General features: G+C 34.2%; 6 protein-coding genes across 10 annotated transcripts; 3 read left to right on the top strand and 3 right to left on the bottom strand.

The window, feature by feature from the left end:
• Window positions 1-2,173: 2,173 nt before the first annotated feature.
• On the bottom strand, window positions 2,174-4,179 carry LOC133302867 (embryo-specific protein ATS3B-like). The gene is made up of 3 exons (XM_061502683.1): window positions 3,998-4,179; window positions 3,683-3,796; window positions 2,174-2,673 (listed from the first exon to the last, which is right to left on the bottom strand). The coding sequence occupies exons 1-3, from the start codon at window positions 4,121-4,123 to the stop codon at window positions 2,332-2,334; spliced, it is 582 nt and encodes a 193-aa protein (XP_061358667.1). The 5' UTR covers window positions 4,124-4,179; the 3' UTR covers window positions 2,174-2,331.
• Window positions 4,180-16,549: 12,370 nt separating this feature from the next.
• Window positions 16,550-19,028, top strand: LOC133302881 (small ribosomal subunit protein uS11m). Its single transcript, XM_061502700.1, has 2 exons — window positions 16,550-16,778; window positions 18,066-19,028. The coding sequence occupies exons 1-2, from the start codon at window positions 16,652-16,654 to the stop codon at window positions 18,752-18,754; spliced, it is 816 nt and encodes a 271-aa protein (XP_061358684.1). The 5' UTR covers window positions 16,550-16,651; the 3' UTR covers window positions 18,755-19,028.
• A 420-nt stretch (window positions 19,029-19,448) lies between these two features.
• Window positions 19,449-22,151, bottom strand: LOC133302877 (CDGSH iron-sulfur domain-containing protein NEET). Its single transcript, XM_061502693.1, has 2 exons — window positions 21,753-22,151; window positions 19,449-19,795 (listed from the first exon to the last, which is right to left on the bottom strand). The coding sequence occupies exons 1-2, from the start codon at window positions 22,022-22,024 to the stop codon at window positions 19,696-19,698; spliced, it is 372 nt and encodes a 123-aa protein (XP_061358677.1). The 5' UTR covers window positions 22,025-22,151; the 3' UTR covers window positions 19,449-19,695.
• A 3,794-nt stretch (window positions 22,152-25,945) lies between these two features.
• LOC133302866 (K(+) efflux antiporter 5) lies at window positions 25,946-39,150 on the top strand. 2 transcript variants are annotated; one of them, XM_061502682.1, is made up of 20 exons: window positions 25,946-26,352; window positions 27,524-27,567; window positions 28,447-28,514; window positions 28,625-28,709; window positions 28,819-28,880; window positions 29,509-29,584; window positions 29,728-29,802; window positions 30,871-30,942; window positions 31,157-31,240; window positions 31,340-31,408; window positions 31,511-31,588; window positions 31,705-31,793; window positions 32,414-32,510; window positions 32,598-32,651; window positions 32,949-33,044; window positions 33,530-33,718; window positions 33,816-33,893; window positions 37,869-37,913; window positions 37,997-38,092; window positions 38,709-39,150. In XM_061502682.1, the coding sequence occupies exons 1-20, from the start codon at window positions 26,139-26,141 to the stop codon at window positions 38,745-38,747; spliced, it is 1,710 nt and encodes a 569-aa protein (XP_061358666.1). In that variant the 5' UTR covers window positions 25,946-26,138; the 3' UTR covers window positions 38,748-39,150. The 2 variants fall into 2 exon arrangements, with proteins under 2 accessions (XP_061358666.1, XP_061358665.1); XM_061502681.1 differs by having other exon boundaries at window positions 37,997-39,150.
• A 3,083-nt stretch (window positions 39,151-42,233) lies between these two features.
• Window positions 42,234-43,139, top strand: LOC133302869 (uncharacterized). Its single transcript, XM_061502685.1, has one exon. It carries the CDS (start codon window positions 42,234-42,236, stop codon window positions 43,137-43,139), a length of 906 nt encoding a protein of 301 aa, XP_061358669.1.
• A 22,055-nt stretch (window positions 43,140-65,194) lies between these two features.
• On the bottom strand, window positions 65,195-70,372 carry LOC133302880 (uncharacterized). 4 transcript variants are annotated; one of them, XM_061502695.1, is made up of 15 exons: window positions 69,803-70,372; window positions 69,417-69,548; window positions 68,592-68,763; window positions 68,201-68,279; window positions 67,850-67,909; window positions 67,626-67,720; window positions 67,450-67,528; window positions 66,917-66,975; window positions 66,667-66,748; window positions 66,490-66,546; window positions 66,352-66,405; window positions 66,147-66,212; window positions 65,998-66,042; window positions 65,715-65,815; window positions 65,195-65,620 (listed from the first exon to the last, which is right to left on the bottom strand). In XM_061502695.1, the coding sequence occupies exons 1-15, from the start codon at window positions 69,975-69,977 to the stop codon at window positions 65,602-65,604; spliced, it is 1,275 nt and encodes a 424-aa protein (XP_061358679.1). In that variant the 5' UTR covers window positions 69,978-70,372; the 3' UTR covers window positions 65,195-65,601. The 4 variants fall into 4 exon arrangements, with proteins under 4 accessions (XP_061358679.1, XP_061358681.1, XP_061358680.1 ...); XM_061502697.1 differs by having other exon boundaries at window positions 66,502-66,546; XM_061502696.1 differs by having other exon boundaries at window positions 67,859-67,909.
• Window positions 70,373-71,279: the final 907 nt, after the last annotated feature.

Below are 71,279 nucleotides of genomic sequence, written 5' to 3'. Positions count from 1 at the left end.
AGCAAAGGAATTTAGGTACCTAAATTAGGAACCTCTCTCAACCAAACATGGACATCCAATTTCCCCACTTCACATTTGTCTATCAATCTCCTAAAAAACCTCCAACCAAACACACCCTAATAGTGTTTCTTCAGAAACACAATAAGTTGAGCATAAACAAGACGAAACTTTTTATCACTTTTTTTAAAAAAAAATAAAAATATCAGAATGTCACATCAACAAAAAAATTTGTCAAAATGTCACGGCTTCAAGTCCGTTGTCACTGACACCGAGATTGATTTGCCAAATGGGACACTTTTTGAAGTCACCAAACTTGTTGCTTCACAGCGAGTTTAATATTCAAACGAATCTGACTGTTGTCAGGCAATCTGAAACGCGTTGGATGTGGCTATGATTTTAAGGGTCTAGACTACACGGAGTTGACACGTAACACAAAATTTTGAAAATTTTACCATAAAACTTCAGAAGACAATAATTTTTGGCTTGGATGTCTTAATTAGGTAAATTTGTTTATTCCACATAACTTTTCAAGATCTATGCGCCAACAATCCACAAAGGTCAACTTTCTTTAAAAAATATGCTTGCTTGTTCCCCGTTTGGCACATTTTATCTTTGTGAATGATACTACTTATTTCGTATTCTTGTTTTCACTTTCCAACACTAACAAATAATCCTTTGGGAATTTGTTAGCGCAAAGATATCGAAAAGTTATGAGGAATTAAAAAAATCACGTAATTCGAACACTTAAGTCAAAAGTTATAGCCTACTAAAGTTTTACGATAAAACTACTACAATTTTATACCACGTGTCATCACCGTGTGAGTCTAGGAAGTCGTTGCCACTAACAGCAAGTTTCAGACTGGCGGCCATGTGTTTTGGAGAAGCTGAGTGTTCTGACTTATTTGACCATGAAACTCGCTGCCACTAACAGCGAGTTTGGTTGACAATGTATATTGATTATGCATGGATGTCATAGAGTCAATAATGCTAAGCTAAAGATACATAATTTGTAAATCAAGTAAGGATAAGGAAATATCTTGAATTGATGTAAATTGATAGGATGTAAGTGCATCCTAGTTTGTTGGGCTAGTGGTTACCTTTTCATGTCTATTAGGTACCCAAGAGGTGTAAAGAATGAACCATGAAACAAAGAGCATATGTCAAAATTCTGGCTCTGCTCGCTGGCGAGCTTGCTCTAGCGAGGAGTCTAGCAAGCTGATTGAAATTGAGACAGAAGTGAACTCAAAGCAGGGGAGTTCTTGCTCATGTGCTCGCTTAAACGAGCTAGTTGTTGGCCTCGCTCCAGCAAGAGAGGTTGCGAGGAAACAGAGCACCTGGGCAGTAGCTACTGTCTAGGGATTTAATTGGCTCGCTGTCTTGCTCGTTTGAGCGAGCAGGACACGAGCAATTGCGAATGCTCGCTGGGGAGCTCGCTCAAGCGAGCAACCCAATTTGCTAAAATGAGAATTATGTTAAAGGACTTATATGAACCCCAAGTTGTGTCTAATAGGACTAGTATGATATGAATAAGCTATACATTATAATATCGCAATGTCATGAGGTTACAGTTACAATTTTGGTTTAATTTGAATACAATGATTATTGTAAGTGGAATAAGCAACATTGAAAGAGACAAAATTTAGCCAAATTTTTAAATGAACTTTTATGATTGTAACTACATTTAATATCGTACGTAATGTTAATGAACCGATTGTACAATGAAGCATTACATATTAATCTCGAAATGTGTCGTTTATTGTGCACATTAACACAAATAATATATAAGAATATTAACACAAATTAATTTTATGTTTGTATCAATTTTTGTCAACACAAATATCACAATTTTTTTAAAATAGATTAAATCGAACACAAAATTCTCATGCCATGATCATGTCATGTTAAAAATTGTCATCTTTGATCACCGTTAGTAAAAAATAATTATTTTTATGAAATTAACCTTTTGATTATTTGTTGAATCATACCCGTGTTTATAAAGCCTTCTTAAATTGAAAGGTAGATATTTATAGAGCATCGGATTAAATGTAAATATTCATCTCGTGTCTAGAAGATTTCCCTCAACCTATCTTTGTTTTATAGTCTTCCTTGCTCCAACGCTAAATTGAACATAAACACATTAAAAAAAAAAATTCGAACATAAACAAGACAACGGTTAAGAGGCAAGCAACATTACGTATTAACTGAATTTGTCCTACGATATTACACGTCTCGTATCTCTACTTTAGCATAAAGTACGAATTAAGTTTCATGGGTACATAATAAATGAGACATGGTCTATGTAAGTGCATAACTTAACAGCCAGAGCATAAATTACATCCAAAAACTAAGAACCAAACCTATAACAACACATATAAGCCATTTCTGAGTGGCTAGTTGGTATGAAGAAGATGGAGGAGTGTATGGAGGAGTGTCGCACAAATTATAACCGTACCACGTCTCCTCGGGGATGGAGGTGTTGAAATCAAAAGTAACAGGCTCTGAGTTATAGCCATAGATTTTAACGCTTTCAGGCTTCCAACCATTATATGCACCAGATCTATATAGGTACGCATAACATATAGGAGATGCACATGGACCATCTATCTGAAATGTATCTGAAGAACACTGCTCAAATGTCCTTGAAATTGGATCATCCAGTCTTGGTGCATATACCTGATAAATAATATTGCAAAGCGAAAAATAAAAACTTTCAAATGGTTCAAAATTAAGCTTCCTTAATCAGCTATATAGGAATAATCAACTTAAAATATTCATTATTAATTATTAACTCAGTTACAAATGACTTTAATCTAATCATATAAACTATTTGATATACAAGTGAAATAAACAGCTAATTATAAAGGTAAAACTTGCTAAGTCAATCTTCCACACATACTCGTCCTTTTGAGATTAAAAAATAAAAAAATTATAATAATACATACTAATATAACCTTGCAATAAATTAAAATTACAAAAACACCTTAATTTCATCGCAGATAACTTATCTCATATCTCACCTCTCATATCTCACTCGAGAAATTCTTTACCGATATATATATATTGGGTCCTTTTAATTCAGATTCCACTTTTAGCGTGTTGTTTACATATGCAATTTACAAACATGGATTAAGCTATAGCATAACAAACAAACAAAAGGAAAATTTAGTGTTTTTTTTTTTTTGGTACATTGGCGGGAGGTATCCTTGTTCAACCTTCTCCGAGCACCATGCCCTCGGACGAGACTAATCCCTCAACCGAAGATTTTTTGACTTATCCTCTGGCTCTCAAAGATTTTCCAAAAAACTGCTTGAGGCAGGATTTGATCCCTGCATCAAGCAATCCCTTGGGAGCTCAGCTGCTCAGTTGAGCAGGGTTGGAAAATTTAGTGTTTTAACAAGGGAAATTACGCACTTTTATCATAAGTGAGCAAGGTTCTACTGCTCTATTAGTTAACAGGCTTCCTACCCCCAAATAAGGTAAATTGAGGATGTAAGTAACATAGTGAATTCCAACAAAATATTGAATACCCATGATTCCGGGTTCAATATCAATTATGGGTATGTTTATAATTCCTCTATAAACATTATATTTATGAATATTTGTTCAAAATTCGATCTTGAACCAATCAAACATATTTCACAATAAAGAAATAAATAAACGGAGAAATACAAAGAAGGAAAACCTGGTTGCCATAAACATCCCCAAATACAAGACTGATCTGATCCGTTGTAAACTTGGGAGACGAACAACTTGTAGATATCATCACCAGGTAAGAACAGTTCTCTACTTTCTTCATCTATTAAAGACACCCAACATAAATAAATAAATAAAATAAAGTCTTTGACTTTATATTATGCATAAAAACAGCTCCAAAAATTTTTTTTTTAACAAAAAGAGAGTAAAGTTTCGAACTTTATGTTATGCATAAAAACAGCTCCAAAATATTTTCTTAAAAAAATTAAAAGGAAAAAAAAAAAAACACAAGGGTTAACTTTACCTGGATATAACCAAGAGTGAAGGATTCTGCAGCATGAGGTTGCAAAGAAGCAGATTTGGACTCAGAGACTGAAAGGGTCAGTCCAGAAGCAAAGCAGAAGAACAGAAGAAGGACCTGCTTCATCATCTTTCAGCCAAAAAAATACCAGAGAGTAGAGTATAGAGGGTAGAGTAGGTTCGAAAAATATGGTCCCAAAGTGTGATATTTATTTGCACAACGCCAAGACTGGACGATAGGCACAATCGATGTCCATGTCTTCCCAAGTCACGTGTTAATTTTTTACTGGCTGTACATTCCGTGTGGTGCACGAGTTTGATTAAATAGTTAAAGTATTTATTAAGGTCGCAAAGTGATGAAAATAACATAATATTATAGGACATCCAGTGTTCAGGCAATGGCATCTTCGTAATTATGTTTTTTTTTTTTTATCTTTTGAAAGTGTGCTAGTATCAATTTAGTTTGTCTTATACCTTGTCTTATTATTTATTACAATAATAAAATGAAGGAAAATACTAATATTATATTATATGGGATTAGTATATCATATTTTTTCATCAAAAAGAAAAAAAATTAATATATCATTTCATAAATATAAAATATGTGAGATTTATAAATAAATGGACACCACATACTTTATATTTATGACATAAACTAAAATCAAAACATGCAATATTCTTATATTTTTAGTTCATGGAAAACGTCTTTTTCAACCTAAAACTAAATAAACTGCCAATTCTGGACTCTTTTAAATTAAATTTCTTTTTATAATTTGTGAAAAGGAAGGAAAACAATGGCCTTTTAATGAATTTTTTTACGGGATTAATTCAAAATTTAAATACTTTACCAAAATAATATCGTATGTGGTGTTTATGTTTAAGTCGCGCTCGCATTATGTTTAAGTCGCGCTCGCAAATATAAATGACTTGGGAATTGATGAAGACGCTCCAAATATAGGATAGATGCTGCAATTTGTGCATAAAGAATGTACGTGTTTAAATCGCGTACCTGAATAGTATGCGTTCGTCCATGTCCAAGATACATATCTTATCCATGTGCAATTAAAATACACATATTTCTCATATCCATTCCACCACATTATTTTAGTAAAATACTTGATTTTATAAATATGTTTCATCAAAACCTTGAAGATAAATGTAATGGGATAAAAACATAGCGAAGGAAAAAAGAGAGTACAATATTCATAGTTAATATATAATCTTTTGTTGTTTGCAAACTTAGACTGTCTCGTTAAAAAAATTTCTAAAAAAAATTCAGTGGCATCAAAACTTGATAAATGAAAAAAGAGTGGATGTATAGCTCTCCCTCAATTGAATCATATAGCTCTACTCTCGGAGTTAATGAAGTGGAGCAACGATTATAATTTTTCATGATAATTATATCATGATCTTCTCCCATAGTAAAGTATAGTAATATCCATTGAATTGGATCGATAACATTCATTTATAACACTTCTTATAGGACATCATTGCACTAAGTTCATACTTCGTTAAAAACCTTGCTAGAAAATTCAATAGAAAAAACTAGCAAAGGAAAAAGAGTACATAACATATGTTATCAAAATATCACATAAACTGTCTCATTAAAAACCTTTAACCAAGAAAATCCTTTTGAAAAAAAAACTTAGTAAAGAAAAAAAAAAGTACAGTAATAAACCCTCAAGGCTCCATCCTTCAGGGATAATCATAATTAATTTTCTTCCCTTGATGAAAGTAAACTATTAAGTTTATGCATACCTATTCTATATGCCAATTTCACAATATTGGAAGTACGTGAGGGATTTAGCGAATAAATGTGTAAGATTGTCACTCTTAACATATCCATCATGTTGGGTTTAATATGCTCTTTTCACTTAAGCCCAATAGCTTTAGTGAGAGTGAGCCCAAAAGACTAATTTCAACCCATGAAGCTTAGGATTAGTCTTGGATTGGGCAGAGTATATAAACTCTCTTTTCTCTCTAGTGCCTCCTAGGGTTACAGACATCATAAACACAAAGAGGCAGACGTTCATCATCTGAACGGTTGCCCACACGACTCCCTGATCCCCTTGAGTCATAGCCTAGAAGATCAACCGTAGAGCGGAATTGCGACCGTTCGTGGTGCGTTGCTGCAGATCGTGAGGCTTGAGGAGGAGAACAGAACGTGAGAAACTGTCACGCTCGCTGCTTCATCTCAGGTAATCAAAGCGGTGTTCTTCATTCCTCATCACATCGGTACGATGCGCTTCCGCGTTTCTGATGATATACCTTCAATTGGTATCAGAGCCGGATTGTGACGGGGATTTAGATCAGCTTTGATTTATTGATTTATTTTTGTGATTTTGAAATATGGCACCTTTATTCTGTATCTGTTATTGAAACTCATGTTTTAATTCTTTATAGTTCAGTTTCATAAAAGTTTAAATTTTAATCGGTAAAAATGCTTTAATCCATGGTTAGGGTCTCTCGTGTATTTCTCGATTTGTAACAAGGAGGCTAATCCCATATTATTAGATTTCCTCCTTGATGTTTTTCTTTTTAAATTTCGGAATTTTTGTGTATTTTTCAATATTTTGTAAAAATTCAAGATCGAGAAACCGCGAGGAAGATGCGCAGTCAGCACTGTCGAAGACTTTTCGAGGACTTCCCGATCTCAGAACGGGGCGATCTATATATGGTTGGAAAGAGGACAGAAAGACGAACGCAACGGTGGGCGGATCGCCGCCATCAAAGACTCCACGCTCCTCCACGCGCCTCCACAAGAGGATGAGAGTGGTCGCCACTCTCCGGCAAAGAATGGGAGAGTGAGGGAGCGTCCGGCCACCTTTTTGGGTGGTTCCAACTGCGGTGCACTCGTCTCTATGTGGCAGTCCTTCCCCTGGAGTTTAGGTCTGATTTGACTTCGGGTGACGGCACGGTAGACCTGACGGCTAGGGTTCCTCTTTCGCGTCCCAGGGTTTCTCGCCAAAGGATTGGGTCTTTGGGCCCGTGAAATCCTAAAGGGGCTTGAGACAGATACTATAGGCTAGGCGAAAGTCGAATTCCAAAGTTGTATTATTTTATTTTATTTTATTTTATTTTCTTTTGGGCTTTTGGGCCCATGAAATCCTAAAGGGGCTTGAGACAGATACTATAGGCTAGGCGAAAGTCGAATTCCAAAGTTGTATTATTTTATTTTATTTTCTTTAAAATAGGAAGGCCATGGATTAAAGTAATTAGGATTTATTATTTAATGCTTTTATTGAATGGTATGAATTATATGTGTGATTAACATGATATTTGTGATAACATGTCATATAGGATAGGAAGGTGTCATATTGCTGTATGATCACATGTCATACGTACATATTTACTATTATGTCATTACCGACTAGTATGATAGTATATGCGCGTAGTTTTTGATTTTAAATATTCTGATAAAATAAAATTATGATTATTATGATTTTGGAAACAAAATCTAGATTAATGGTTATATTAATTTCGAAAATTAATTTAATTATTATGATTTTGGTAAAATCTAGAATAATCAAATTGATTATTTTTGGAGTTTAAAATCAAGACAGTTAGTAAGAAAATTTCCTAACAGAATTCTTTTATTTTGCGAGTAATTTGTGGGTCTACTAAAATGGTCATGTGTTAAACACACACTGCATACCACAATCATGTATCATGATTGTGCGAAGCACACGCTGCCTATCATGACCAGATTTTAGGACCTTAATGATTTCAAAATTTAGATAAGTTGAGTGATGCACGTTCATCGGCGCTCTAGCTTACATAGTTTTTGAAATCAAACAAAGGATACTCTCAATTAAATAATTCTTGGAAATTGGAAAATATTGCTTATGTTGAATGGAAGGAGATTTAAATTAAGAAATTAATTTAACCTTCAAGCGCATTATAAGGACCATTAATAAAATAATCATGTGAAGTCTCATCGAATAAGCATGATTGGATTTTATTAGATTGGACCTAAATAATTATGGGAGGAGATTTAAATTAAGAAATTAATTTAACCTCCAGGCGCATTGTGGGCCTATCAATAAAATAATCATGTGAGGCCCCAACGGAATAGCATGATTGGATTTTATTGGGCCTTAATAATTTTAAAATTTTAATAAAGTATTGTACGACCCATCGTCATTAATACTAAGTTATTAAAGATAATTTTGAAATTAAACAATGAATTCGACAAGGCTTATGAAAATTCTCAAACAAAAATGTTGAATGGGTGAAGGTTTTAAAAATTAATTAATTTTAAAACCAGCGGGCTCCATTTGTGGGATTATTAGTGAAATGGTTATCGTAGAAGCCCCATCGAATAAGGATAATCAGATTTCACTAGATTAAATCTTAATAATTTTAAAATTTTAGTAAAGTATTGTACGGTCCATCGTCGGCAATGCTTAGACACTAAGGATAATTTTGAAATTAAACAATGGTTAATTACATTCATCTTTGGTAAAATTGTTAACCTTCCCATCGAGGCTATGGCAATGGCACTGAAGGCCCAAATAACAATTTTGGTTTTTACAAGTGACTTGCCCATCGTAAGCCTTGTAAAGATAAACTAAAGGATTGTTAACAATAAACAAGAGTAGTTATGAGAATCTACTTGCACTTCGTTTGTTTATTGCATTATTTGTTTGTAATTATGTGCTTTATATGTTTTTCAGAAAATATCTTAGAAATGATTTTGAGTCGAAAACCTCTAGATGGTACCAACTATGAATAAGTGAAAAGCAAATCTTTGATATTGTTCTAAAACATGAAAGCTAAAATTTGTCCTAACAATGCGAGGGCCATAGCAACCCGCAGAGGATGCGTCTAAGGAAACTAAGATGCATTTCTCAGATTAGGAAAGGGCAGATATGGTAGTTCACTGCTATATTATTGTCAGTCTTTCCAAATACTTGCAGAAGAAGTGTACATGATTAAGAGTGGAGTAGAAATGCTTCAGACTCTTAATGACATGTTTGCTGCGTCTAGCAGCTCTGCTAGACAGAATGCAGACGGTGCAGGTTTTGCTAAGAGTCTTGTTAAATCCAAAGGGAAACCCAAGGGTGGTAACAAGAACAAAATGATTTGGTTATCAGTTGTCAAACCATTTGCTATGAAGAAGCCGCAAGGCAAGTTCTTCAAGTGCAGAGTGAAGGGATACTGAAAGAAAATTGCCCAGAGGTGATGAAAAGAACCAGACATGGGCATATCAAGGCCTGATCAGTGAATGAATTATTGATTCAGGAATCACTGATTATGTTTGTTACTCTTTGTAGTAGTTCAAACATGGCACACCTGTCAGCAATGGAGATAGATATTTTAAGCTTGAAAATGGGAACTTGTGTCTGCATTTGCAGTAGGACAAGTTATTTATAAGACTATGGTTTTGGGTGACTGTTTATTTGTTCCAGATTTCAAGAGGAATTCAATTTTTGTTAGTTGTTTTGGTTAAAACATGGTTTGACAATGCAATTGATTCCTCAGTTACATTTCGAAGTTCATCTTCGCCTTGTTTGTTCTGGTACATTGTTTAAATAGTCGTTATTACCTTTGTCCTATACCCCCTAAATTTTTGTGTTGAATGGAAAGGATGATGAACAAGGATTTTCACCAAAGAAATAAAAGAGGGAAACATGTTATAGTTAAAAGAGGGACTGAAAGTTCAATAATCTTTTAACTAACAGCTACATATTAGTCCTATTTGGAAGGTAAAGTGGCCAAGCAATCCTACAAGGGCCAAAAAGGGTTGCGCAACTATTCAACTGGAACTGGTATATACTAAAGTATGTGGACCACTTAGCGTTCAGACCAGAAGAAGTGATGAGTACTTCATTATATGAATGTTTACTCTGGATTTGGACAAATAAACCAAGAACAAGTGCGCCATAAGTCTAAAGCTTTTGGAAATTTCAAGAGGTTTAGTCTGAGGCAGAAAAGCATGTAGGTGTTCAAATCAAAAACACTTTGGTCTGACTAAAGTGTTGGCTACCTGTCTGGTAAGTTCAGGTCTTACCTGATTTAAGAGGGGATAGTTTTTGTAACTGTCAACTCTAAGAACGCGTTAGTTGAATGAAGTTGTAGTATGCGAAAATCAAACATTTCTAGACTTGGTAAAGATCATGTTCAGTTATTCATCTTTGTCAATGTTGTTCAAGGGAGATGCCTAAGAGAAGGAAATGTACCTTCTTAACTTGATTTCGTCAAAGTTTGTTGTAAAGACACCTAAAGAATTATGGAAAGGGTGCAAGCCCAGATAAAACCATATTCGGATTTAGGGTGCTACGGCACACGTCTTACAACAGCAGTCAAATGAGATGGAATCTTGTATGGAAGAGTGCATATCTTTTGGCTACCCTAAGAGAACTAGGGATGATTTCTTATTTAGTCTTAAGGACAAGATAATCTAAGTGAGCACTCACATGATTTTCTTAAATGAGGACTAGATAAGAAATTATAAGCTCTTAAGTTAGGTTATTCTTGATGAGATTTATCTCAGATCAAGAATTTTCAGAATCTGTAGAAGCTTCATCCACTGTTCCCTTGATTGTTCAAGAAGGGATAAATACATCTCTAAGTGAACAAACAAGAGAACCATGATTGGAAATTCAACATGATAATATATAAGTGAAACTAGTAGAAATATTAGTATCACATGTAAAGGAACAATATCAAGTATAAGCGGATCTTCAAGAAATTGAAGATCCATCATTTGACCCACTCTTGATTTTACCTATAAATACACAAGATCTAGTGCAGTACATTCGTAGTGGGAGAGAACCTTGTTAACTCTCAAGTTGTCTCTTGTTGAGTGATATTGATCCTACTAGTTACGATAATGCACTAGAAGATGTTGTTGATCAAGTGTTGCTCAAGCTATGAACAATGAGATGAAATACTTGTATTTCAACTCCGTTCGGTCCTAGTAAAGACACCAAGAGGGGTAAAACCCACAAGGTGCATGTGGACATAAAAGGAAAAGAGAGGATGGACAGAAAGGTAAAAACCTTCAAAGCTAGCTTGGAGGCAATTTTTGCCAGACGCCATGCTTGAGTCTATCCAGATTCTCTTAGTTGTTATAAGTCTCAATTGTGAGATTTCATTTTGGAAGTTGGATGTCAGGATATCTACATACAACAACCAAAAGGGTTTATAGCAAATGAGTAGGAACACACGATATGCAAGTTGTGAAAGTCTATTTCATAGACTTAAGCAAGCATCCAGGTCTTGAAACATCAGTTTTGATCAGGTTATATAATTTTGATTTTGAGAGAACCTTGATGAATGATGTGTATTTGTATGTAAAGGATCCAACCAAAGACAATAGTTTTTTCTGGTACTTTATGTAGCTGATATGCTCCTTATTGGAAACAATGTGGAGGTAATATCAAGCATAAAAAGTTGGCTAAGTTAGTGTTTTGGTATGGAAGTACTGGGGAAGCCAATTATATTCTTGGTATAAAACTCTTATGGGGCCGGAAGAATAAGTTGTTGGCATCACCTTAGGCTACTTACATTGACAAAACTCTTGCCAAAATTCAACATGAGAATTCTAAGAGAAGAATTATAATTCTCAGATGTGGAATTCGTCTTCCTAAGGAGTAACCAAAGACTTCTAAGAAGGAAGAATGCATGAGAAAGATATCTTATGCTTTGGCAAAGGTAGACTCATGCATATCATGTTGGGAATTAAACCAGACATCTGTCACGCAGTGGAAATAGTGAGATGGTACCATTCTGGATATAGAGGAACACTAAGATTATTGTTAAGCATGTACTCAAGTATATTTGGAGAACGAGAGATTATATGCTGGTATATTCTAGTGGGAGTCTTGAAAAGCTGAGTTTTCAAAAATTCAGTTATTTCAAGTGGATATGGACTCAAGAAAATCAACCTCGAGCTATGAGTTTTTCACTAAACTCAGATAGCATTAGAGGTGGATCTTGCAGACCCAGTTACTAAGAGTTTGCCTGAACTTGTGTTCGAGAGGCATGTTACTTCTTTGGGTCTTAGGAGGATCCCAGACTTGCATTAAGCAAGTGGAGTTATTGGTTTCATTGTGCTCTTGGAGTAAGATGATGAAACAATAAAATAATTTTCTGAATTTCATAAATAAGGTTTTATTTATTTATTTTGCGCACTATTTACAAACATAAAGGTCCGGATCAAATTGTGGAGTATATGATCATATGGATACGTTCATGGAGGACATGATCATAGGTTCTCACAATTGATGAATGGAGTCACAGCCGTTAAATAAAGTTGGGCACTTTATTCAGGCTGCAATATTTCATGAAATGATTTTGTCCGAATCATTGTAAAATATTGGTGTGAATTAACATTCACATTGAAAGGATCAAGGAGAGATTTGATTAAGGTTGTTTTTCTGTCATAAGGTATCAAATTTTCAGTTAACTATAGTTATGTGATTGCTCTTAATCCTGAGTTTATTATAAATAGTAATCAAATAGTTTTCATTCTTTGATTTACCAACGGGTGAGGTTCGATCTATTGACGGCCAATAACTCAGTATTTTGGGAGTGAGATTATTTGATTATTGGTATTTATGAGATAAACAACATGGAATTTGTAGGATATGTCCCCTTGATATGTTTCGGTACTTGGATATTAAAGACACTGGTCAGTGCATGTAATCCATTAGAGAAACTATCATAGTCAAGGGAATAAATAATTGATTGAGCTATAGAAAACTTGTCAATCAATTATAGACATTCTACAAAGGGGCGATGCATATTCATGTTATAAGTGTTGTTAATCTTGGAGTTCAAGTTCGGGCTTTTAGTGGAGTAGCACCGAATTAGATAATCATTCGTTGATTATCAGGAGCCTTGATTAATAACAGATGGTAGATCCCCAGGCTAGCTTGAGACAAGGGACAGGTTGTATAATCAGATGATGATGGCTTATGGGCTACATAGTCTTGAGTTTATGAACTCAAGTTTGTGTCCAAAAGAGCAAGTGGGAGATTGTTGGGTTTAATATGCTCTTTTCACTTAAGCCCAATAGCTTTAGTGAGAGTGAGCTCAAAAGACTAATTTCAACCCATGAAGCTTAGGATTAGTCTTGGATTGGGCAGAGTATATAAACTATCTTTTCTCTTTAGTGCCTCCTAGGGTTACAGACATCAGAAACACAAAGAGGCAGACGTTCATCATCTGAACGGTTGCCCACACGACTCCCTAATCCCCTTGAGTCATAGCCTGAAAGATCAACCGTAGAGCGGAATTGCGACCGTTCGTGGTGCGTTGCTGCAGATCGTGAGGCTTGAGGAGGAGAACAGAACGTGAGAAACTATCACGCTCGCTACTTCATCTCAGGTAATCAAAGCGGTGTGCTTCATTCCTTATCACATCGGTACGATGCGCTTCCGCGTTTCTGATGATATACCTTCAATTGATCTGTCTAACGGAAAGGAGTTGGTACTCCCACTGCACCCAAAATGAGCTTTTAGTTGCCATACTGCTCAAGTAACGGAACATAATAGAACTATTATGGGAGAATAAACATCATAATTGATGTAGGATCTTTGTGAAAACCCCTGTTCTTCTTTAATTGCCTCATTACATTCATTCTAATCTGAATGCTTCTGCATTCTTGAATGGTTTTGGATTCTATATCTATATTATCTCTTGAGACAACAAGAGCTACTCAAAAGGAAAATGAGTCATTGACGACAGTTATAACTTTATAATATTTTTCTCCCATATTACTATAGTGTATTGCAACTTTTATGTCAACATTAGCCAAATCATCGTTGTTTCCCATGACGTTCATATTGGCTGTTTTGTATTCTCGAGGTTGTTGCAATTAGCAGCTGCATTTGTTTTACCGGTTTTTTTTTATTTGGAATTAATCTATTCAAGAGGCGCGACGAGCAACTAATTTTTATTTTTCGCAGATTTATATCTTTAGTCCCTACAGGTCATTCACGCTTCCGACATTGACTATACTCAAGCATATTTTATCTCATTAAATTCTCTACTACAAGTGGCTCATTCTTTTTAGTCTCTCATTTGTGATCAATAAATATATTTGGCATTTGTTTTACTAAAATTTGCAAGTTAATGATATTTTAAACTTCAAGCTTAGTTATACTTGTACGTGGACCAAAATAATTCATTTATTTTTTCTTTTAAAATAATTTTTCGGGATTCATTGAGCTTCTGTCTTTCTCCCACTAATGCTGGAAAATGTCCCTCATTGAATATTTAATCATTGAATCATGTATTAAACAAGTCGCCCATCATCGGTTCCAAGTACTTGATTCTGTATTGAGTCTCAAAAAACTCACGTAAATATCTAATTTTCAGATGACATAAGGACATATATAATACAACAAAAAACGCGCAAACGAGAAATATCAGGTTCACATCCATGTATAAGTTCAAGAGAGGAATAAGCTTAAAAGCATATGAGCTAGTTAATTATTTCATGGTCATTTTCATCACTTTGATTCTTCATATTCAATAGACATAAAATATAAATAATATTTTCTCTCAATATTTTATTTCAAATTATTCATCAGGTCTGTTAGATCTTTTCAATCATGGTCTAAAGTAATAATTCTTTAGGAACTATACCATTATATTCATAAAAATGATGACCAAGAAAAATCATTCATTTTGTGCGATCCTTTCGAGATGTATATAATGTAGGCGTATTTTCAATGGCATGAGATTCACCGCTAGCTTCTTTCTTTTTCGTGATTTTACCCAAGGTTGGATTTTCAACCTCCCTTCTAAGGGTTATATCATTGGTCGCACTCATAGCTCTCAAATAGTTAGAGGTTTCATAGATTTGGCATTTTCTTCAAGCAATACTTTTGAACCAACATGTCTAAAATTATAATTATTTTCACTTATTTAAGGATGTGAAAATTTGGCTTTTTGGCTTTTTCAACATTTGACATAACACCATACGGAAAAAACCTTAAATTAAAAATAAGGATTGTTGTCGAACTTCATTACTACTTCAGGAACAAAATGATATAATTTCTCAAATATCCAATGAAATTTTTAAAACACCCACTACTATTTAGGATTATGAGACACTTACTGCTACTTCGAGAATAAGAGAATATATATTGTCAAATATCTATTGCTACATCAAGAACATTAAATCAAAAAAGTAAAAATTCACCAAAGTCAAGCTTATTTCACAAAATTAAAAAAGTGGACAATAACTTGAATTACTAAAACCATTTCACGAAGGCTCCTAATTATGAATAAATTAATTAAAAGATTCAAAATTCCGCACCAACTTCTATATGATTCTAAGTATGTATGTTATGTTCATAATATATTTTTCTTTCATAAAGATTTAACCACTCTTTGACTAACTTTTACATTGTGGTCAGGTTGTTTTCATAGTCTATTCTAGAATAATTTTGTGGATAGATTGTCGGTCAATATCTACCTTAGAACAGTAAAGAATGTTCTCATTTTCTTGCAATTGCCGTTTACAAATTGGTCACTTGTAGAGTGGACCAGTTTCTCTTAATAGATTCATTCATCTAAATTGAACAAAGATATCTCCAAATAGGATGGTCTTTTCAATGTTAATATTTTATGTAACTACATATATTTCAAATCTATTTCATATTATTCTATCATCTGCCAAATATATTTGTAAAGGTGTATCTAGGTAATCAATTAGATTTAGACATGTTACAAAAACAAAGCCAAGCAACAATACATATGGAATAATTTAAAACGGTTCTGACGAAAGCAATTCGTGTAATAGGAATAGTAACAAGCCACAAAAGTTTTTTTAAAAAAAAAAAACTTATCTGGAAGTGGGAATTCTTTTTCTATTTTAATCCATATTTTTTCGGATTTGATGTATTATTTTAAAGGGAAAAATGTTTGTCATTTTAAATGACACAAAGTTATGTCATTTTTAATGAAACTATGTCGTTTTGGTATGTTTTAACATTCTCTCTCCTTCATTTTATTTTTATTTCTAATTTTATAAATTAGAAAAATTGACAAAACACACCAAAACGACATTGTTTTATTAAAAATGATACAAAGTTATGTCATTTAAAATTACAAACACTAAACCCTATTTTAAAAGACATAAAATTATATAATTTTAAGTAAAAAAAAACACAAGCAATAAAAATTATGGGGAGAAAGTAGATGATTTTTTTTAATTTAAATTTTAAATAAAAAATATTAATTTGTGTTTTTCTCTCACTTAAAATAATACAATTCTATATTTTATAAAAGGACAAATATTTTTTCTATTTTTTTTTATAATTTTCTTTAAGTCACAATTTTTTTTTCCTCTTTTTAACATGGATGAAGAGTACGATGGTTTTCTTCTGGAAGTGAGAACAGAGGTAGATGGGTTGGTGGAGTTGGAGATCCCGATTGGCAATTCGCTTCCGCAAAGTGGTGATCATTCGGCTATAAGTTATTTATACATTAATTTATCCGTTAGGTGTTGGACCCAAGCCCAACAACATGAACAGCTTAAAAGTTTTTTATGAAACCAAAATAATATCAAACACGAGCCCATACAAGACAAGCATAGTATCATTGAACTGAAAAAAAGAAAGAAAAAAGAACAACGTAAGAAACAAACACATAATCAGAATCTGAGCTCATCAAACTGAAACCCTAGTTTCCAACGACAATGTATCGTTATTTCTCTTCTTTTCGCCATGGCCGTGGATCTTCCCTCATTACTCTTCTCGCACCCAAATCATCACTTCCATCCAATCTACAATCTCACCGCTTCACGTGGTTGCCTCAAAACGACGGTAACATTCGAATCTCTCTGCCTTCGTTTTCGTTACTCTTGAAACGGAAAACGAATCGACCCGTCTATGATTTCTTTGCTCGAAACTGTGGGAAATGAAAACCATAGTGATTGAATTATAAGTTCTTTGATTGCATCCTTTCAATGTGTAGATAGATAGAGACAGTGTTTATTATTTTCAAAACGAAAAGAATAAAATAACAATGAAAAACCTTTTTGTCTGAGGTTGTTGCTGGATCAGTGGCTGCTGAATTAGGTTAAAGAATCTCAAGATATAACGTTTGAGTAAATATGCAATTTAGTCTCTGATTTGTGTTGCTTTAGTCCTCGAAAGTTTCCGTATGTATAAACTGGTTTCTGAAGTTGTTAATTTGTTAACAAGTTTAACTTAACAGAGTTATTAACTTGCTAACAAGTTTATTCTTTTGTGAACCAATTTGTATAGCCCGAAATTTTTTGGGACTAAAGCAACACAATCAACATATTTTCATAGAATATTTAATCGAGGACCTCTTGATGGTAATAGCAATAATAGCTGCAGGGATGGTGACTCCCTTTTTTGAATGGTGTTGAAAGGAGCAAATTTCACTTTCTTCTTTAGAATCATGTAATGGTGTGTGACGTTGAATTCGAGATTGGGTACACCGTGCCTTCATGGTCACTGCTTTCTGTTAAATGCAGGTCATCTCAGTGAACTTGGATTGGATTTTCTTCATGCTTGTCACACACACACACACACACACACACACACAAGGTTGGTGCAATAGTGATTGGACACACACACATATCTGCTTACACACACACACAAGGTTGGTGCAATAGTGATTGGACACACACACATATCTGCTTAGACACACACACATATCTGCTTAAGGTTGGTGCAATAGTGATTGGACACACACACACACATATTTGGTTGCTCTGATTATTTGGGTGTTCCTGAATTATGTGTTTTCAGTTCTAAAGTGGATTGTACACACACACACATATCTGCTTAAGGTTGGTGCAATAGTGATTGGTTGCTCTGTTTATTTGGGTGTTCCTGAATTATGTGTTTTCAGTTCTAAAGTGGATTGTTTGAGATGGATTGATGTAACATTCAGCTCACATATTGTTATCATGGAATTAGAATATGTTGAAATCGGGAAAACAGAAAAGGAGTGGTAGCAGTAGTGATGGATACCTTGAATCACTTTATCATTTAATTTTGCAAGTAAAGGTTTAGTGTTTTTTCCAGGTCGTCTCAATAGTCTTATTAGGGGTCTTATTCAATCTTTTGAAACTGCAGGACATGTTAGACGATTTTCTAGCTCAAATTGGGGTTGGAGTGGGAGGAATCCGAGCCAGAATGTGAATGCAAATGCACGTCCAGATTATATGCGTGATAGAGAGAACATAAACTCCAGAAGCGCTCTGAGCCAGAATGTGAATGCAAATGCGAATGTCCGTCTGGATCAGATGCGGGATGGAGAGAACATAAACTCCAAAAGCGACAATGATGCTGAGACTGGCAAGAATTCTAGGCCTATGGACTTTGTTAGAGGAATTATAGAGGAAGATCGAAAGGATTTTATGGGGGGTTCTCCATATCATTATGAGCAGGATGCGGATTTTGTTCATATAAAGATGTTACGGAACAATACCTTTGTTACTGTAACAGATTCTAAAGGAAATATAAAACTCAGGGGCTCTGCCGGTTCCTCCTTGAAAGACATGAAAGCAGGGCAAAAGCTTTCTAGGTATGCTGCTGAAGCAACTGCAGAAGTTGTTGGACGAAAGGCTAGGGCTTTGGGGTTGAAATCTGTTGTAATGAAAGTGAAAGGATTTACTCATTTTAGGAGAAAAAGGCAAGCCATAATGAGCTGGAGGGAGGGATTTACTGATTCTCGAGGGGATAGAAATCCAATTGTATATATTGAAGACACCACTCGACGTCCTCATAATGGCTGCAGACTCCCAAAGAAACGACGTATTTAGTTGTTTTTATTGGGATTGTTTAAGAAGCTTTATTTGACTTGGATGAAGACATAATTTTAGTGCAGTTTGGGCACATGCTGATATTTTTATCAATCATCTTTCATTATGATGTCTTTTGTTGTTTACATTATGTACAATTACGAAGGTTCAATAACCAGAAATTTCTGTAGCAGCATGTCCTGAAGGGCCATTCTCAATTGAAGGTTGTGTGGGGCTCATGGTAGCTGATCTTGTATTACTACTTTAACCTCTTTTTTTGACGTAAAAAAATGATGAAATGAAAACAGAATTTGTCATTTACATTTTGGCGTTTAACAAATACTTTGGTTTACTTAAGGGATCATCTTCACATAATACCCTAGATCTCAATCAATGCCACTAGAACTGTGGTTATGTAGCATTATTTTAGATTTGTACTTCACAGTTCACACTCTTGATTTGACGGTGAAAAGAGTCTTTAATAAAAATGGGGCTATCATCTTTTAAAGACCAATTGTCACACAAGTCCAGGACAAGGCAAGATTTGCAGAATGACACACAACTGATGCTTAAGCTTTTTAAATCTTATCCGGGGCATGATGGATGAATTGCCTGATTCTAAATGATACAAAACACGAAGACACACTGTCCCTAGATCTCCAGGAGGACCTCTGCAAATTTTGTTAAGATGTCAAGTCTCTTATGCACAAAAGCATGGAAGAAAATATCCAAAGCAAAGCATGTACCTCTCAATCTCAGAAATCACCATACATGGTAGTACATTGCCACTAAGGCAACTCACCTCAATAAAATTAATACACAGATATATAAAACCAACAGAAAAAGGAATCACGGCACAAGCCACGTTTTATTTCTAACATTGAAATGCCAAGTCTGATGCACAGCAAACTTCGTTTGAAAATTTAATTTGACTAATAAAACAAGCCGAGACCATCATAATTTCACTTCTTCAAAAGAAGAGGCCCAACATTATCCCCAGTGGCTTTGTTATGCTTTACATGGCTTCCATCACACAGAGGAAAAGTCCCTGATCTCCAACATCTGCACCCAAGCACCCAGAAAGATTAAGTTTTTTGGAACTTAAACATGATACACGTAACTATCAATGTTCAAACTACATCAAACACAAACAATAAACAGGGAAAATTCAAGACTTTACACTTAACACAAGTTTTTTGCTAATTGAGACTTCAAAGTAGTAATACTATCAAGGCTTTCACATGGAGCTTGTGTCTATACATGTGAGCTTGAATGTAAGTATGTTTTTTTCTTTTAAACATAAGAATGGTCAATAATAGGGCTTCGATATTTAATAAATTTAGATCAAATTTCATACAACAAAAACACAAAACTAAGCAAACCACCCTTTGTTGAGCCACAGTCTCCTATGTAACCCTTTGTATGATATTCTCTTCCAATTAGGTTGACAAGAACAACATATAGAGTAAAGAATGACAGTTATAAAGTTCCTCCCTGAAGAGAGTTCATATTAAATGCAATAGTAGTGAACCTTTGCACATAAAAAACATCACTCCCATTAAACCCCGACTTGCAAGGATAGGGATGAGAAAAATCCTTGTACGTAATATTACCTTTGCATTTTTTCCAAAAAGTGACAATTGTTACCGCTCAAAGCTCATCCATCTTTTAATGACTAGCACAATATTATAGAGATCCAAGGATATAATGGACTGCCATAACTACTTTAGCAGAGTATACCTTTTCTTACCATCCAAAGATAATAAATCCAATTTCTAGAATACAAAAAGATCTATTTAATGACAGATGATGACTTAAATTTAGTATTGGCTGTGTGTAATAAACTCCACTCTGCAGCTAAATGCCAGTTTCCATCTGGTAAACTGCCCAAAGTTCAACAATGGAGCAATATGCTTCTCATAGCTTCCTTATCTAAATGGAAGGTGTGACTTCAGTTGAGCAACTACAATAAATGCTACTTTCTCAAGACACTTCAGTTCGGTATATTCCCAGCTGGGCTAAGCATCTAAAGATCATCTTGCCTACAAAATTTTAGAAGGGTTAGGATTATGGATCATACACAGCAACTTCGTGCCCTCTGGATTTTTTTAAGGCATGGAAAACCTTGGTCACTAATCCAGCATATCGTAACCTAAGCAGTGTTAGCATGTTACTTAAAAATAGATAATGATATAGAGGATCATTTAGGCCTGCATCTCATTGATACTGTGTTAAAGACAAACTACAGAAAGCATGTTCCTTTTCATGACATGTTTTACAGTAGTTTTTTTTCTAGATTTTTCTGCAGAACTCCACCTCTCCAAACATTATTCAACCACCAATCCCTAGGCCATTTGTTTTCTTTGCACCAATGAAAGATGGATATTCAGTTTTTTGACTTAACAATTAGATGAATCTAGCAAATCTAAGAATGCTTCAGCATGCATTATTGCCTAATGTCATATCTTGAAGACTTGAAAAACAAGGTTTCTTGAACAAGTAAAAGGACAATAAAATTTAGAAAGTATCTTAATATCAGAAGTGTAAATTATATGTAAAGAACCAATTCAATCCAAAAGCTTAAGCTGGTGGGTGAAACTATATTAATAATTTTATATATCTCTAACATGTCCTCTCACACAAGAGTTCGTTGGACTTAAAGGGTGGATGATGCAGTCCCACAATCCTACTTGTGCTAAGAAATTCCACAAAGATGAAGTGGGGGACGATGAGGATAGAACAGTAATACCTAAGTTCTGATACTGTGTAAAAAATTAATTTAACCCAAAAGCTTAAACTGATAGACGAGACTACGTTAATAATTTTATATATCTAGATGACAAGGAAATTAGCCCCCGGAATCAAATTCTTTTTCTAATTAGAGGTTTAATAGAGCACAATTTTAAAGCAATACACATGTTAATTTCGCTAGTAACATAACAGAAATTAAGGGGTATTGGAACAGAAGGCATAATGATACAATTAACCACAAAGGGAAGTTTCACAAATTGAGTCTTACCTGCAATAAGCTGTGAGGGGCTTGGAGAGTTCTGTGACCACCACAGAATCCACCACCTTATCTTCACTCTTCCTGATATCTGGGTTTATACTCACAGCTTCTGCTTTCACCAACACCATGCGCTTTGCTCTCTTACCATCAAAGCCACCAACACCAAAGGAACAAGAATTGAATCGGGAACCTAAAACTCCCCTTTTGCTCTCACCTAACCCCTTCAATGGTGTTATGCCATAGCATAAACCTGCACCAACGTGGCTTAGAACAGATTCCATTGAAAAGGGTCTCTCTTTCTCTGTGTCTAGCTTCTCCTTTGCTTCACAGCTACCAAGTGGGTGAGATAATAAAAGAGGATTGACTTGCACGTGTGTTCCTGAACTTGTGGATGGCACGTTCCTGAGTTCTTTTACACACACAACCACTTTGAATGAAGACAATAGACTAATTTATTAAACTTGGATCTTTCACGGGCTCGATCCAGTCGATCGGTACTCGGCTAATGTCAGCTACTTGAACGGGTTAGATTGAGTTTATATAGTATTACATAATAAATACAAAATGACAATTCCAATTGATAATTAACAATACATTACATAAATTTGACAGGAATATGAATATATTTTTCTCAGATAAATTATTTGCATTTACTTTCAAAATGACATCGTTTTGAGATTGAAAAATTTAAAAATTATAATTATAAAGACTATAATAACCCTGAAATAAATTAAAATTACAAAAATATCATGATTTTCGCTCCAAAACAACATCGTATTGGACTTATTGTAGATAACTTATCTGCAGTTAAGTGAACCCATATTTTTTACATAAATACCATACGAATTTAAAAATAGATCAAAACTTTCGACATGAATACGACTCATTTATTTTACCGATGTAAACGATAATAATAAAGTATTAATAATCTGTCAACTTCAAAGTATATAATTTATTATGTTAATCGATATGACATGACATGACACGATATGATATAAATAACATGTATACTAAATGTTGATTTTATTAATATCATGTTGACATGACACAAATAATCTATAACAAGATTAATATTTGTGAATTTTGTATTTGCCGGTTGAAATGTAATATGATATAAAAAATATCATATCAATTTTTTATTCATATCAAGACGACACTAATTTAAAAAGGGATTAATTTAAATTTTTGTGTTGTATTCCTATTAAGAGCCTGTTTGGATCCTCTTATTTTTAAGCTAGAAGCTACTTATAAGCTAAAGCTAAAAAAAAGAGCTTAAAAAAATAAGCTAAAAGCTGTTTGGAAATTACATAAAAGTTTTAGCTTAAAAATTACTTAAAAGCACATATTTCAAGAAAATTATCTTTCTCTCTATCTTTATCACTCTTCATTTAAAAAAAAGCACACAATTCAAGAAAAACAGATAAGAGCTTAAAAAAAAGCTCCTCCTAGGAGCTTTTAATTTTCAGCTTTTTTCTTCATTATAAAAAAAAGAGCTTTTCGTTATAAGAGCTTTTCCTAAAATCTGTTTGGCCTAGCTTATGCTTATAAGTAGCTTCTAGCTTAAAAATAAGAGGATCCAAACAGGCACTAAATAAGTGGATAGTGGTGAAAATGATCATACCTAATTGCAATGCACACGAAGTTACTCTAGCTTTTCTATTACACAATTTATGATGGATTAAGTGACCCGACGACTATCATTTGACATGTGTAACGGGAAAAAAAGTGTAAAAATAAATAATTACTAAACGGTAAAACTTAGAGAAGGACTTTAATTTTGATGGTTAAGTGTGTATCATCAAATCACATCATAGGGGTCATAAAATTTGTATCATGTTTTGTTATACATAAAGTATCACCGTCAAGTATTCAATGCGATGCAATATGTATTTCCCAAAACAATAATACCACAAGGGCTCTTGCACTTTGAAAGTTGAAACTTTCTTGAAATTTAGGTTTCAACGTCTTCCTATGAAAATCATGAGACCTCAAAGAGAAAGATGCCTGTAATAAGTAAAAAAGATTCCGTCTAAAATTTGAATATTATATTTTTATTTACAATATCATAGTTAAGAAAACTAAAAAGTATAGATACACAAATACAGAAACCTCACTAAAAAGAAACTGGTAGTTAAATATTTTTTTGTCGTGCACAAAATAATGATTGCCAAGTTTCTAACTGCTAATTTAAAAGCTCCGGGTGATATATATATGTAAAATTATTTTTGCAGTCACTTTACGTACAATAATGACAGATGTATGGTTATGATTCTTCACACTTAATATTTTCATCCTTTGTATTGTTATGATTTTCTGCATTTAATGCTTTCAAGTATATATATGGCAAGTATTTGATTGCTGCACGCACAACAGCTGAGTTGTAAAAATATAAACCCCATATATATATAAACAAAAAATTTGTATATATAACTTTCATCGGATATGTTATATTTACAAACTCTTACAAATTACACAATATACTTCCGGAAGAATATTCCTAACCGAATGTATTTTCGGAAGTACATAGTATAATTTGTAAGGTTTGTAAATAAAAAGTTTATAAATATAATCCTATCTTGTATAAATTAATAAATATTATGAAATAAATGAATATATATCGTGAAAGAGAAAAATATTTCTCCTGTTAAAAAAGATAAAATTATCTCAAATAACACTAAAATAACGTAGTTTTAGAATTATTGGAGATAACTTTATCTTCATAAACCTATTATAAAATATATATTAATAAGTATTATGAAATATATATTTTGCTGTCACAGACAGAAATGAAAAAAAAACATACACAAAATCCAAACATACTAGTAATTGTATAAATTAATATAAATGAAAAATTAATTATAGTTGATGATATAATAATAATAATTTGTTTTGTTCAACAATACTATTTTGGCGTTTCTTCTAAACCAGAATATTTCAACTTGAACGGCTACGGGGAATTAGGAATCGTATCAAATTCTTGGAATATCCTTACTTTTTGAGTTTAATTTTGGTTCACGTGGAATACAATATAAGAATTCAAAATTTCAAGTTATAATGGTTATAATAATCAAACCACATGTAAGCATAAATACAACTTGACAAAAGCAAAGAGGCATAACCACCAAATAATCAATGCCATAAAAAATGAAAATTGTCCAAAGTGAGAAAGAAATAGACACAACCAACCAACCGCCAACAAAGATTATAAAAACAAAATGCATACTTTTCTTCCTTCTCACTAAACAAGGGAACTTGGAAAAGGAAAAACTACCAAAACAATACATTATTGTAAAAGTAAAACACAAACAATTAATAATCACTAAATTACGAAAAATCACCAATCACATTTATTTTGTTTCAACTTAATCACTAAACCATCAAACATGGATAAACTAATAAGGATTATTCCAGCTTAACCAATGATTTTAAATATATTATTTGAATGAGCTTTTTTCTTAGAGAAGTTCTTTTTTTTTTTAAGAAAAAAAACTCCTTTTAATTTTTTTTTATGTATTTGGATAACAATTTTAGATTTTTTTTTTAAAATTAAAAGTTAAACATTTTTGCAAAATTTCAATTTTACCCCATCCCACTGCAAACACTCCACCTCACAATCACATATCTAGTAATTATATATATAAAAAGTGCTTATTAATTTTTACTTTTTCTTTTTTGAAACTTAAAAGTCAAAATACAAAATAAGAAGAGATATATTATTTTATCTACTTTTTTTTTATCTTTGCCTACCACTCTTCAACAATATTAGATTGGAATCTCAACTATCTTTATCATTTCTCTCTCCTATTTAGATTTTTATCTAATGATGTTGGAGAATGATAGACAAAGATAAGTAAAAAACAAATAGATAGAATAACCTATCACAAATAAAAATAAATCTGTTATCAAAAAAAAAAAAAAAAAACTCAAATATGATATATAAATTTGATTCTAAGAAAAAAAAAAAATAGTTACAATTTTTAATTTGTTTTTACAAAACAAACCTTATCAATTCTCGGAATTAGAAAAACTGTTTTTTGAAATGAGTTCAAGTTTTAAATTTTAATCACATGTAATTAATGAAGAGGTGAAAAATAAATAAAAGCAACTAAATTACATAAACGCCCCTCAACTTTTTCCCCCACCAAAAGACGCAAACACACCTCGCACTATAACACAATGCAATGCAACTAACCTAACCAGAAAGTGCCACCATCAGCATCAGCAACATCTGAAATCACAAGACCGTTTCCATTCCGCATTGGGCTCCATTGCATTCCATCTCCAATTCCGTTCCCGATTACGTTTCCGTCTTCTTCTTCCATGTTTTCCGCGGAATTGAATTCTCCGATCTGAGGGAAACCGAAACTCACTCGCCGTTGCTGCTGCACCACCGCGATGACGATGAAAATGTTTGGGTTCTGGTGCTGCGTTCTCTCGGTCGTGATCTTTGCTAGGGTTTCCGCTCCTGCCAGATCCGACAAGGAAACACGAGAGAGGTTCTACGGGAACATGCTCAACTCTTCTGCCCCCGAATCCAACGATGGCACCTTGGCCAAGATGTTCGATCGCGTTCTCGAGAAGGAATTTTCCGAAAATGACCAACCTGAAGGTTTTTCCATTTTCTACCTTTTTTTTTAATTTAATTTTTTCTATTTTTGCATTGTAGTTTTTAATTTTTATTTTTCTGGTTTGGTTCACGAGATAATAGCCTGATGGTATAGTTAAAGTTTGCGACTTTTTTGCTGTTAGCGAGAAAATAGCATGATGGGTTAGCTGGATAGTTCCGGAGTACTAAACCAATTGTTTTGTTGAATTGAATATGCAATTGAAAATGATGCATTTGAAGTTTGGGTATCTTTTCCTGCCTTATTGGAAGACGGTGTCTGTTTGCATAGAGCAAAATATGGTGCACATGAGAACCTTCTAAGGTGGTTTTATAGTGAGTTGGAAAAAAAATTATGGTTCGAGGAGTTCCAAACTTGTAACATCTACTGGAAGAAGGTGAATGGGCATGTGGGTAAAATTAATCTATCTTCACTGCTCAGTGATAGTGGGGAACTGGGGTGCTAAAATTCTCTTAGTTGTGCATTGATTACTAATAGCATCTAGATCTGCTGGGTCTATGAAGTGATATCATAAGTTATAAATGGCAAGGTTTGAACTTTGAAGCAGAATAGTACTGCTCTAAGTTGTTGAAATTAGCAGAAAGTCATGGTAGGAGAGATGTTCTGTACTTGTTGAGAGACATGTTTGAGATTAAATTCATGTTGAGAGATGCACAAAATTTCGCATTCGCCCCCTCACTGCCTCATATTTAATCACACAGAGCTTATGAAGCAATACTTTTTTCCTTAATAAGGACACTTTTGGTATTTTAAAATGTATTTATCATGGATGTATTAATACTGGTATATGAAGCAATACTTTTTTCCTTGATAAGGACACTTTTGGTATTTTAAAATGTATTTATCATGGATGTATTAATACTGGTATGGCGTGGATATGATCTGTCATTTATCCTAATAATCTTTTCCTTTCTATACTAGTTGCTCTACTGTTTCATTTTAACAGTCTTTTTGTGTTTTGAATATGGGTGTTGTCATGGATGATTTCTGAGTATAATAATCTAGTTGTTACTCTTATTATGTACTTCCAATTGTTGCTTGAGAGATGAAAAATAAGATTCTGTTGTCAATGATCAAAATGTGAAACATGAAGCTCGTTGATTTGTTTTAAGTTGTTTGGATGCTATTCTAATTATTATTTTCTATCTTTTACAGAATCTGATAAAAGCAGCTTCAATAGCAGTGTAGCTGATCAGCAGGTAGCTCTGATAGTCTGGTTTTCAATAGTAATGTTGAAGTAGATTACTTCATCTGAAAACAAGCTGGTGTTTCGTTGTGTATAAAATGATGCCTGGACTCTATAACTGTCAATTTCAATTTCAAATAATACATTCAAAGTGAAATGTGTGTATGTTTGGGAACTGTTTGGTTTTTTCACTCAGATCATAATCTATTAGTTTAAAAGTCTTCATCACTACGACTAAAGAGTGATTACTTATTGCTATTTGCTTTTACTATCTATAGTATTAAAATATGAGCTTTTCATACTATTTTCTCTTCCTCTAGTATATTAGATGTATGCATGGTTCCAATATTGATGTTTGAGCTATTTTTGTCTTGACGCTGCCCTCAGACATTTTCATATTGTGCTAATAACTACTACATCTTGGCTTCTTGCTGTTGAAAATATATTGATTTGGTAGGGAAGGAGGGTATGGTCTATGATGATGTTATACAAAATTCTAACCCGGTAGTCCTATTTATACTAATAATTAGGTCCAGTACAAGTATAGTACTACTAGTATAAGCATTGGTGTTCTAATACAAATTATGCAGTAAGACTACTAACCTTAATTAAATAATGAAAAAAATAAGGAATTATAAATTAAATTAGGAAACAACTCCCAAGATTGCTTCCTCAATTAGATGACTAATTGATTCCCTGCTATATTTTAAATATCTTCGTAGATACTCCAAATATAGGTTAAAATAGTCTAATAAGATATACTGAATATATTATGACATATTCACACTTGCCTTTTTTTCCCTTAGTTGGTTATCTCTGTAAGTAAAGATTATTCAGACTTTCTTTTTTTAAATGTATAGATGAGTGTTAACTATCTGGTCTTCTTTTGCAGGCTGTATTGGAGACTGTAGCTAAAATTACACATGAGAAAACAAAGAGAAATGATACACATGAGGGAAAGTATGGTCATATGTTGCCTGATGTAGTTTCTCGATTGCAACTTACAATGCATAATTGGATGTAACTTATATTCATTGATAACTTTTTTCTTTTTGAATGATTATTTTTAGTGTCACAAGATCATTTCAGTTGCAAGATGTGTTCTCCCTGGAAAATGAAGATTCTGATGATGTGACAACCTTGATTGACAAAAAGGTGTGCTAACAAGTGATGTGAAGCTTCTGGGATTGTTCTTCACTGTGATGTTAACTACTTTTTTTTTCATGTTTCAATCTTCTTACTTGTTTATGTAACTGTATGGCAGGACAATGTCTTTGTGATGTCAAACAAGAAATCCAAATATCCTGTACTCCAAGTGGACTTGAGGTTGATATCTGTTATGACTTTTATCATTGTAATTACTTTTTCAGGGAATTCTCTGTCTGCTTAGTTGACTGATGGAAGGATAATTGATTATTCTAAGAAGTTGCTTTAAACTTGGACAAATTGCAATGTTCCTGGGCTAATTTCTTTTGTCCATGGATCTGTATTGCTGGATTATGGAATGTGTTATTTTAACGCTATGTTGGAAATCATCAAGTAGTTTTAGGAGATATAATTGTGAAAATGACAAACTGATCACCTTTTTCCCTTCTTCTTTGCTTTTTTATTTTTTATTTGGAAAAGTAAATAGGCTTAGATTTTTCTTTATTTGCTCTTGGAGGTTCAACCAATTGCTTTCAAGTTAAACCTTTGTGTGCTTAAAGTAGAGAGGCCTGATATCTCAAGATGATGGGTTTGTTTTGGATTTGAAGGGATAGCTATAGCTGGCTTTCTAGCAAGTATCATTTCCTTTTTTCCAAGATCATAATTTATGATTTTTTTTTTTTAATATTAGATGCTGATGCCTCTGTATGTTGTAGTTCTTGAAATTTGTTTGTATTGCTGCATTTTGTTCAATTTATTTTCTACCATGGTATTTAATCTACAATTTGATAATTGCACATTCATGCAGGCTAATATCAGATTTGGTGGTTGTCATAGTTTCTGCAGCCATTGGTGGAATTGTCTTTTCCTGTCTGGGGCAACCGGTCTGTTAACATTTGATGTTCTTCATGCAATAGTTGATTTTCATTTTAAAATTCTATTTTAGTGATACTAAGTGATTTATTTGAGTGGACTTAAGTAATAATTGATCTGTTGGATTTCATCTACCTTTTTATACATATTGTAGGTTATTGTGGGCTATCTTCTTGCAGGCTCCCTTATTGGACCAGGGGGTTTGAAATTCATCAGTGAAATGGTACAGGTATGTTGTTATGAGCGACTCACTATTATGTTTTGCCGAAGCAAAAGTACCTAATCTAATCCCTCTTCTCCGTTAAAATTTGTTGCCTCCCTTATCTTAAGTGGTTAAAGACCACATTTTTGTGATTTACAATCTTGAGATCTAGATTCCTCCATACGAGTACCTTCTGTAATGATTATGATCATAAGTTTCCACTACCATCAAATGGTTATCCATCCATTATCTCCAAAATCTTATAGAAATTGAGATTTTCTTACTGATTTGCCGCATCGTACGCTTAGGGTACTGATGGTTGTTCAAGCAGGACTAGGGGTGGTAGTGACAAAATTGACATAGGACCCTGAAGGAATTGTTATTGGGTAGGACTTTGACCTCTAAGATGTATCAAGGTTAGGAATTTGGGTATATTTAAGTATTTATAATGGTAAGTTGATCATTAAGGGCTCGATTGATGGCTGTTGGTTACTATGCACAGAACCATTGAAATAGATTTAATGGTTTGATCAATTCTAGGACTGATTTAGGCCCAAACGAAGGTAATGTATTGTCTTAGGCTACATTAAGCAATCTTTGGAAGAAATTAAATTGTATAGTTTAATAATAAAAGATTCATACCTTCTGATTTTTTTAAATAAAAATTGCTATCATATTAAAGAAGCATTACATTAATGTAACTGGAGTTTTTCAAAAAGATTTTGAGAATCTTAATATTAACCATGTATGTATGACCTACACATAGTGTAAATACAGACCTTGATTTGGGACCACAAAAATTAATAAAAGACTCTTTCGAAAACTACTAAGATGCCCTAAACATTGAAGTTAAACTGATCTAACAGCTCTCAGCTGCTAGTAACATATTAATGTGATCTATACATCGGTAGTACAACATATAGAATAATCTTTGATTGTCCATGACTTTCCTGCTCCTTCCATGGAAGAAACATTGAAAGGACAATATCTCCATTGGGTTTTTGAACTGTTAATTTTAATTTAAGCTGTAATTGTTATTTTGTCACCCAATCATTTTGCACTGGATAACCTTTTTTTCTTCTTGCTTTTATACAGGTTGAGACTGTTGCACAATTTGGGGTAGTGTTTCTTCTCTTTGCTTTGGGGCTGGAGTTTTCCTTGGCAAAGGTTTGCCATTCTTGTCTTGCAAAAACTTCTTTCACATATTTTCATGTTATAAGTTTGAATCTAGCTAAATCTCAAACCATATGATTTTAAGATTGAATGGAAATATGTGTTATCCTAGTCTAAGGCTTTGATTAGGGGCTGTAATTTAACAAAACTTTTCTTTCTGTTTTCATTTACTAATGAGAACCTGTTTTGGAATTTTTTATCCATGAAGTTAAAAGCTGTGGGGCCTGTTGCTGTTCTTGGAGGGCTGCTTCAAATTGTAATATTCATGTTCCTGTGTGGCATTCTGTCCATGGTATGGTGCTGACTGTGTCTAGTATGGTCTTCAATTGAATTAAGGAGTTACGATAGTGTTGTGGTGGATACTAAAGATTATTGTCTACTTGATTTGCAGTTATTTGGAGCCAAATTGTCTGAGGGTGTTTTTGTTGGTTCCTTTCTGTCAATGTCATCAACAGCAGTGGCATGTTTTCACACCATATCCCGAACTTACAATATTTATTGTTATTGCCTGTGCTTAATAGATTCCAACCATGATTCATTATTTACTTTCACCTTTTACCAGGTGATAAAGTTTTTGGTGGAGCGGAATAGTAATAATGCTCTTCATGTTCAAGTTACAATCGGAACTCTTATTTTTCAGGTATTTTTCTTGTTGAGTTTTAAATGTGAAACTTAATAGCTTTTCATAAAGTAATTTGCTCTAAAGTTTGACTTAACTTTGGGTATCATTCTTTTCTCTACCACTTCTTATATCAGGATTGTGCAGTAGGTTTACTATTTGCTTTACTCCCAGTTTTGGGTGGTAACAGTGGTCTTTTACAAGGAATAATTTCAATGGGAAAACTGTAAGTCTGTATATATGCACTTTCTTTCTCTGAATTTGCTGTATCATTTCATAGAATCCCTTTTTCTTAATGATCAATAACAACTTGTTCTGTTAATGCAAGCCAATTGAATCTCATAACGTTGCTACATGCTCGAACAACTTTTTGCTTGCCAAACCTAAATTTATGGGTACACTTTACCTACCTGAAGTTTTCATCCAAATTAACTTCAGTATACGAACTTTAAGATGTTACCATTTAGAAACACTGCACGTAATGATTTTTCTGCTTAAAGTACATGAATCTTGGCAAGATATATTGAGATTTGTCCTCTAAGCTGGATAAAACATAAAACATAACAGAAGGAGAGACTGTAACTTTTGGGTAAGATGTGACACTTTTCTGTGGGTAAACATGAGAAACATAGAACTGGTAGTTAAATGTGGTGTATCATGTTACTGGATTTTGGTGAAGAGAATGATCACAAGTATGCATATGACCTCTACATCATCAGTTTTTAATCAAATTTATAGAGTTTAGAGATTTTTACTTTTTTTTTGGGGGGTGTGGGGTTTAAATTATAATTTGTCCTAAATTCAAATTATTGTCATTTGGTATGATCTAATTGTTTTCAACTTTAGGTTGCTAGTGTTGTCCTTGTATCTCACTGCTACATCTATATTGTCTTGGTCGTTTGTTCCTCGCTTTCTTAAACTGATGATGCGGCTCTCATCTCAGGTTAGGCTAAAATATATTTGTTTCACTACCATTTTCTACCACTATTAGCAGTTCATTAGTTAATTTTTCTTCCTTTCTGCTCTCCAGACAAATGAACTTTATCAGCTAGCTGCTGTTGCTTTCTGCTTGTTATCTGCATGGGTAAGTAAAATATATGCTGATTGATTGCTGTTAAAGTCGTGCATTCTTGTTAATGACATTTGTCTGCAATTCCATATTGCACATTATATTGTTGGGTACTTTTATTATTTTTCTACGGTGTAGTTTTCTTTTTTTTTTTGGGGGGTGGTGGTGGTGGTGGTTTTCATCCTACCGTTTTAGAAAAAAGATTTGGAACCCAACGGTCTTGTATAACATCAGTCTTATAGGCAGTTTATTGGAGTTCACAATTAGTAGTGATGCTGTGCATTTTATTGACTTCTGTAAATCTCTTTCCAGTGCAGTGATAAGCTTGGCCTTAGTCTTGAGCTAGGTTCATTTATGGCTGGTGTTATGGTTTCTACAACAGACTTTGCTCAACATACTTTAGACCAGGTATCATTAATGATTGATGACTTTCTATTTATGCATTCTTTATTTTCATTTTCCCCCCTTTGTATAGACTTTCTTGTTTTGAAGGATTCCATATCATCCTTCTACTTGTACTTCCTCCCTTTTCTCTATTAATTTTTTTTTTCCCTATAAAAATGTATGGTTATGTCTTTAGGATGATTTGCTGCTTCTGAATTGTGAACTACAGGAATAAATCCTCTCATGTGTTATTTAACATGACCATGTCATATGGGAGGATTATAACCATTCGTGGACAAATTAACGATGATGGGAGATGAAAGAGAAAAAATGTTGGGATAGGAAATGAAAAAATCATCTCCATTGATCTGACCATGAATGGTTATGATCCTCTCACATGATATGGTGATGTTAAATAGTACATAAGAGGATCCATCCCCTATTTAGGTAGTCAAATCATAATATTAAATGAAGAGTTACACCTAATGAAATACGTTTATATATTGTAGGTGGAACCAATTCGTAACCTATTCGCAGCTCTCTTCCTATCGAGTATTGGAATGCTTATACATGTGCACTTCCTTTGGAACCACGTGGATATCTTGCTGGCATCTGTTATCCTTGTTGTAGTTGTTAAGACTACTGTTGCTGCTATAGTTACAAAGGCCTTTGGGTATAGCATTAAGACATCATTTATTGTAAGTCAACATGGTCAACTTTTTGGATGACATATTGGTTAACTAAACGTATTTTCATATGCTGAACACTGAAATGTCTGTCTCCATGACAACTTAGGTTGGTATCTCACTTGCTCAGATTGGAGAATTTGCTTTTGTTCTCCTGAGTCGTGCTTCAAATCTTCATCTTGTTGAGGTTTCTGCTCTCTCTCTTACCCCTCCTCTGTGCTATTATCTGACATTACAGATTTTCCTGCTGCTTAGATTTTGTAATTTCCGTTGGTTTTTTTGGGGCCTCCTTCTGTGTTAACTTGTTAACCAAATAGCTTTTAGTAGGTGATGTTATGTGCATGCATCGTATGATACATATGATTTTGGAAATTAAGCATTTATTTTTATCTAGTTTGCCAATATATAAAGATGGATGGGCACGACAATCTGGTGTGACAATAGTTAAGAATTTTTAGGAATTTGAGGGAAGAAACCTCACGTTAGAAATGAAAATCCTAAGTGAGGATCATAAAATTGGAATGATCCATAGAGTTAATGCCTTAATGTTGGATCAAGTCAAGATGTGTCAATTCAACAAGTTTGGTTCCTTTCTAAGCCCATAAAACGAGATATCCTTGGTGTTCTTGGCTGTCCTAACAAGTATGTTCAGTGGTCAATGGAGACATTGAACAACTACTAAGACATGATCCATCATTTTTAGTACGTGAAAGTCAGTAAAGAATCCTGAGAATGTTTTATGTATTCTGCCAATCAGCAGATGATAGTTCCCAACTAATGAGTTGGTTGATGGATGGAGTAAGGAGACGGGCCAGTGTGAAGGATTGAGCTCTGTTATTAACTTCTTCATTTGGGAAGTTGAAGTTACTTCACTTCTTCAGGGCTCATACTTGATTACTACACGTCACACCCGAATTGCAGCCACTTGAGGAAGAATAGGGTTAAAGTAGAGTATGGTTTTCTGTTTACTAAAAGAATCTGTAATGCAAGGAACAACAGCATAAAGGGGGTTTATCTTTCTGGCTTTCTGCTGTTGGTGTATTGCCTTCAATGACTGCAAAAAGAAATAAACTCTACTGGGTCTGAAAAATAATGGAGCCCATGCGGCAAAGATGGGAGGAGTAAGATATACAATTTCTCATTTGAATTTTATCCGAAAATAGACAGTGGGAAGATGCTTTGATCTTTTGTACCTGCAAAGACCCTAAGAAATGAAAAGATCACTATATTTCTGGTGCATCATATGAATCGCCTGTAACTGAAATACTTTTTCATGGGTCTGGAAAAAGAAGGCTAAAGTGCTAAACATGAGCTTCAGTATAGCTGGTCTGGTGGCGCTTAAAATTCCTTGCCTTTTCCATTCTTCTATGTCAAACTATATGCAGTGTCATTGAAAAAAGTATTGAGTACATTACACACTCATTTGTTGAGAGGTGCTCAAACTACACTAACCTTTCTTTTATTTTAAAATAATTTCACTCCCCTCTCTTAAGATATTAATATGTGCTACATTTTAGTCTATTTTAATATGAGTGAGCCTCTAAGGGACATTTTTTTTCTCTCTCTGCAACTCTCATGGTCAGCAAGATTTTATAAGATAAAATGAAGATTTTGAAATTCCAAAGCCAATATTAGAGAAATATAATATAAACTATTAATATGACATTCACCAAATAATATAAGCTTTTGGGTTGTATTGGTTCTTTATATGGTATCAGTCATCAGAGCTTTTATAACTTATGGAACCTACTTTTATTGATCTGTAATTGAAGAAAACATAAAGGGAGACAAGCTCCTTACAAAGATAAAATGCAGAAAAGATAAACTAAAAACCTCACTCACTCTCCAAGACCAACATACCTAGGCCCCAAAGAGATTCCAAGAGATCTTTTCCCAAAAACCCCACTCCAAATTCACTGAATACATGCCTGTTTCGGAACTCCCGCTGCACGGGAGTGGTGCCCCTATACGGCAGCTGCCGATACCGACGCTGGCCCCCAAATCACCCTATATAACAGCATCTCTCTCCTGTAACTAACTTCCATGGGCTCTTCTGTAGTGCTGGATCTGGGCCCACTTGTCATAGCCCAACAATACTCCCCCTCCAAAACTCACCCTGTCTTCAAGGTGAAGGAAGAGACCAAGATCCAGTGTGAGAGAACTCCACCTAGATCCCATTGCTTGAAGCATAATGCTATGTTTTTAATAGCATATTTTCCCACACTAGCGAGTCTTTTGGAGGCTCCATTAACATTAGTGTGTTTCAGCCATAAAGGAAAATCCCACACATGTTGCATCCCTTTTAACTGATCCACTAATTCTAGCCCATGTAGCTTGCTTTTGCCTTGGCCCAATAATATTTTCAGCACCCAATTCATAGATTTAATAACTATATTTTTGTGTCTTTGAGTTGGGTAGAGCCCATTTTATTTCCTTCCAACCACACTTTTTGGGCCTGGCCCATTAGGTTAAACTTGGAACCCATTTGGCAGAATTCCATTTCTGCCCCCATGTTGCTCACCTGAACCTTGTCGCTAACAGGTACCACCAATTTGTCTTCCTCCTTTTCTTTCTGTCCTTCTTCTTCCTCATCTTCTTGTTTTTGTTGTTCTACTTCTACTGCATTTTCTTCTTCTGCTTCATCTTCTTTTGCTTTAGTCACCTCTTCTTTTGCAACTTGTTCTTCCTCTGGTTTTTCTTCTTCTTTAACCTCTGTTCATTCTTTTATTCTTTGTTGGTGTGTTCTCCATTCAGCCACAAATGAAGACGGATCTGCAATCTAAATTTCTCTTTCAAAACCATGAGCTCTACTCTCTGGTTGTTGGAAACGTTCCCTCCTCTGTTTCTCTCATTACCGTCATTATTCCCCGCTATTCTCCTCACATCAACACCTTCTTCACGATTATCAAGCCTCGTTAATGCTTCCAGAACCGTCTCACGAAGAAGAATGGAAGCTCTCTTCCATTTCACCCATTCGCTCCTCCGAATGATCAAAGCTCTTCTCCACATTAGTCAATCTGTTTTCCATTTTTTTTTTTAGATCTGGATTAGAAAGCACCTCCGGGATCGAAGATGCTCTCATACCAAATTGATGGAATCTTTTTTTATTGATTTGTAATTGAAGAAAACATAAATGGAGTACAAAGATAAAATGCAGAAAAGATAAACCAAAAGACCTCATTCACTTTCCAAGACCAACATACCTAGGCCCCAAAGAGATCTTTTCCCAAAACTGCACTCCAAATTCATTGAACACATGCATGAGTAAACCCCACTCCCAAATCACCCTATATAACAACATCTCTCTCCTGTAACTAACTTCCAATAGGCTCTTCTGCAGTGATGGATCTGGGCCCACTTGTCATAGCCCAACAGTAACCAAGTGGTTATGAGTTTGATTCTTACTGCCCCCATTCTATTAATAAATAATTAAATATTATGGAGTTTCTTAGCATGTATAGGTGGGCTTGTGCATTGTCCATCCTTCAAGCTTAATAGGCTCTTTTGTGAGAGGGCATGTCAGAGAAATATAATATAAAACCATTAATATTGCCGTCATATAATAATTTAAGCTTTTGGATTGAATTGGTTCTTTATGATATAGGGTATTCAATTATTTTATCTTCTAAAGTCACAAAGTTGATAGTAGGAATGTCCAAAAATAGTTGTCCACGATGCTAAGAGAGTCATTAAGAAAGGAAAATGCCTCCGGAGACTCATTCTTTTTCGCTTACCGCTGCTAAGAGTTTCATTTACATTAAAATGAAGGGTTCGCTTTTTCTGCAGTTACTGCAGATAAGTTATATGCAGTAAGCCCAATACGGCGTTGTTTTGGGGCAGAAATCATGGTATTATTGTAATTTTAATTTATTTCAGGGTTGTAATAGACTTTATATTTATAATTTTTTGAGATTTCAATACGAAAACAACGTCGTTTTGGGATAAATGCAGATAACTTATCTGCAGTAACTGCAGAAATATTTTTTCCTAAAATGAATTAAAGTTTAGCACATTTTCATCTCTTAGGGGAGGGGAGTGTAATTTAGCCAAAAATTATTTACATGTTCTTCCTGATTCCTTTTCTTAGTGAGTTTTAGTGATTTATATAATTTTCACCTACTTTCTGTTTTTCTCTTGCTGACCACTGATTTCAATATTTTAGGGGAAAATGTATCTTCTTCTTCTAGGAACAACGGCTCTCAGTCTGGTAAGTTTCACTTACATCTGGCTGCTCCATACTTTCCTTCCTTTATTTTTATTTTTTTTATTCTTATAACTGATGATTTACAGGTTACTACCCCACTTTTGTTTAAATTGATACCTGCTGTCATGAACCTGGGTGTTCTCATGCACTGGTTCCCCTCTGAAAGTAGCACCCAAAATGAGGTCTCTCTCTCTCTCTCCCTCTCTCATATGTCCCCTCATATGTGATCAGATAATTGCTTTCACTCAAATAACTAGGGTGCTTCTGAAACTTTATTTGGCGGTGTTAGAGATGAATACAATATTTGTCCTCACATCATTTTGCCATTATAAGTAGGATGCACTTTTGTTTTTTTCGGGGTTATGATTGCAAATCTAATAAAGCATTATTGGGGTCAACATTACATGTTTACAGTTGATGCATTCCATAATCTTTTACACTCTTCCTCAATTGATGCCATTCCATTTCAAGAATTAGGTTGCACAGGATGTTTCTAACATGATATCTTCGTTAATATGTATTTTCTCTATTTGCTATTTTATTGAGTATGCTTGGCTCCACCCTTCATCAATTATGGATAACCAAGGGTGTTGTGCTTCTGCCAAAAATCATAGATGGCATAATAACATAACCCGTCTTTTACTCTTAACATGATATCTAAGTTGATATATATGATCTCTATTTGCTATTGAATTGAGTTTCCTTGGCTCCACCCTTCATCAATATTGGATAACCAAGGATGTCCTGCTTCTGCCAAAAGTTAGGTATAACAACATAACCCTTCTTTACTCTTAACAGGCTAAAGCTTCATTGAATGAAGCAAATAGAATGTTGTGAGTCTCCAAGTTTCCATGACCTCAAATAGTACATTGGAGGCAATTATCTACTTTTTGGTGACTAATGAAATCAGGATTGCTTCTGTATTTTTTCCATTGCAAGTTCCATGATGAGCTTCAGATGAAACGGTCAGCATATTCACTTCCATTTAAGTCAATGGAAGATCTCATGTACATAGGCATATGATTTTTGTATTCTTTGAGCAATGTATATAGGAAATTACAGGCCAGTATTGTTGCTTGCATTGATCTGATCACGTCATTCACGATTAGCCTATATTTGCTGCTAGAAGTTGCTACAGATGAAATGATTGACAATTTTAGAAAATGATTCATTATGTTACTTTTTGTTTAAAGATTCACCCCGCCTTACATTGTTCTGTAACATGTAACGAGCATTTGAATGAAGATCTTATTGAGAAATTATGCATGGTGACCGGTACTTTAATTCTGAGATGTTGCAGTACCAATTAAGTGTAGAAATCAAGGTCTTGAATATCAAAAATAGGGTTTTATATTTATTATGTTATATGACCTAATTCTATTTTTCTATACATACATCAAAGATGTGGGGTTCAAATTTTTTTTTTCTTCCTCTTTCATCATTCCACTTTCTCTTTCCTCTTTGTTGTGTATGTAGAAAAATGAAATTAAGTCATGTAATATAACAAATATAAAACTCATCAAAATAACCATGAAACCGGTGAAGAGACTAATTTACAGTATCAATTATTGTTTTTTTTTTAATTTATGGTTAATATTTTAAATATCTTCTCTGATTAATTTAAATTTAAAATAGTATTCTATTAATGTGAATAATAATTAATAAATAGGAAAAGAAAGAAAAGAATGAGCAGAAATCTCTATATTATATTAACAAGAACCGGACGTAATAGCAAATGAATTGGGTCATGTAGAGGATTGAAGTGCAAGACTAATACTATGTAACAATACACATGGAAATATTTTGACTAAAGGAAAAATGAAAAAATTAATATATAATAACTTAAACATTTTATATTATTAAATATATTTAGACACATTTTACATTCATTAGTCATTATACGCGCACGATGTTCTTCAGGAAACAAAAATTCTTTTCCTACAGAGACAATGCAAACCATGGGTCCCACAATATAAGGAGAGGGAAAAAAAATATAATAAACCTCTAGACCTCACATTGTTTATTGTCTCTGCAGGAAAAAGTTGGTGTTTCATACGACATAACTGATACATTACCCTGTAACTAGAGAGGATAATATTGGTCTTTTCCAATAAATCCGTTGTGCTTTTGGCCTTTTACTTTTATCTTCCTGCAATGACAGGAAAAATGACTAATCAAATTGATTCATCTAAATGACCAGCTCTTTTAGAGCCATCGCAATACCAAATATTGTTATAGCCATGTTTATGGTACTAGTTATGCCCATGACCTCATCCTATGTAACGGTTTATTTCGGGGAATGACAGAGAATCAACAAGTCGTGGTTATGGATTCGTCATCAAAAGTTGTGTGACAATAAGAAGACATGATATTAATTTAAAATATTTCTTAAAACTACAATTTCAATATTGCTAATGCCGGAGCATAATCGAGGCATGAAAAGCAAAAAAAAAAATCTCTAATATGTCTTCGTCAGTAATTTTAATTTTGAAATTGTTTGAGATATTGTAGCATCTAATGGAAAAAAGACTTTTTATAAGTTGCTTTTTTTTTAAGAAAATTTTATAAAAGTTAACAATTATTTTACATTTGGATGCAATATTTGAAAAAACTTTAAATAAAAAAGTGATTTGGATGTTAAAATAAAAAAGTACTTTTTAAGTTGCAGAGACAATTCATTTCGCCTCTATAAACTGCCATTGTAAGTGAACTTAATTTTGCATCCATTTTGTTCTGTAACTTATTTTTGTGTTGGGCAAGTGACCATGTTTACCTTTATAGATTTTCAAGGATGGGTCGATTATTTGCCAAAAAGGAAGTTCGATCATTAGAGATAGGTCATGGTGGGCTTTTCTTCACTGGAGATGGGACTGGTTTGCTGACAGTTTGGAAATGGCTGGAAGTGCCGAAGGAGTCATCTTCTTGTGAAATGTCTCTGAACAGCGAGCCATATTGATTGTTATTTGTAGCAAGATGTATTATATTAGACGACAAGTTTCATTTCCAATTTTCTCTTTCGTGTGTTGCTAGTTCATTTTTTTCTAGCAGATATATATATTAGAAACAATCTTGTATGGCTGAATATTTTATTAATGGAAGCTGTTCCGGGTTAGTATACTCGAATACGGGTTGGAAAAACCCGAGATAACTGTGCCCGGGTTATGGGTCAGTTCTTCCACTTATTAGTCCATGAGGTGGGACCTACCACGAAGGCACGTCCAGGGTAACCACCTCTCATCCACGTTCAAGATAACCACCTTCCATCCACGTCCAGTGCAACTACTCCAACTAGTAGTATATATATAGGGGTGAATACCCCAAGAAGGTATTCAGAATCTGAACAAACCCATATTGATGTTCACCCAGAACATTTGGCGCTGTCTGTGGGGAAAGTAAAACTATTCCTACGCATTTTCTTGAGTCATGACAAGCAATAACCATGATGAGCGAGCGGGGGAGAACGAAGAGAACAGAGGGGAAGAGGATTCCTTTCGGTCCAGTGGAAGGAGTCGATCATTAGATACCACTGGAGAAGCCTTAATTCAGTTGGTGGAGGAGATAAGGAACATGCAACATCAGGAAGGAGGAAAATGGAGGCAACATTCAGAAGAGACATTACCTGAGAGGAACATGCCACAAGGCTGGGATAGGTGGAGAGGTTTTGTATCTCCCCTTCCTAGTTATATTCCATTATCACCTCCACCCGAGACCGGGAATAGGAGGACAGAAGTTCGGAGAGGGCAAGTATCTCAGATATCCAGAAGTCTTTTAGAGAGGAGAAATTATCAGCGGGAAGGACGTGGAGTAAACCGGATGGCAGAAGAAGAAGCTTATGAGGCAAACGTTCGGGAAGCAAGACGAGAGTGGGTGCGTCAAGAAGAGGATGATGAGCAACCTCGTTGGGAGGCATGAGAAGATAAGCAACGACAAGAGAGTTGTCATTACTACGCTCGCCCTAGAGGGCGTGGGCAAGGTCAGAGGCATTATGAAGAAGCTAATGTGAGAAGGAGGACAGATGGAGAAAGACGGTATATTTATTACAGAGACGAGTTCCCACAAGAAGAGGATGAGTACTATTATGCACCAGGAACCCGATCTCAGAGAAGAGAGCGACAACCAGTAGAGAATTATGGTCCTCAAGATTAGGAAGGGTAGATGATGAGACAAGAAGGACCAGGTTAGAATGAACGGATGAGGAGATTACCACAACAGACGCAGCAGGAGATCCGGGTACCGCCTATCAGTTAGGGGCCTTCAGGAACCCCTTTATCTTGGAGGTTGAGGGCGGAGCCTATTCCGAGTTGGTTCAAACAACCAACTGAGATGAAAGCTTATGATGGGAGCTCAGATCCAAAGGAGTTTGTAACTGTTTTTCGAGCAGCAATGTCATTATGTGGAGAATCAGATTCATTGCTATGTCGAACCTTTCCAGTTTTTCTGAGGAAACAAGCATTAGAATGGTTCACGGCGTTACCCGTAAACCCTGTGGACAGTTGGTCGCAACTATCTTTTCACTTTATACAACAATTTGCTCATTGTGGACCCCAGCCTAAGACCACACACAATTTGTGTGGAGTAAGACAGAAGCCGGGAGAAAACGTGAGAGAGTATTATGAAAGATTCCAAGCAGAAGCTAGACAAGTGAAAGGGTTAGAGAATCAGACGTACTTGTTGTTATTTACCACCGGGTTGCAGCCTGGCGGGTTGGCAGATTCATTGGCAAAGAAAAGTACGGCTACTAAAGAAGATTTGATGGAAAGAATTCGCAAGTACATTGATCTGGAAGAATTTAAGTCTTCTCAAAGGCAAATTGAACAAGGTTTCAGAGAGGTTACATTTAGGGAGACTGATGGGCCTGCAGGGAGAGGACAGTTTGAAGAAAGGCGACCTCGGGTAGTCGGAGAAAGATTTAGAGATGCATACAGGAGGGAGTTTACACCGTTGAACAAATCCAGAGCCCAAATATTCAAGGAAGTAATGTCAACAGAAATGCGGAAGGTTCCTAGGCCGCCGCCGATTCGGTCAAGCTACGCACAAGCAGATAAGACCAAGTGGTGCGAGTTTCATCGGGGGTATGGACACCTTACAAATGAATGCTTCAATTTGATGAATGTTATCGAAATGCTGATTAAAGAGGGGAAGTTACATAAGTACGTGAGGAGAGGAGAAGAAGAAGGCTGTAAGAAAGATAGAGATAGGCGACTAGATCGTAGCCGCAGCCCGCCATAAGGAAGGAATAGAGAGGTTAACGAGAAACAAAAAGCTCAAACATCTCCAAGTCGGCTCCCAGTGGGGCATGTTTGTACTATAGCCGGAGGCAGAGCAGGAGGAGGAGAATCAGGGAATGCCCGGAAAAGGCATTTGAAGATGTGTATGGTTATTTCAGAGAAGCCGCATTTTAAGGAAGAAAGAAGGAGGACGAGAAAACAAGTAGTGTTTGAAGATCTAGATGATGAAGTATTAGATCCGGAGCACGATGATCCTTTAGTTATCTCAGGTTTATTAGTGAATTACCAAGTGGATAGGATGTTTGTGGACCTGGGGAGCTCGGTAGACATTATTTTCTGGGATGCGTTTAGCAGGATGGATTTGGACTGTGACCAGTTGGAACCATGCGAAGCCGAGTTGTTAACATTTACAGGAGATAAGATCAAGCCGTTAGGGTACATCCCTTTGAGGTTGACTCTGGGTAAGGCACCCACACATAAGACAGTGACGTTGTCTTTTGCAGTAGTAGATGTGGGTTCAACTTACAATATTATTTTGGGAAGACCATTCATGAAGAAGTTCAAAATCTTTTTATCGATAGACCAATTGGCTATGAAGTTTGTGGCTAAGGACGACAATGTGGCTACAGTAAGAGCAGATCAGGTGGTGGCTCGGAGTTGTTACAATATGAGTTTGCGGGTGGAAGCAGAAAGTAGAAAGGCAAAAATAGTCGTAGACGAAGAAGAAAGCAGGAAAGAGAAGAAAGAAGAGCGAGTGATGGTGGTGGGGTTAGATCCCCGAGCTGAAGATATAAAGGAAAGGCCGGAACCCGCCGGAGTAATGGAGGAGGTTCAATTGGGAAAGTCTAGTGAACAGGTTACTAAAGTGGGTTCCGAGTTGGAACTAAAGGTGGCTGCAAGTTTAAAAAAGTTATTACAGGACAATGCAGATCTTTTTGCGTGGAAACCCTCTGATATGCCTTGAATGGATCCAGCTTTATCTTGTCATCGGTTAGCAATAATGCCCGGAGCCAAGCCGGTTGCGCAAAAGAAAAGGAGTTTCTGTTCGTAAAGAAGAAAGGCGATAGAAGACAAGACAAAGGAGTTATTGGAAGCATGATTTATTAGAGAAATAGAATATGCTACATGGTTAGCCAACCCGGTATTAATAAAAAAGCCGGATGGGAGATGGAGGATGTGCACGGATTATACTGATTTGAATAAGGTTTGTCCTAAGGACCCATTCCCATTACCAAGCATTGATCAGTTGGTAGACAAGGCATCGGGGTATAAAGTCTTGTCTTTCATGGATGCGTATTCATGGTACAATCAGATACCTTTGTGGAAAGAAGATCAGGAGAAGACAACGTTTATTATGGAAAATGCGGTGTATTGTTACAATGTGATGTCGTTTGGACTGAAAAATACAGGGGCAACATATATGAGAATGATGAACGAAGTGTTTAGAGAGCAAATGGGCAGAATGTTGGAGGTATATATGGATGATATGATTGTGAAGTCGGAGGATGCTAAGAATCATTTGGAGGACTTACAAGAAGTTTTTGAACAAGTGAGGAAGCACAATATACGGTTGAATCCGAGTAAATGCGCTTTTGGAGTTTCAACGGGTAAGTTTTTGGGGTTCCTTTTAACTGAAAGGGGAATTGAGGCCAACTCGGATAAGTGTAGAGCGGTGATGGAGATGAAGAGCCCAGAGAATATTACAGAGGTACAGAAACTCAATGGGCGAGTAACGACATTATTCAGATTTTTAGCAAAGTCTGCACATGTTTCATTGCCATTATTCTAGTTACTCAAGAAAAATTGTGATTTTGTATGGTCCGAGGAGTGTGAAGCGGCGTTTCAGCACTTCAAGACTATGTTGTCATCACCACCAATTCTCAGCAAGCCGGAGCCCGACGACTTGTTATTTTTATATTTGTATGTTTCGCAGGAAGCTGTAAGTTCAGTACTCGTCCGAGAAGGAAGTGATGGAAGTCAGAAACCGATATACTTCATAAGTAAAGTATTGCAAGGAGCCGAGGTAAGATACCAGAATGTGGAGAAAGTGGCATTTGCTCTATTAATTACGGCGAGGAGGCTTCGTCAGTATTTCCAATGCCATCAGATAATAGTCAGAACGAACCAACCTACTAAACAGATGTTGTATAAGCCGGATCTCGCAGGTTGAATGGTTGCGTGGGCAGTGGAGTTATCTGAGTTCGGTATTAATTTTGAAGCACGGAAGGCGATCAAGGCACAAGCGTTGGCAGATTTTGTGGTAGAGATGACACATCCGGGAAGCGACTTGGGAGATACATGGTGGAAGCTGTTCGTGGACGGGTCGTCCAATAAAAGGGGAAGTAGAGTAGGAATTATCATGGAGAACCCAGAAGAGGTAGCAGTAGACTACTCGTTGACGTTGGAATTTCCCACGAGCAACAATCAAGCAGAATATGAGGTAATGATTGCCGGGTTGATCCATGCAAAAGAACTTGGAGCGCAGTGTTTGATAGTACATAGCGACTCACAGTTGGCGACTTCACAAGTAAGTGGGGTGTATCAGGCTAGAGGAGAAATCATGATCAAGTATTTGGCAAGAGTGCAAGAGTTGATGAAACAGTTCAAAGAGGTACGGGTAGAACACATCAGAAGGAATGATAACGTACGGGCAGATGTCTTATCCAAGCTGGCGAGTACAAAGACCGCAGGAAGTTTGAGGACAGTGATACAACAAAGTGTTAAAGCTCCAAGTGTAGTATGGGTGATACAGGAAGTAGATTGGAGAAGCCCTATTCAGAAATTTTTAGTAGAAGGGAAGGAACCAGGAGATCCAAAAGAGCCTATTAAGCTAAGAAGGAGAGCAGCATAGTTCGTGGTAATAGAGGGGCAGTTATATATAAGGGGCATGAAGTCGCCTTTGTTGAAGTGCTTAGTCGCACCAGATACTGAGTATGTGTTAGAAGAAATACATGAAGGTATTAACGGGCATCACTTAGGTGGAAAATCTTTAGCAAGAAAGGCTATACGAGCAGGGTATTTCTGGCCTACAATGGGGGAAGACGCTAAAAAATATGTGCAAAGGTGTGAAAAATGTCAGAAGTTGTCTAGCGTACACCAGGCTCCTCCCGAGGAGTTATTCACAATTTCATCTCCTTGGCCATTTTTTAAATGGGGAATGGACATCTTAGGCCCCTTTCCCAAAGCAGCTGGAGGTGTTAAGTACTTGATAGTCGCTGCTGACTATTTTACAAAGTGGATAGAGGCTGAGCCTCTTGCAACGATTACTGCTCGAAAGGTTCAGAAGTTCTTCATTAGGAGAATAGTTTGTCGATTTGGTATCCCGGCTATAGTCATCACGTATAATGGAACTCAGTTTATGGACAAAAAGTTTAGGCAGATGGTGGCAGATTTAGGAGTGAAACATAAGTTTTCAGTAGTGGAACACCCACAAACAAATGGGCAGGTGGAATCGACAAATAAGATTTTGACAAATGGTCTGAAAAGGAGAGTAGAAGATTGTAAAGGAAGATGGGTGGAAGAGTTGGACAACGTATTATGGGGATACAGAACTTCAGTGCAATCTAGTATTTAAGAAACCCCATTTAAAATGACTTACGGGTTTGACGCTATGCTTCCAGTGGAAGTCGGCGAGCCATCATGGAGAAGAAAGATAATATCTGAAGAAAAAGAAGAAGAGAATAATGAAATGATGAAGATTGATTTGCAGTTGTTGGATGAAGAGCGAGAGAAAGCAGCATTAGTGGAAATGGCGTCAAAGCAGCGAGCAGCAATTAGGTATAATCAGACGGCAGTGAAAAGAGAGTTTCAGGTTGGAGATTTGGTGCTCAGGCGGGCATATGTGGGGAATAAAAATGCAAGCGATGGGAAGATGGCGGCTAATTGGGAAGGTCCATACCGGGTAATACTGACCACCAAGACGGAAGCATATCGGATAGAGCATTTAGATGGAAAATCAATTCCACGATATTGGAATGCGGCCAAGTTGAAAAGGTATTTCAGTTGAAGAATACAAGATTTAATGGGAAGTCGTTGGGCAAGCTATTAATATTTAATAGGGATACAGTTTAATTATGCACTGTAGTAGTAGGTCATACTTTGTTATGTTTGAACTCGTTGTGTTTTTTTAATTTGGATGCATTTGAATTTATGATATGGATGATTTTTCAATGTTAACTTCGATGATAAGATGCGCTTAAAGAAGATAAAGTCCCTTGCCGCCTTGATTGGCCTCTTGGGCACCCGTTCAATTCCTACTAGGAAGTGGGAATATAAAGTCCCTTGCCTCCTTGATTGGCCTCTTGGGTACCCATTTAATTCCTACTCGGAAGCAGGATGATATAATCTCTTACCGCCTTAGAGGGCTTATTGAGAAAGATTAGTCAGGAAGTGGACAACTAATCTTGACCCTTAATAGCCCAAATACTAAAGCAAGTTGATAAGACAAGATGTAAAAGATAGAGTCATAACAAAACAGGAGAAATAAGACTGAATACAAAATAAGGTGGCATCCCACCCCTTTAAGTATCTTTTGGAACATCGTCGGAAGTAGCATGATCAGAAGCAGACTTGAGGGGCATATAGTCGGAGGGGCATTCAGCAAGAACAGCAACAGAGCCTTTTTCATCATGAGTACATAGCCGTCCGTCTCGAATGAAGTTGAAGGTCTCAATTTTGTCTAAGTGAGGTAAAGGGGAGTCTGGGTGGAAAAACTTCACCTGGTCTACAACCCAACCACGAATTTGATGACCAAAAGCAACATATTTTGAATCCATGTCATCAGCAGCTTGTCGTAAGGTTGAGATATCCTTCTAAAAAGCATCCACCTCCAGCTCCAGTTCGGCAACTCGGAGGTCAGAATCTTCAAAGTTTTTCTTCAGAACTTTTTGTTCATCAGTAAGCACTTGGTGATCTTGTTTAAGCACAGTAAGCTCTTCATTCAATTTTCTCCTCAAATCTTCAGATTCTGTGAGTTTGAATTGGGTGTCTTGTGATGTCAACTCGGCTGTTTCAGCTTTTTTGATTAGACGGGCTTGTTCCATTTGAAAGTTGGTTTTTAAAAGCTGTAAGTCTTTAAGCTCAGACTGAAGTTGATGGCGTTCAGCTAGAGCCAGGAGGGCCATTTCGTAATAGTGGGCTTCTCGGAGGGAATGGTCTCGGATGTCAATAAATTTGTGGATGAGTTGGTCCAAAGAGAATTTATTCCATTTTTCGCGCAGCCCGGGCATGAAACGCAGTTGTAGTTTTTTCATAAAAGGTAGTTCAAAAGAAGGAGTAGCAATAACAGAACTGGGAGGAGTCAGAGATTTATCACTTGAAGGATCATGGCTAGCATCAGTAATCCGAACTCGTTTGGGACGACGGATCTCACCAGAGTCAATTGGAACTTCCATGACCACTTCAACAGCGTTACTCGGTGTAGAACCCGTAGCAGAAGTAGCCGGCATAGGAGAACGAGTAGGAGAAAGTTCTTTCTCGCCAGAAACTGAAGATTGAGCATGACGTTTGCCCTTATCGCCAGAGACAGAGGAATCTTCCTTCTGGGTGGCTTTTTGTTTTTGGCGAGCAAAAAAGGTGGGATCCATGCACTTGTCTGCAAAACATACAATAGTAAGAATAGATATAAGGTTAAAAGAAGAACATACAGAATAACATAAGAGAATTTTATAAGTACTTACTTAGTTTTCGGCAAACCCAGTCAGCAGAATCTTTATTAGTTAGGATTGACCGAGGAATGAGAGAAATATTTTCCTTACATAACTCAGAAGCGAGCTGCTTGAACCAAGTATAAGTTTTATTTTCCTCAGTACTCAAATTTTTTGAGTTAGTTAAAATGCTTTAGCAGAAGTGGTATAATGGTGACTGTTCCAACTGAGAGGGAATCGTGGAGTTCAGTCTTGATTCAGGAAGAAGGCGGAAGGGGGAGCAGGTTGTGAGGAAGAAGAAGAGGCAGAAGGTGTAGCAGGAAGAGCCTGAGGTATACAAATTTTGAAATATTCTTCTTTGAAGTTTTTCCAGTTATCCTCATACATACTACACCAGCGTAGCCCGGGACGAGCTTTCAAAGAAACCCAACTATGACGAGGACATCCTTTATCAACGGCGTTTCGGAACACAGCAAATAGACAGAAGAAAACTCAAAAAGAGTACACAAATCCAAATGATTGACAGATTATCTCGAAGTATGCAAAAAACACCAACTGTTGGGGTGTAGTTGCGAAGGAGCGACTTCGAGGTGGTTCAAGACATCCATTTGGAACTCGGTAAAGGGTAAAGTAAGTTTGAGCTCAGAAAATAAGCATTTGTTGGTAAAAAAGAAAGAGTTCTCACCTTGTCCGGAAGGTGAGCAGAAGCGTTCGTCTTCTCCGGGTACAGAAACTCGGAAAGAAATGATAATGGAGTCATGGAATAGTGGCACTTATTGTAAAGCAGTGTGGAGGGTACTCAGATGATTTTCATAAGAGGAACGAAGCCCTAGAGCTTCTTCGTTAACCCACTCTAAACCTTCTACAATAGAGGGTAGTGCGAAGCGAGAAAGGGGAAGCGAACGGTACAGACGATTCTTCGACATGGCCTGGACGGAAAGGTATCAATAAACTTTTAGAAGATATATGGCAAGTTCAAATGATTAGCATAGAATGTGTTGGTTACAAATTAGATCCTTAATCCGTCCAGAGCTTAACAAGCCGGTACCAAAATATTCAAGAAGACAAAGGTATTGAGGTAAGGAAAGTATGGTGCAAAGGAAGAAAGTAAAGAACAAATTAATAAGTTACAGGCAAGATTCGTCAAGATAAAAGATGGCAGTGCAAGCAACCATTTTTATAAATTAGGCAAAACATAAGAAAGTAGTACAGGAAACAAGAGAACTTACTTGTATGAAGTACTGGGGGCTTAAAATCAGCGGTAGAAGAGTCACATCAATGCCTACGTGAAGAAGACAACAAGAATAACAACAAAGAAAGAGCCAGAAAGAAATGCAGAAAAGAAAACAAAGAAAGAAGACGAAGAAGAAGATAGGAAGATAAGAAAATGAAAAAATGGGAAAGGAAGATGGTAATAAAAGAAAGAGGAAAAAAGGTGATCGACGTTTCGAAATTTGAAAAACAATGATGGAAGTCAGGAGGAGTCGTTTCAAATGTCAAGATGTTTCAAAGCTCGAGGCACTTAAAGAGTGACAAGTGGCAAGTAAAAATTGAAGGAACAGAAGGTATTTAATGTGCGTATTGGGATAAGGTAAAGAGGAATAGGAAGAGATAAACCAAGAAATAAACTCGGAGTAAAATAGCTATTAAACTCCGAGCTTGGGGGCTTAATGTTCCGGGTTAGTATACTCGAATACGGCTTGGAAGAACCCGAGATAACTGTGCCCGGGTTATGGGTTAGTTCTTCCACTTATTAGTCCATGAGGTGGGACCTACCATGACGGCACGTCTAGGGTAACCACCTCTCATCCACGTTCAAGATAACCACCTTCCATCCACGCCAAGTGCAACTACTCCAACTAGTAGTATATATATAGGGGTGAATACCCCAAGAAGGTATTCAGAATCAGAACAAACCCATATTGATGTTCATCCTGAATAGAAGCCTTTTTCTCAACTTCTGTTGGTGCTTGTCCAGTTTAAGTTTTTCCTAAAATGTTAATCATATTGTCCAATTAATTTTAAAGAGTCCCTGTGGCTGCTATTATCTACAACTCAAGGCCATTTAGAATTTCACTAGCAAAGTGGATTTTATGACATGTAATCATGATTTTTTGAATATTTGTAATCTGTTCAAGCATGAAGTTTGGTAGTTTAAAATTTATAATGATTGTGTCGTATTGCAACTTTGGTTGCCCTTATCGTTCATGGCCTACTTTTTCTTGAGAAAGTATGCTTAAGAATTTCTGGTATGACTTTGGTTGCCCTTGTCGTATAAATTGCTTTAGTTAAATTCAACTTGGTTGTCTTACATGTTATGAAATGCTTTTTACTTGAGCAAGTATACTACAGAATTTTTGGTGTGAAATTTAGGGAGATTCATTATCTTTGCAAATCAACAACATTAAAAGTCAGTTTGATGTTTTATAACTTCAGTTCTGAGACTAAGTTTTATTTGGAATGTTAAAGTTTTTCTCATCATAAATTATTTCCCAAGTTAAAAGCTATAATTTCAAGTTGTCCACGTGATTTCCCTGCTCATACACGTATATAATCCGCTCCATTTTACAATTTCTCTATCGATGATTGTAAAGCATTTATACTATCTAACGACAGAACATCAACATATTCCACTTATGCTCAAAAACTAATTCATCAAGTTGATGTGGAGGAAGTTTCATTTTCTCCAAGGAGAGGTATAGTTAGTATTCTTTTTCTTACTATCTCTTATTATTAAATCTTAACTGTTAATTTCCGTTAATCTAACGGTTGTAATTTATTAGGTTATACTTATTAATTAATTATTAATTTTTAATAAATTATAACCTTAGATTGACGAAAATCAACGGTTAAGATTTGATAATAAGAGGTAATAAGAAAACGTAATAAGAAAAAGAGGTACTAATTATAATCTCTCCCTTGATCAAAGTGAAATATATGATTTGTCAGCATTAATTATGAATTATTCCCCAAACCGTAAAAATTGGATTTTGTCTCTTGCAAAATGATAGTATGACCCTAAACAAATACCTTGGGTTTTTGTATTGCACATTCATTCTTAAAACGAAAAATATATTTTCCTTAGTTTTTGCTTGCAAGATTTCTTTCTTCATATATACTAAGATGAAAGAACATATATCCCTTGAGTCATCAATTGATGAATTAATATTTAATAGAGGCAAATATAATGACAATTATTGCCATTTGCTGCATTGCTGGTCTGGACTTTGGTTTAGGCAAGCCAATGTCTGACACAACAATGTCTGCAATATTTTTTTTTTTCCAAAAAAGTATAGAAAATCACTATTAAATATGAAAAAATATTTAATATTTCTAGTTTCACTTTTTTCATTTTTCATTTTATTATAGGTATCCAGAAATGTTATATCTTAACTTATAATTTATTTAAAAAAAAAACTAAATATGATTCAATAAATAATGTCATATAAAATTCTATTTTAAATTATTGTATCTCATACTCTCTCCATCTTACTTAATATTAACAAAGGAAAAAAACTTATTTAACATTAAAATGGAGGGAAAGTAAATAATTTGTTTGGAGAAATGAAATCGATAATTTTCAAGTATTTCAATTTTATTTATTATCTCATCTTATCCAAAATGTTATCATTTTAAGGTTTGAAGAAAAAATATATGAAAAAGGAGTAACGTTTGTATTATCCCCTCTAATTTCAAAACGACGTCATGTTGGAATTACAGGGGATAATATTATTTCTATGATGCGAGAAATATTTTTTTCTATAAAAAATTAATATAATCACTAAATAGACAAAAAAAAAATCTTTTGTTTATATCTTGTTTTAGGGTAATAGAAGATAATTTATCTTATCTGATAATAACATCATCTTATAGTAATTGAAGATAACTTACCTTATCTAATTTATGATAATAGCCTCGTTTTCTGATAAATTCAATAAATAGTGTCATATAAAATTTTACTTCAAATTAGTGTATTTTAGACTCTCTCCATCTCTTACTGAACTTATTTAACGTTAAAATAAAAGTAAAGTATATAATTTATTTGGAGAAATGAAATCGATATTTTTAAGGGATTTCAGTTTTATTTAAATATAAAAAAATCGCGTTAAAAATAGAGGTTTAATATTTTTTTATCCCATTATATAAATGAGAAATATTATATTTATAACTTTTTTCGCTTACAATCTTTTACAACTCAATCTAAACCGTTGATTTTCGTCAATCTAAAGTTGTAATTTATTAGAGTTTAATAACTATAACCCAATATATTATAACTGTTAGATTAACGAAAATCAACGATTAAAATTGAGTTATAAATGAAAAAAGGTCGTAAGCATAACCTCTTTCTATATTAATTTATCTTTTATTATTCAAAACGATATTTTTTGAGGTTTGTAAACAAATTATAATAAAAAATTATATAATCTCTGAATAAACAGACAAAATTATGTTTTCTTTATCGCTTATCTAATCTCTCGTTTTAATTGAAGAAATTATCTTCATATTTTAAAAATAAAATAAAATAAACTTTTCTTATCCGATAATAGAGTAAGAGAAGATAACTTATCTTATCAGATAATCAAAAACTAAACAGTATAAAATATAAATAAACACTTGATTTATTGCTATTAATTACACAACACTTCATTTGCTTCACAATCCTTATTGTCATTCTCTGTTAGAAAAAAAAATGTTAAGGAGTGAGTCATTAGGTTAGTCAGATAAATTTGAATAATTTGTATTAGATTATTTTAATTTTTACCATTATATTAGAGAATGGATCATCTCATAATTAACACAATCATGTTATATAGGAAAATTTTAATTATATATAAATAGATTAACGATGATAAAAAAAGAAAAAGAAAATACATAAAAATAAGATATTATAATATGGTTACTATTGATTTGATTATTGATAATTAAAATTCTAAATTCTCTGATAAACACGTTCATTAACATGTAAGAATGTTCATTTCCAAAAACTTGTCATACCTTATTTATTTATTTTTAAATATTTCAATAAATTCATTGCTTCGCAACTAATCTGATTTAGAGTAGGTCCATGATTAAAGTTTTAAATTCCTCCCAAAGATAATACATAGTACTGAGGAGATTTGAATGCTCTCACTCCTACCTTCTTAGTTCTCATGCGCCAACTGAACTACCACCATGTCATACCTTATCTAATAATAGCTTCGACTCACAGAAGATAACTTATCTTATTTATTTATTTATTTTGAATCAATTATCTTATCATTATCATCATCGTATACTAAACGACCCTGTAAAACCCTCACATCCTTCATTTGCTCTCAGAATCCTTTTTCCCTATTATTTAGACTTCGAATTTCGCTGTGTTTTCATTTTCACCGCTCACTCAGGTTTGCTTCTTCTTATTCGCACACCAATACCCCTTTTAGGGTTCTCTTTATCTTGCTTCTATCATGGATCATTTCCCACAATCTATCTTCCCTGATCTTAGGGTTTGGGGTTTCCATTTTACCCGCCTCCCTCGTGGGAATTTCGGGGTTTCCATTCTAGGGTTCTTTTTAATTTATTTATTAGGGTTTTATCACGGCCTGGAATTTCTGCGATGGATTTGTTCTGCCCAAGTTTTTGTTTCGGGGTTTGTCATTTACTTTATAGTTCGAAGTATTTTTATGTTTGGTGATGGAAAATTTTGAACGCGAGAGGTTATGGGTTTTTGATGGGGAGATAATTCTGCGGCTTGTTGTTTATTGCTGAGTTAATGGAAGAAAGCATGAGATATGGAGGATTTTATTGATACTATTCAGTGAATGATTTGAGATGGTACTTGAATGTTTGTTATTTTAGAGCATTATGGATATGAAAGTGGCAAGGAGGATTGAACAAACTGTTGGGACAACATGTGTGTATTGGCTAGTTGGGAGATGCAATAGAAATGATTGCAGATTTTTGTACAGAGAAACACCATTACCATATAATGCCAAGAATGACTATAGTTATTCAAGGAAGCCCCGTACGTCCTCTGAGAAGACCCCTGAGGAGGTACGGGGCTTCCTTGGATAACTATAGGCATTCTTCGCATTATAATAAGGAGCATATGGTATTGGTGTTTCTCTGTGTAAAAATCTGCAAGGATTTCTGTTGCATCCCCTCAGCTAGCCAATACACATTAGCAAAGCTTCAAGAACATAAGAACATGGTTGTTAAACTCGCGAGTTTACTCGTGAAATCGGACGAGTAAACGCTTCAGCAATAGTGTTACGAGTCACAATCTTCAGTTACTCGGTTTTGGTCCTCAAATGGCAGAAACGTCGAGTTTCTTGACAAACTCGTATAATCGTACGAGTTACACGTTTTCATCAAAAAAAAAAAAAAACCATTACCCGAATATTTGACCCGGAAAGGAGTGAGTATAAATGGGTTTTTTTAGATAAAAAAAAACCTAGATCCTCTGAGCCACCATCGTGGGGTGGGAGAGAACTGAAGAAGACCTTCAAGCCACCGTCTTCTCCGCGTGAGTGAACTGAAGCTTCTCCGCGTGCTTCGTCATCTTGCTGAGTGAAGCTTCTCCGCGTTCTTCGAGCAACCGTCTTCTGCTTCGCCGTCGTGCTTCAAGCCACCGTCATCGGTCATCCCTCACCGCCTCACCGGTTAGTGCTCTCTGCCTCTCTGATTCGATCTCTTCTTTGTTTCGTTTTTTTTTCTCAAGCTCGCATCTGTCTCATCTTCTACTGTCTGTTTTATTTTTATTTTTTAATTTATAAATCATTTTATTTTATTTTATAAAACAAAATTAGTTTATTTTATTTATAAAACAAATTCATTTTTTATTTTATTTTATAAAACAAAATCAGTTTATTTTATTTATAAAACAAATTCATTTTTTTATTTTATAAAACAAAATCATTATATTTTATTTTATAAAAAAAAATCAGTTTATTTTATTTATAAAACAAATTCAATTTTTTATTTTATAAAACAAAATCATTATATTTTATTTTATAAAACAAAATCAGTTTATAATCATTTTTTTTTATTTTATTAAACAAAATCAGTTTATTTTATTTTATAAAACAAAATCAGTTTTTTTATTTTATTAAAAAAAATCAGTTTATTTTATTTTATAAACCAAAATCAGTTTTTTTATTTTATTAAACAAAATCAGTTTTTTTATTTTATTTGATAAACCGTAAACTAAACTAAACCAAATCAGATTTGTTTTTTTTTTTTTGGGTATCCAAACCAAATCAGATTTATTTGAATAAACAAATTAATTTTTTTTCACTTGAATTGCCTCTGTTTGATTTTATATTCAAAGGAAAAAATAAAATTAATTGTATTAAAATTAGTCTAAGTTAATTTCACTTGAATTGTGGTTAATTTTTATTATTTGTTGTGAATTTGAATGTTGTATATTTTTAGAAAATGTCTTCAAGTGGTGTTAATAGTACTACTGCATGTGGAAGTGGAGGAACAACAACTTCTAAAAAAATTCATAAGAATGCTCTTGGAAGTAAGAATGATGTTGCATGGAGTTATGGATTTGTAGTGGATGGAAATGCAAAAAAAATTAAATGCAAGTTTTGTACAAGGGTACTAACTGGAGGAGTTTATAGACTGAAACATCATTTAGCTGGGACTAAAAGAGATGTGCTAGCTTGCCCATCTGTTCCTGATGATGTGAAGAAACAAATGTGGGATATTGTGTTCTTGTTGCAAAATAAGAAATCAAGTAGTCAGTCTCCAAATGAATGTGAAATACTTGGAGAAAAAAGAAAAGGAGAAGAAGATGAAAGCTCTCAATCTCAAGTTCCAAATATTTTCAAGAGAAAAGGAGTGAGTACTCAAACCACCATCAATTGTTTAGTTAAGAAGGATTTGAGAGAGTCGGCATGTTCAAAAATTGCTAAATTTTTTTATGCCAATGCTATACCATTTAATGTTGTGAAGAGTGATGAATTTCAAGAGATGTTTGATGATGTTATACGACATGGTCATGGATTTAAACCTCCATCCTACCATGAAATCAGAGAAAAATATTTGAAGCAACATGTGCAGTTGACAATGACTGATATGGAGAAACATAAAGTTTTTTGGAAGAAAACATGTTGCACAATAATGACTGATGGTTGGAATGATCAAAGGAGGAGGACATTAATCAACTTCTTGGTAAATAGCCCCAAAGGAACAGTTGTTTTGAAGTCTATTGATGCCTCTCATATATCAAAAACCGCTGAAGCCATTATTGCTATGCTTGAAGAAATTATTAATGAGGTGGGAGAAGAAATGTTATTCAAGTTGTGTCTGACAATGCTGCCAATTACAAAGTTGTTGGAAGGTTGTTGATGAAAAAAAGATTACATTTGTATTGGACACCTTGTGCCGCTCACTGCATTGATTTGATGTTGGAAGATCTTGAGGGCATACCAATGCATAAAGATACCATTGCAAAGGGGAGAAAAATTACTACTTATATATATATTCAAGGACTTCCTTAATTTGTTTATTACAACATTTTACAAAAGGAAAGGATTTGGTGAGGCCAGGCATGACTCGCTTTGCCACATCATATCTGACCTTGGGTTGCCTAGGTGAAAACAAGGGACCATTGCAAAGAATGTTCAAAATCAAAGGATGGGAAATATATTGAGGATGTGGTTATAGACAAGAAGTTTTGGAAGAACCTTGTCAATTGCTTGAGGGGTGCTTTTCTGTTAATCAAAGTGCTTCGTATGGTTGATTCTGATGAAAAACCAGCCATGGGATACATTTATGAAGCAATGGATAAAGCAAAAGAAACTATTTGAAGCGATCTCAGAGGCGTCGAAAGCAGGTAATTATGAATTTAAAGCAAAAGAACCTTGTAATTTGTAGCCTTTGTTTTAAAACTAACTCAATTTGTTCCCACTATGGACAATCATTGATAACAGATGGGATCGACAACTCCATAGACCTTTGCATGCTGCAGGCTATTACCTTAATCCTCAACTTCATTATGGTCCTGATTTTAAAGCTGATTTTGAAGTTATGCATGGACTATATCTGTGTTTGGATAGGATGACAACAAGTATTGAAGAAAGAAATCGCATTGATAAGCAAATTGAAAATTTCAAGATGCAAGAAGAGTTTTTTGGTAGTTCAATAGCTCAAGAAGGCTTGAAATTAAAGACTCCAGCACAATGGTGGGAATCTTATGGATTTCAGTATCCAGAGTTACAAAGATTTGCCATTCGTATATTAAGCTTGACATGCAGTTCGTCTGGGTGTGAGCGTAACTGGAGTGCTTTTGAGATGGTAAATTATTTGTCTTTTATAGTTAAAATTTAAAATCACTACCTATTACTTGCTAATTGCTATATATTCATTGGGTTTGTATTTGTTTAGGTCCATACCAAGAAAAGAAATCGCCTGAAACAGCAGAAAATGAATGATCTTGTATATGTGATGGCCAATTTAAAACTGTCCAAGAAGAGGGAACGCAAAAAAAGTGTTGGGCAAAGCATGAGTTTTATAGCATAGATGATCTTTCATCTGATGATGAATAGATTGTGGAAAATGAGGGAAGCCCATCCATTATTGAAGATATAGATGATTTGGATATTCCTGAATTTAACTTAGATGCTACATATGAAGATGTTTTGATGATGATACCTGAAGCTGATGGTGGTTCTGAACTTGGTGGGGAAGGTGGAGAAAACATCATGCAACATTGTTTTGGTGATGAAGATGAAGATGAAGATGAAGATGAAGGAAATAATGAAGATGGTGATGAAGATGGTGATGAAGATGATGAGGAGGAGGATGATTATGACATTCCATCATTCCATTGAGATTTGATTGATATATTGTTTTGGATTTGAATGTTGTGGGCTATGACTTTATGTGTTTGAGACATTATGTGATTATGACTATTGTATGACATTATTATGCTGGTTGGTTGAATTAAATTTGCTTATTATATTACTTTATATGCATATAAATATATAAAAATATAATTTGTATCTTGTGTTACGAGCCTACGATCCGTGTTACGATTCTGCGATTTACGATTTTGGTTCACCCTTCCGAGTTTGCATAAAATCTCGAGTTTGACAACCATGCATAAGAAGATACTTTGTTCTAGTGCCTCCTTTTAGCATTTAGTACAAATTTTATAAAATTCTTCTTTATTAGCCTTGGTTTGTATATTAGGATGGGTATCTAAATTAATTCAATTAAACTTTATCTGTCGCTGAATTAATTTTTTACTGATATTTTAATAATTTCTAATTAGAATCATTGAGTTTTATAATTCAACTATATGTTATTTTATTTCGGAACTACCAACAGCATCCTAATGAACCAAAAGTGAACAGAGTGTTTTTAGGAATTGTGTGGCTTTCTGTTATGTTAATATCTGCTTAAATTAAAACTTATGACAACAGTTTGTCACTGGGATTGCACTTCCGGTTGGATTGGACAAACTTTTCTCAGGCAGCACTGATGGGACAGTGCGGATCTGGGACTGTCATTCAGGTCGATGTACTAATGTGATAAATCTTGGTGCCAAAGTTACATCTTTGATAAGTGAGGGCCCATGGGTTTTTGTTGGTGTGCGGAATGTTGTCAGGGTAAGCTCTAACTTCAGATTTCGAGTTATTTCATTGTGTTGTCATGTCTTGCGTATTGGAGCATTACATGTAAGCTGATTATGTGGGCGTCATTATTGTGAAGGCTTGGAATATTCAGACTGGCTTAGAGTTTACTCTTAATGGAACTAAGGGGGCATTTGGTAGAGGAAATATTTTTTTTTGCTAGGGAAATATAATTACTAGGTATATGGTGGGGAAGTGAGTTTGATAGGAAAGTTAAAAAAGAAGTTGTTTGGTAGGTCAAAATATTACTGGAAAAAATGGATTAAATTTTCTGAGTCTACGTTTGGTTGAAGGTAAAATATTGATGGGAAAATAAATTGAAATGACAAAAATAACCCTTTTATAATTTTGTCAGAATCGTTTGCCTCGTTATATGGCTCTAAGACTCTGGTGTTTTCTGATCTGCCAAAGACATCAACTGGCAAGACATAGAAATATGTTCTAAAAGCATATTCATTTTGCAATTTGAATGCAATGTTTGTAAAAGTTATCTGATTTCATGTTGTAATTTTAATTCCTGTGTAAAATGAATGGGTGACTGTATTACAAACCGAGATGATGGGAGGGTCATTTTCGTCTTATTTTGGAGTCCAAGATTTCACTTAGCTGGTAAAATGAAAAATACCACATGAGAAGTGGTGTTTTCAAACAGTAAATTTCATCACAATTTTCACACAAACAACAAACCTCGGGCAACATATTTTGGTGGTATAATTTTTGTGAAACTTGTACCAAACATGGTATACTACAAAATCCACTCACACTTTGTTACGGACTTCAGCTCAGATTCAGAAGTAAAGCAAGAAAAGATGTTTGTTGACATGAATAACTTCAGTCCTTTTTTCATATATTGATTAAAAGCAAACACAAACACTGAACAATACAAATTACTGAGACTTTTTTTGCAGAAATTAAAGCTATTAGAATTAACGAAAAACTGGAAATAACAATGTAAAGATACTATGGATATTGTGAGACAATTTTAGAGGTCTCACTCTCTCCCAAATCCCAAACAAGGGCCCATTCCATATTCAGATTCCAGATACCCCTTGAGAATGCTCAACCCCTCATCTAAATAGAACCAACTCACCCAACGTGACCCCATGCCATCCAATGTGACTTACTCCTAACAACTTTTGCTGACTCAGCATTATGTAATATTCCCCTGCTTCTCTTTCTTCTATGCACCCTTCTAAACCGTTTGCTGACTATGATAGGCTCGTATCAATACTCCCCCCTAACAATCATCTTGTCCTCAAGGTGATGTTCATTTTCCGGGATCCCATTGTTTGAAATGTAATGGCCAGCTAATGCATGAGGCTATGTAACCTCCACCGGGATCCCATTGCCCCTCTTCATTTCTCCCATATGATTTGGTGAATAAGCTGTCATAAAAATTTCGTCAAAATATTTCACAAAAAATATATTCATAAAAATTTCGACGAAACACATTTCCATCGAAATTTTTTGACGGAAAAAAATTTCATCAAAATTCTTTACAGATCTCGAATTTCGGCGAAAGTTTTCGACGGAAACATTTTCATTAAACTTTTTGACAAAAAAAAAATTTTCCAAAATTTTTAGCGTAACACATTTCTATCGAAAATTTTTGACTAAATATTTTGTCAAGTTTTTGATAAAAAATATTTCCATCAAAATTTTCAACGGAACACATTTTTGTAAAAAAATTTCGTAAAAATTTTTGACAAAAAATATTTCGATAAAAATTTTGAAGGAAAAAATATTCTGTAAAAATTCTTTAGAGAATCTAAATTTCGTCGAAAGTTTCGAATGAAACATTTCCCTCAAAACAGTTTCCATCGAAAATTTGGACGAAACACATTTCTATCAAAAAAATTTGACGAAAAAAAATTTCATCAAAATTATTTACAGATTTCAAATTTCGGCGAAAGTTTTCGACGGAAAAATTTTCGTTAAACTTTTTGACAAAAAAAAAATTTCGTCGAAATTTTTAGCGGAACACATTTCCATCGAAAATTTTCAACTAAATATTTTCGTCAAGTTTTTTGATAAAAAATATTTCCATCAAAAATTTCTATGGAACACATTCCTGTAATAAAAAATTTTGACGGAAAAAATATTCTGTTAAAATTCTTTAGAGAATCTAAATTTCATCGAAAGTTTCGAATGAAACATTTTTCTCGAAACAATTTTCGTCAGAACACATTCCTATCGAAATTTTGAACGCAAAATATTCTGTCAAAATTTTTGATAGAATTTTTTTTTCGTTTAAAACATTTGATGGAAGAAATCATTTTCGTCAAAACTTTTGACGGAAACTAAATTTCGATAGAAAATTTATTTTTGTAAAATTTTCATTAGAGAAAAAATTTCGTTGCTTTTCGACAAAAAATATTCCGACGAAAAAATAATTTTTTTGACGAAATTCTCGTCATTTGCAATGTAGAAATATCGTCGAAATTTTGTGAAGAAACCAAGTCAAAAACGGGTCAGGTCAGATTTGACCCACTTCAGAAACCAAGTCAGGTCAGATCCGATCCAGTTCTGAACTAGTTCAACAAAATTCAAACCAAGTCAGACCTGACTTGGATCAAATTAAAGCGGGTCGGGTCAAAATACCTGACCTGTAAAAACCAAGTTGGGTCGAGTCGGACAAAAACCTGACCCGACCTGACCCACGCACATCCCTAGCAGAGGTTGTGCACAGAGTTAGAACTAGAGTATTGATACAACAATGTCCTCTTGTTTCTTCTTCTGTTTCTATCGATTCTTTCTTTCTATCATCAGCTAAATATTTCTTAGCTTTGGTGATAGAATACCTATGTTATGATGTTGTAATGGATGCCTAAACTTTCTTTTTATTAATCTTTAATTATTTACTTATGAATTTGTTTAATTTTATTCATGTATGTATTTCGAGAGATACATACTTGATTAATTAGTGTAGATTAATTAAGTTAAAGAAACTTAATTAAGTTATGGGTAGAGAGATCATTCACACCATATAGCTATTGAACTTGTTCTTCAATGAATTCAATAGTTAAATCTAGCTTAAGATATGAGGGTTAAGTGTTTGGTTATACATGTAAGATTGACGAGAATCCTACATAAAATCGTGTGTTCGGTTACTAATTAGAAATTAATAGATCTCTGCTATAACATTGTTACATAATTGCAGTATTGGGAAAATTAACCTATATTTCACATCCATACTTTTAATCCTTGAGTTTAGCTTGCTGTTTTATTAATTTAATTAGTTAGATTTAGTTTACTTACCTTTTACTTTATAAAATCAAACATAAAAACAATAATTTCCTTTTACTTAAATTCATACTTTATAAATCATCTCTGTGGAAATGATATCAGGACTCATAACTTATATATTACTTGTTGCTAATGTACACATGCATTAATATTCGCACGCAACAATAGCAACTTAGGCTCTGTTTGATTACTGTTTTTAAAAACAGTTTTTAGTTTTCAGAACAAAAAAACTCGTTTTAAAAACTGTAACTATTTTTTTGTTTTTAGAATCAAATTTAGAGAACATGTCTGAGTTATTTTTGTTTTCTGTTTTGGTTTTTAACTTTCAAAACAAAAAAAACATAAAAAACAACTATTTTCATAATTATTCTACAAAACAGTTTTAAGAAAAAAAAAACTAAAACACAATTAAACTGGTCCTTAATTTCAACACAAGGGAAATTAGAGAGTTACGAGATTAATAAAATAGTATTTTTGGTAATTTTGCACCAGTGATGCTGATGTCATGAGAAAAGAACATACTTAAATGGAAATGAATGAGCTAAAATATGATCTTATCACTTTCCTAAATACAATTAATTCTTAATATTTAAGAATATTTAGAAAAAAAAAAACTTAACTAAATCCCAATAATAACTTAATAAAGCTTAACGGTCTTCAGAGTATAAATAGAAATGTCCTAGTTATCATCTATTTGTCCTCCTATTTGTAGGAATTCACCAACAAAAATTGTGATGCTATTATAAGCAAAACGTTGTCATTTTTCTCATTGTAGTTGTCTCCTAATTCCTCTACTTTATCCAAGATATTCTTAACCAAACCCCATCTCTATTGCAACCGATCGTGTTCCATACATTTTTTTTATGCACAAAGATGTCTGAGAATTTATTTTGAAAACTAGTGTGCTGTGACTGAAAAATAAAAATACAAGAGAGTACTTGTTTGGTAAAAACTCGAAATAAACATTCCTGTAAAAGGATCAACTTAGATCGATATAAGAATTATCCACCTCATTCAAACTTAGCAATTAGAATGTTGTGGCGTTATCAAATTTTAAGAAAAGCCAAGATAATTCATTCTAATCATTAAAGTTTTTCACTTGAAATAGAAGTTTTTATGTTTGAAATAAATTACTCGAAGAGTGAGAATAAAACTTTGGGTAAAGCTCCAACGGAGATAAGTTATCTCCAGTGAGCTCAAAATGACATCGTTTTGAGGCGGAAATCAATGTATTTTTATAATTTTAATATATTGCAGGATTATATTAATTTTTATCATTATAATTTTTTAATCTTATGATCCCAAAACAACATTTATTTTGAGCTCACTACATATAACTTTATATCCGGTGACGGGAGAAATATTTTTCCCTAAAACTTTATATAGTAATTCTACTTAAATCTTTGGTATAATTGTATTTAAGGGTGTAAATAGGCTAGGCTTTGGCTTAAATAGGTCATACCTGTGTAAAAAATCTTGAGGCGGAAATCAATGTATTTTTATAATTCTAATATATTGCAGGGTTATATTAATTTTTATCATTATAATTTTTTAATCTTATGATCCTAAAACAACATTTATTTTGAGCTCACTACATATAACTTTATATCCGGTGACGGGAGAAATATTTTTTCCTAAAACTTTATATAGTAATTCTACTTAAATCTTTGGTATAATTGTATTTAAGGGTGTAAATAGGCTAGGCTTTGGCTTAAATAGGTCAGACCTGTGTAAAAAATCTTGGGTCTGGCCCGATCTATTAGCATGTGTAGGCTCAAATTAGAAGTCTGCTCTGACCTATATATAAAAAATAAAAGTCTTGCCCCAAGCCTGTTAGCCTGTTTAAACTACTAAATATTCAATAATTAAAAAAATAACTAAAATAATATTACTTTATTATTTAAAATTATTAAGATAATAATTTTATTTAAAGTAAATAATATCATATAGGCATGTCTGTAGGCTTATAGGCCCGACATGTACAAAAAAGTCTATTGTCTGCTTTTTAAATAGATTTTTGTAAAAATCTAGGCTTATTCTATTTGACTATTTGTAATAGGCTAAGTCTGTCTTAATATAGGCTAGGCCGTAGATCCCTGTAGACCGGCCTAACCAATTTACACCTCTAATTACTTTTAAAAAATTGGCAAACTTTGATGCATAAGGCTCCTCCACTTAAAGGGTATAAGGGTACGGATTAGAGTCAATTGCACACCTTACTCTAATATTTTTACAAAAAAATTATTTTCCAATCTCGAACTCATGATCTTACTGTGTCAGAAAGAAAGAGCAACTCATCCTCCTTTGGTATAATTGCATTAATTTTGGAATTTTTATTTTAAAATAGTAGAATTTAATTTTAAAAACCTTAAAAATATAAAAGAAATTATTAGAGGTAGAATATGAAGAGTGATTGTATTGAATAAGAGGGTGAGCAAAAGGCCTATTGTTGGAAGCTTGCCAAAGAAATGTAAAAGGAGAGAACATTTACCACTAGCAGGTTACCTTAATCACTGTGCGTGTAACAACATCCCTATTAATGTCACCGGTATCCAATGGTGCAAAAGCCTCTAATGGTGTGAAGTTACAAACCGTAGTAACTATAGAGGTAAACCAGCAACATTATACAAGTGTAATATTCTTATGCCTCAAACCGTACCACATTACATCTTGTAAGTTTCTTTATACATAGACTTAACATGAAAGGAAAATGACAGAAAGGAATTTCAATAAGTCTAATGCATTGTTGTATAATGCAGGTGTTAGGTTCCATTTTGGAACTTCCTCCCTAAATAATCTTGTAGCAAGAATCCTTTGTTAAATAAGGCCCCTTTGGAATGGTTTCCAATATAAACTCAGTTGAACTTCCCATTACAGAGGGGAATTTTATGTTGAATTTTAAGCAAATGTATAAAAAGCACCAATCAGGAGAACCACCACCGTATTTTCAGCTAACGTCCAAGTTCCTGTTTCAAAAACAAAAAAGTTTTGTGTAATTTACATAAAGTTTCTAACAGTGTCAATAAAAGCAAATTCTGAAGCAAATTATGTTCTACTTGCCAGCATGCAGGTCCTCTTTGATATGAGGGACTCATTTTACTCACACATTGATACTGCTTCCTACATCGTCTTTGAATTTCTTCTTGGACTAAGTTCATCATCTAGAAGTTAAATGTTGAGACAAAACCGAGACTTATGAGTAAAATTTACATTAAGACTCAAAGTGAGAAATGACCAGGTATAATCTATTACAGTCTGAAATTTTACAAGCTCAAACATCAATAAATGTGTTTGATGGACAACAAAAACCTTAATGATTGTGTATTCAAAACTACTGATATACCTCATGCTCCTTACGCAAGGATCCAGGTATATTCTCCTTCAAGCCCTGCAATAGAATAATAGGAATAACCATGCATAAGAAGGGATAAAGTATATACTAAAAGGAATCTTAGTTTGTCCTAACTCCTAATGCTCATCAGAGAGATGAACCTTGGAAATTGGTTGCTCCTTTGATAGTGATTTTTTAGTTTGTTTGACTTCAGAAGCCATGGAGAGCTGCAAAATAGGACACAAGATCCAAAAGTTTTAATAGAAAAAAAGCGGAGAAACTCATTGTGTATCAATGCAAACATTGAACTATATACTTGATAAATTCAGACAGATCATTAAGAAAAAATGAACATTTAGTTAGTACCTTGCTAAATAATTCTGTAGGTGGTTCATTTAAAACTCTCTTGTCATATGGTTCCTATATAGAAATCAAAAAACAAAGGAAATTACAATGAAAACCATATACAAACATGATAAATTTTTAAAAACAAACATGTGTTACCATCGGAAATACTTTGATACTTCGGAAGACACCTCTTTCCCCTTTACCAGAGAATTGCTGATTCAAGCACAACAAGAACACATATAACCAATTGCTTTTTTCTTTTAACAAGAATGAAACAGAAAGAAAAATTACACCTATCCTGCTAAGAAGCCTAGAACATCAATGATTACTTACCTTATCATCAGGGTTACCTTGGAGTTTGTTAACCATTCTATATTTCTCCTGCCTTGAGCCAACACTAGACGTTGAGTTTGTCCTGTGAGAGGAATAGAACCAAATAAGAGAAAAATTACAATTGCTCATTAATATGCTCTCAAAAGATGCATGCATGAATGACCCGCATGTCATTTCTGTAATCATAACGCTAAAATTTTAAGAAAATCAGACATTTTATAATATCAATGCAAAATCTAGATGTTTATACCTTTTGAGATCCTTTGTTTCACTGTTTGAGATTGAATTGCAGTTCAAAATACCTCCAGCCTGCAGTGTAAAAGTCATTAGCTTCTGCCAATGGAAACATTGTGAATATCACCCTATGAGTAAGGGGAATATGATTGCTTGAGGGTACAAAACTAAATCATCTTACTTAAGTGATAGAGAAACAAAAGCAAATAGTTCCAAAGATACAACAACTAATGCATATTTATTATGTAACTAACATTACTAGAGGTGTGTTGCATTGCCCTCTCTGATGTTTTCAAGTGGAATACCTTGAAAGTGTATGTCAAAAAAATAAGAAACTGTAAACCATCTTCATTGTATTGAGTTTTCAATACATTCCATTACAAAAATGCATCAGAAAAGATACAATATGACTAAGAAAGTACTAGTTATTTGAAATTCTGTTAGTGGTGTTTTCATATGCTTTGTGATTATAAAAAACTACACTTTCACATGCTTTAAGATTTAAGTACATATTAATTTCTTCCAGAAGCGCAAAGTGAAAGTGCTTACTTTTTTATTTAAGGACCGTGATCTAAGCGCCTCAGAACTCAATTTTGTATGTCCACCAGATTCAGCGTTAGTTCTAGACCTATTAAAAAGTCACAACATCACCATATGTAGGATACAATATTTCACTGAAAAGGTTTAAGACATGGCTATTATAAACTGAGTAGTAGTTGATATACTTGCGTCTTTGTGCCCTGAGTGCTGTTTCCAGATTAGGTTCTTTAGGAATAGTAACTTTTGGTTTAGATGCTAAGTTGGCATCAGTAAGATCAACCTGCATCACAATTCAAAATTAGACATAGATTGTCTTGGTTACTGCACCAACTTTCCTCATGCATGATAAACAAAACTGAAGATCCATATCAAACAAAAAATGGATTATACTTCATGAAAAACTGGTTACCTGACTTACCCCCTTATGTTTCTTATGTGTAAAAAGAATTTGATGCTTCAAACGAGCAATCTGTCATGAATACCAAAAATTCCCACCAACTGAATTGAGTACTAACAATAAACTTTTTAAAAAAATAAAATATAAATTTAGAACACATATTTCAGTTTCAAGAGAGAGATGAAAAATAAATTTGGAGGCAGGTCTTCTAGGATCATTTTCTCTGTTGCCAGGACTCGAACTCGAGACCTCTAATGAAGGGAAACGAGCTCATTGCTACTTGAACTCATGGTAGTTGGTAAATAAGGTTAAGATTTCAAAACTGTTAGAATGAAAGGTTTGTATATATAAATTACAGCTCACCTTACGCGAGTAACCAGTTTCAAGCTTCTGCCTTTTGGTTAATTGTCTATCTGTGGAAGAAGAATTCTGTCTCTGAAACCTGCTTAGTTTAAGAATGATACAAGAAATGAAGATTAAAGGAAAAGAAAGGAGGAAGATAATAAGAAAAAGCACATGTTCAGAATCAAAGATCAAAAAGTGAAACAGATAAAAACATTGTCACAAAGGAAAAGACATAAACATAGAAAATTGTGTCCGATTATATTAGTCATAAGATAAAATACCATTGAAGAAAAGTGCTTCCTAAGATTCAAATAAATAAATAAAAAAAACTTAGCAAATATTTAATGAGACAAAAAATATAAAATTGTCCACCACCAAGCAAAATCAGGAGGTGAGATATAACTGGCACCTTGTGAAAAGTTGATGGGTTTGGGCTTCTGGAGTGTTCTTCTGCTTGGCCAAATGACTTGCTGTTGGTTTCATAAAACTCAAAACTTTAGATTTGGATGGACTTGACTTCCTGAGAGGCTCTTTCTCACCATTTAATGTATCTTGTCTTGTTTGATCACAATGTTCAAGTCCTGAAAACAAATCTTTATTCAGTTACAAAACTAAATGACAATTTATATAGAAAATGAAAGAGAATTCAATATGCTTGATTCACACAAAAAGCTGCTTAAAGATCAATAAAATTTCAATCAACATCAACACCATATTCCCAAACTAATTAGGGTCCATAACAAATGAACCCAAATGAAAAGTACAGGAAAAAATATAATATATATATATATATATATATATATATATATATATATATATATATATATATATATATATTCAATCAATAAAATTTCAATGAACATAGAAAATTAAAGTCCAGATTTAAAGTATAGAAAAACATATGGCAATTTCAAGAATGTCCATGGTGGCCCAAATTTCATGCTTGCAGGGAAATTTGGTGAATTGAGCAATCATAAACACGCTACCATCAAAAGGATGATTAATAACAAAACATCAACCAACAAAAATTACTAATAACTGAAACGTGATTGGTGTTAAACAAAATATAAACAAGCAAATATCTTCTTGCGTTTTGTAACACAAAAACTTAAGATAATAATTTTGAGCAACGTTCAATAAAATCAATTTAACAGCAAGTATTAGCAGCAAAAGCTGCAAAATGTTGTGCCATCAATTTAACAGCAATGCAGACCCCATGAAGTGAAAATTGTACCTGTGTTATTATTGTCCTCAATTGATGAATCTTGTTCAGGCTCCATGCAAGGACCAGAATCATCAGCAACCATATTCTCACTTTTCATTTCATCAGCGTTTCCCCATCTCAATCTCAACCTCACGAGAAATGCTACACACAAAACATAAAAAAAAAAAAAAAATAATAAAATAATTTAAAAATCAAAACCTGAACTTTTTTCTTTTCTGGAACATTCAATTGCAATGCCAGAAATCAACAATTAAATGAGTTGATGACTATGTATCCGTGATTATCATTAAAAAAAAAAAAAAAAAAAATCAACCCCATTTTCAAACACAACAAAACATCATCATTCACGAAACAAAAGCATCAGACAGAGGTTTGATTTTCCCTTAGATTCATACGTGAAGGTGGATAACTCGCGGTGAATTCGAACCACTGTTCTGCTTCAGCAGCATCAAAAAAGGTCTCGGGCCGGGTGAAATCGCAGAACCGAGGAGCATCAAACTCGTAATTAAGATTAATCTCATTATCCTCAAATTGGTCTTCGACCTCCATCTTCGCAAACTCTTCCTCCATGCTTCTCTCTCTTTGTCTCTGTTTCTCTTTCTTCAGAGACAATAACTAATCATGATCAAAACAGGGGCACTATTTTGGTACCCAATTCAGATTCAAAAACAAGTTTTGATTTTTTTTTTATGTTTCCACAAAAGGGGTCTCGGTTCTTTATAGCCAAAGTTGGAACAGAAGAAGAAGCAGAAACTGCATCAACGCGATAGATGAATCTTAATCACCATGCGAGGCGCAATTAAATGATAATAAATCATAGAGACGATACAGTTCATTTGAAATTCGATAGAATCAAAAAAAAAATCCCAGAAATTCAAAGCACCAAATCCCGTCCCCACCTCTCTCGCTCCCGGGAAAATTTGTCGTTATTATATTTTCCCGGAAAACGAGAGAGAAAGTTATGAATATTTATTAATTAATTTCCTTTTTAGTAGTTTTTTTTTTTTTTTTTTTTTTTTTGTATTGGGTGTGATCCGGTGGAACTCTTTTGAATAAATTGAGAAAAAAAAAAAAAATGAAAGAGAAAATGTTGTCCAAAAGAATGGCGAGGATAAAGGAAAAAGACAGAGAGACAAAAGAACAGAGTCAGCGAGGTAGTTAAAGACATAGATTTGGTAAGTGTGGGTTTTTATATGGTAACCAAGTTTACCAAATTTTGAGTTTTTGCATCATATGGGGTAAAAGATTTGGATTTATATTTACTATTATTCCTGTTTTCTAATTTTTTTCCCCCTAAAATTAGAATTTGAAGGAAAATAATTAAATTAAGTATTTGCATTAGGAATATATTTCAAGAAAAAAAAAATATCTTTAAAGTGAATTATTAAGTTTTTTTGTCTCATATTTTATATTTAAGATTTGGTATATTTAAATTATTTATTTATCTATAAATGAAATTTAAAATAAGAAATTTAAAAAAGATGTTCAGAATTCAAATTTCATATCATTCCCTTCTTAAAAAGTTGCAATTAATTCGAGATTTTATTTGCTAGTTTTACTTCATTTAACTTAAAGTATGGTGTTATTATCCTCAATCCTTTTAATAAAAGCTTGGGTATGAACAATTATTATTGTATTACAAAATATTCTATTAGAATTCAAATTTGATCTTTTTTTAATTTCAAAACAACAATTAATTCAAGATTTGTTTTGCTAACTTCATTTGATTTAATTTTAAGTTTATCATGATTTTAAGAAGTTGTTTTAACCAAGGTTGTTGAATCGGCAACACGTATTGTGTATCGTTTGGTCGGTTTTTTTTATCGTGTATCGTAAATCGTATCGAATCGTAAAAAGTAAAAATATAATAAA

This window comes from Gastrolobium bilobum, unplaced genomic scaffold (assembly GCF_033153095.1).
Source record: "Gastrolobium bilobum isolate Gb01-03AN ecotype WA unplaced genomic scaffold, APGP_CSIRO_Gbil_v1 utg548, whole genome shotgun sequence".
Classification (NCBI taxonomy): Eukaryota; Viridiplantae; Streptophyta; class Magnoliopsida; order Fabales; family Fabaceae; genus Gastrolobium; species Gastrolobium bilobum.
The sequence above is the reverse complement of the archived record's forward strand: the minus strand, read 5'-3'. Positions and strand labels throughout refer to the sequence as shown.

What these genes read in the sequence shown, in the direction of transcription:
- LOC133302877 (XM_061502693.1), bottom strand. Translation starts at nt 22,024, where the DNA reads ATGGAATCTGTTCTAAGCCACGTTGGTGCAGGTTTATGCTATGGCATA. An exon ending in CCCCTCACAGCTTATTGCAG is followed by an intron (nt 19,796 to 21,752) that starts GTAAGACTCAAT and finishes GCTTGGGTGCAG; the next exon opens with ATGTTGGAGATCAGGGACTT.
- LOC133302880 (XM_061502695.1), bottom strand. Translation starts at nt 69,977, where the DNA reads ATGGAGGAAGAGTTTGCGAAGATGGAGGTCGAAGACCAATTTGAGGAT. An exon ending in CTCAGGGCACAAAGACGCAA is followed by an intron (nt 67,529 to 67,625) that starts GTATATCAACTA and finishes ACTTTTTAATAG; the next exon opens with GTCTAGAACTAACGCTGAAT. An exon ending in AAGGTAACCCTGATGATAAG is followed by an intron (nt 66,547 to 66,666) that starts GTAAGTAATCAT and finishes TGCTTGAATCAG; the next exon opens with CAATTCTCTGGTAAAGGGGA.
- LOC133302869 (XM_061502685.1), top strand. Translation starts at nt 42,234, where the DNA reads ATGAAAGCTTATGATGGGAGCTCAGATCCAAAGGAGTTTGTAACTGTT.
- LOC133302867 (XM_061502683.1), bottom strand. Translation starts at nt 4,123, where the DNA reads ATGATGAAGCAGGTCCTTCTTCTGTTCTTCTGCTTTGCTTCTGGACTG. An exon ending in TCACTCTTGGTTATATCCAG is followed by an intron (nt 3,797 to 3,997) that starts GTAAAGTTAACC and finishes TGTCTTTAATAG; the next exon opens with ATGAAGAAAGTAGAGAACTG. An exon ending in GGGATGTTTATGGCAACCAG is followed by an intron (nt 2,674 to 3,682) that starts GTTTTCCTTCTT and finishes ATTATTTATCAG; the next exon opens with GTATATGCACCAAGACTGGA.
- LOC133302866 (XM_061502681.1), top strand. Translation starts at nt 26,139, where the DNA reads ATGACGATGAAAATGTTTGGGTTCTGGTGCTGCGTTCTCTCGGTCGTG. An exon ending in TGTGTGGCATTCTGTCCATG is followed by an intron (nt 31,241 to 31,339) that starts GTATGGTGCTGA and finishes CTTGATTTGCAG; the next exon opens with TTATTTGGAGCCAAATTGTC. An exon ending in GCATTAAGACATCATTTATT is followed by an intron (nt 33,719 to 33,815) that starts GTAAGTCAACAT and finishes ATGACAACTTAG; the next exon opens with GTTGGTATCTCACTTGCTCA.
- LOC133302881 (XM_061502700.1), top strand. Translation starts at nt 16,652, where the DNA reads ATGTATCGTTATTTCTCTTCTTTTCGCCATGGCCGTGGATCTTCCCTC. An exon ending in GTGGTTGCCTCAAAACGACG is followed by an intron (nt 16,779 to 18,065) that starts GTAACATTCGAA and finishes TTGAAACTGCAG; the next exon opens with GACATGTTAGACGATTTTCT.